Source organism: Neomonachus schauinslandi, chromosome 1, assembly GCF_002201575.2.
Source record: "Neomonachus schauinslandi chromosome 1, ASM220157v2, whole genome shotgun sequence".
Classification (NCBI taxonomy): Eukaryota; Metazoa; Chordata; class Mammalia; order Carnivora; family Phocidae; genus Neomonachus; species Neomonachus schauinslandi.
Window position 1 is genome coordinate 10,532,859 of NC_058403.1, and position 71,293 is coordinate 10,604,151.

At 46.6% G+C, this 71,293-nt stretch overlaps 3 protein-coding genes, 1 non-coding gene and 1 pseudogene across 4 annotated transcripts; 3 read left to right on the plus strand and 2 right to left on the minus strand.

The window, feature by feature from the left end:
- The first annotated feature begins 8,395 nt into the window (after positions 1–8,395).
- Positions 8,396–9,329, plus strand: C1H21orf140 (chromosome 1 C21orf140 homolog). Its single transcript, XM_021677977.1, has one exon. It carries the CDS (start codon positions 8,420–8,422, stop codon positions 9,173–9,175), a length of 756 nt encoding a protein of 251 aa, XP_021533652.1. The 5' UTR covers positions 8,396–8,419; the 3' UTR covers positions 9,176–9,329.
- A 10,175-nt stretch (positions 9,330–19,504) lies between these two features.
- SMIM11 (small integral membrane protein 11) lies at positions 19,505–29,462 on the minus strand. Its single transcript, XM_021677978.1, has 4 exons — positions 29,397–29,462; positions 25,572–25,674; positions 20,181–20,389; positions 19,505–19,667 (listed from the first exon to the last, which is right to left on the minus strand). Exons 2-3 carry the CDS (start codon positions 25,581–25,583, stop codon positions 20,225–20,227), a joined length of 177 nt encoding a protein of 58 aa, XP_021533653.1. The 5' UTR covers positions 25,584–25,674; positions 29,397–29,462; the 3' UTR covers positions 19,505–19,667; positions 20,181–20,224.
- Positions 29,463–33,094: 3,632 nt separating this feature from the next.
- Positions 33,095–33,466, minus strand: KCNE2 (potassium voltage-gated channel subfamily E regulatory subunit 2). The gene has a single exon (XM_021677979.1). The coding sequence runs from the start codon at positions 33,464–33,466 to the stop codon at positions 33,095–33,097; it is 372 nt and encodes a 123-aa protein (XP_021533654.1).
- A 22,961-nt stretch (positions 33,467–56,427) lies between these two features.
- On the plus strand, positions 56,428–56,813 carry LOC110570010 (annotated as a pseudogene).
- A 6,250-nt stretch (positions 56,814–63,063) lies between these two features.
- LOC123326991 lies at positions 63,064–63,169 on the plus strand. The gene has a single exon (XR_006541461.1). It is a non-coding gene; the product is annotated as a U6 spliceosomal RNA (small nuclear RNA).
- The last annotated feature ends 8,124 nt before the right edge of the window (positions 63,170–71,293 follow it).

Genomic DNA, 71,293 nt, shown 5'->3' on the forward strand with positions numbered 1-71,293 from the left:
TAAGTGTCTGCCTTTGGCTCAGGTCACGATCCCAGGGTCCTGGGATAGAGTCCCACATTCGGCTCCCTGCTCAGCGGGGCCCCTCCCCCCACTTGTGTGCTCGCTGGCTCTCTCTCGCAAAAATAAATAAAATGTTTAAAAAAAAATCATTAAAAGTGGTTCTGTTCCTTTCAAAATTAACCCTGCTGGCTCTAACATTCTGCACCCCACAGGCTCCCCACTAGGCCCTGATTAAAACTTGTTCTAAGACAGGAGTTCTCACCTTGGCTTCACTTTAGAATCACATAGACACTTGTAAAAATCTTTCTTTAAAAAAAAAACTTTTATTTGAGAGAGAGAGTGAGAGCAGGGGGAAGGGCAGAAGGAAAGAGAATCTCAAGGAGACTCCTCACTGAGCGTGGAACCCAATGTGGGGCTTGCTCTCACACCCCATGAAATCAGGACCTGAGCCAAAATCAAGAATCAGATGCTTAACTGACTGGGCCACCCAGGCGCCCCCACTTGTAAAAGTCTTGATGATGCCCAGGCTTCATCCTAGACCAATTGCAACAGAACCTCTGAGCTTGGGGCCCAGATCTAAATAATTCCGTAGAGCTCCCCAGACGATTCTTCCATGTACCCCATTGAGGGCCAGGCAGACCCTTCAGGAAGCTTTAAACTCTGGGGGCTGGTTCTTCTCTGCTGGGTGAAGGCCCACGGGGAAGCCAGAGTTGGGAGTTTTGCCTCAGCCAATGAGGCAGGAGGTGAGCTGAGGAAGGTTGAAGGGAAGTTGGTAGTTCCCCTGACTAATAGTTCTGGCCCCAGCCCAGCAGTGGGAGCTGGGAATAACGTGGGAAGAGGGCCATGGGAGGAGTGTGGAGCAGGAAAGTGTTGTCACTCCAGGCCGGGCCTGAGAAAAGCATTCCCTGTGAGCAGGTCACTCAGCTGCAGAGAAAACAGGAAGCACATCCGGAGGTGGGTGTCGTGCACCAGTTAAAATCCACACACATGTGTATACACACACACACACACACACATTCATGTAAACACCCCCATAGAAACACACACACATACCTATTTTCCACACACATATACACATTCTAGACACACACACACACACACTTACATCTACACTCACACACATCTTGTTCCACAAGAAAAAGATCAAATTTTAGGGCAAATGAAACTCAGCCTTTTCCTGGTCCAATTCTCTCATTCTACATGTGAGGAAAAGAAGCCCCAGAGAGGATCCAGGCATATGCCCCCATGGTCCCTCCCTTTCAACTCTCCTTAGCTCTAGAAAGTACACGAAGTGGTTTTTGTTTTATTTTGTTTTGTTTTTAAGATTTTATTTATTTATTTGAGAGAGAGAATGAGATAGAGAGAGCATGAGGGGGGGGAGGGTCAGAGGGAGAAGCAGACTCCCTGCTGAGCAGGGAGCCCGATGCGGGACTCGATCCCGGCACTCCAGGATCATGACCTGAGCCGAAGGCAGTCGCCCAACCAACTGAGCCACCCAGGCGCCCCACGAAGTGTTTTTATTAAGAGTCCATTTTGTAGGAAAAAAGGCAACTGAGGATCCTTCTTTTGGCCGGCAAGGCAAGGAGAAGGGGTCCCTTTGCCCTCTCTTCCGAAACACTTGGTCCTGAAAATGGAGCAAAATCCTTCCAACTCCATGGGCTGCATGGAGAGTTCACCAAGGTGCTTCGGGTAGAGGGCCAGGGCTATTCCCAACACTAAGTTTGCACATTAGTGTTACCCCCAGTCGCTGACTGAGCACGTCAGACACGTTTCACTGGGAGTGTCCTCCCAACAGCAAGTTTGGAGAGGAAGCAAGAAGTCTGACATACACCTGCTCGCACATGCACAGGGACAGGTCATTTGTGAGCTGTGAAGCTAGGTTCATTCTCAGCCCTTTTCCCTTCCTTCTCTGCCTACTGTAGGGAAGGCCAGGCTCTGGGCCTCAGAGGGGGTTCAAGGTGCCAGGCCAAAGCCCGAGGGCAGCCCCTCCCCCACCTCCCTGGATGGGAGACCGAGCTACCTGTCCTGCGGTGGGAGCGGGGAGGCCAGGGCCGCTGAGGGGAATGGGGCAGAGCTATCCCCAAGCCCAGATTTGGACAGAAGCTCTTAGGTGGGGGTGCTGGGGGTCTTCGACTTGCTCGTTCTTGGTCCCCCGAATGTGATTGGGCCTCCTGGGCAGTGGCTTTGGGGCACACCTAGAAGTTCTTAACCCCAGCAAAACTCCAGGGCCCAGGTGACAGGACCACAAGAATTGGATCTAAGCGTCTCCTGGGGTGCCCACAGTGAGCAGCGTGGAGGGGTGACCTCAGTGCCCTGCCAGTGTTCTGGCCTTGGGAATGGGGGGTAAGAAGCCTCAACAATGCCTGACTCCAGTGTCATTGACCTAAATAAATGCACACATACACAAATCTATTCATAGGTGTGGTGACTGTTTTAATTTTTTTTGTTTTGTTTTTGGGTTTTTTTGGTGCAACCAGTTTCCAAGTGTTTCTTTCTTTTTTTTTTTTTTAAATGCCAAGCATGATTTGTGTCGGACAGAACTCAGTAAAACTACAGTAATCCTCACCAAGTTTAGGATCCCGCAACAACCCCTCCTCTTGTGAATTCAAGTTAGGACTTCTGTCACTTTTTGTCTTTGAATCAAACAAACTTGATTTTCCAATTATACGAAATTAATTTAAATAAATTAAACACACTACAGTGTTCTACCTTAGAATATCAGTTACCCAGGCCGTAGAGAAGAAAGAACAGAAAAATTTTCTAGAAAAGCAGAGGGTAGTTACTATTAGGACTGAGGGAGAAGGCTGTGATTGGGAAGGGGCATGAGGGTACTTTTGGGGCTGGCAAGGCCTCCTCTCCTGGGAGGTGATTATGCTGTTGTTTATAAGTCATCATGGACACAGATCCAGACTGCCCCCTGGTGGTCTTTCCATCACCCTCCAAAATCTCCAAAGTGGGAGATAACCCTGAGTTGCCATGTTCTCTCTCCCAAGCCCTCAGGAGCTCCCAGGAGAACCTACAGCCAAGGAGGGGAAGCGGAGGAGGTGCAGAACCAAGGGAAGGAGGAAAAATGAAAGGTTCTCTGAGTTTCTCTGGCTGTGTGTGGTACAATAATTTGCTTGAGTCCAGGCCCCTCTTGGCTGTCATGTCAGGCTACTCCCTGGTCCTGCCCAGATGCTGGCGAGGTCTCCCACTAGCCCAGCGAGGGTGGGGTGCAGAAGGAGTCTCTTCAAGGGCTGCTGTGGGTTGGCATTGCATCCCTCTGTTGATCACTCTGACTCCAGAACCCCCTTTCTGGCACCTCCAAGGCCTGGTGGGCAGCCCACTGGGAGCCCACCTGGGCCCAGCCCCATGGCTCCTCCTTTGGCTGGTTCTTCCAAACCCATGGCCCCTGTGCCCTCTCTAAAAATAACCCCCAAGGGCATCTAAATGTGTGCATTTTATACCAAATTCTTCTTGTCAATATTTTCAAATTCTATGGCCAGATTTACTTATAATTAATGGAGTTAAAACAGTGAAGTGCCATTTTTGCCTATCAGATTGGTGAAGATTAAAGATTACTAATATCAAGTGGTGGTAACAGTCTGAGGAGTACAAATTGGTACAAACTTTTTAGTGGATGATTTGGCAATACCTACCAATATTTAAACCATTCATGGCTTTTGACCTCTACTTTTCCCTGCATATATCTACATCAGATCTTCGTAACTATGAGGAGATATTCATCATAGCATTATTTGAGATAGCAAAGACCTTGAAACAATCTAAATAACCACAACATAGGGCATTTGTGTGTGTCACATCCAAACAATGGAATACAATATAACTATTAAAAACAACTAGGTTTTCCGTATTAATGACATGGAAAAATGTCTGTGATTTATTGTGAGGTTTACAAAAGCAAGTTACAGAATATAGAATATGATTCATTTTTTGAAAAATTATACGTCTGGGGGCACCTGGGTAGCTCAGTCATTAAGCGTCTGCTTTTGGCTCAGGTCATGATCCCAGGGTCCTGGGATCGAGCCCCGCATCGGGCTCCCGGCTCGGCGGGAAGCCTGCTTCTCCCTCTCCCACTCCCTCTGCTTGTGTTCCCTCTCTCGCTATGTCTCTCTCTGTCAAATAAATAAATAAAATCTTTAAAAAAAAAAAAGAAAAATTATACGTCTATTCATGGATCTGTATCTATACTCCTAAATCCAGGTAGAATAGTGTCTGAATGACACAGAACAATTCCAACAGCTTTCTGGCTGGTGAGCAAAGCAGGTGTGGATGAACAGTGACTTCGGTAGGGCTGGAAATTATCTACAACACCTATGCACTGTGTTTATAACTTAAAAAGTAATAGAACATTTTTTTTTTAAAGAAGACTCCACGCCCAACATGAAGCCCAATGTGGGGCTTGAACTCTCAACCCTGAAATCAAGACCTGAGCTGAGATCAAGAGTCAGATGCCCAACTGACTGAGCCACCCAGGTGCCCCCCCATTTTTTTTTAATTTCAATTTTGACGGTTAACAGATCCTCCCCTCTCCCACTGCCCACCCCCTTCCAGCCTTCCAGAGCTTCCCACTTCCTGAAATACCAGGAAGTACTCTCACCTCCCAAGTAGGGGTAAAGATTTAATCAACAGACCACTTAGCAAGCAGGAAGTGCACAGATAAGGTATAAACAAAGTGTCCCTCCTAAATGGCCATTGGTCCCTCCTCCCCTCCCCCGCTTTGCATTCATATCTTTGTGTCTCTTTTCAGGCTAACCATCCCCCTCAATGGAGAAATCTTTGAATTCGGTGGCTGCAGTCCCCCCTACAACCACCATTGGCTGCACATTCTCTGGGTTCTGTGTAGCTCACCCCTTCCTCAGCAATTCTGTGACAGTCCCCACGTCAAGCCGTGAGGAGAGAGGTCAGGAGCTCCTTGAAGATTTATCTCAGCTGAAATACAAGCTCTTCCCCATGGCCACCCCATCCCTAGGTTTCCACACTTGGCCTGCTCCATCTCCTCCTTGGAAGGTGTCCCTCCCGTGGGGCCCCATTTCTAGAGTTTCTTTCCCCAACCAAGACCCATCTCCTTTTACTGAGACTCATTGTTGACTCTTTTCTCCCACAAGATGGCGCCTTCCTTGAGGGGACTTCAGGGAACTCAAGTTTTTCCAAGATTTACACAACCTGGAACCTGGAAGCATTCAAGATTTGTTGATGAAGTTGAGAGGGAAAAAGAGAGGAAGGAAGGAAGGAAGGAAGGAAGGAAGGAAGGAAGGAAGGAAAAGAGGAAGGGAACACTTTCCATTTTTGTCTCGGGGTAGACAACTTACTTCATTTCAGTGTTAGTCCTCAGTCTTGATTTTTCTTTTTAACTTTTCCTTCCTTTTCTCCCCCTTTGCCCTTCCCTCCATGACTTTTTTCTTTTTTCATCAGTCACTGCCAAGCTCTGTGAGGGTCTGTCTTCCCAGCCAGTCTGTCTCAACAATAACAGCCATTTATTAAGCTCCATGCCAGTGAATTATATTTGCTACTTCATAAGTCCTTGCCTCAATACTTTGCCATAGGTATTCTCCCCATTTTATAGAGAGAGAAGTTGAGGCTACTGAGAGTGGAGCTAAGATTTGACCCCTAGGTTTATCTGGTACCAGAGCCTCTGCCCACGACCCCAGTGCTCAGATTTACTCTACTTCCCTACACGGCCCAGTGGGGCCACATTCACACCCATCACCTTGGACTGACATCTGCTTGGACTCGCCATCCTGGCATATCCCACTCTGAAATGAAATCCACACAAGAAAAGGCAAGATAAGCATTTGATTCTTCTATTTATTAATTGGCAAAATAGTGCAATGGTGCTCTCCAATGTCATCTCTGGGCAACAACAGATTTTTTTGAGTGTTTTTTTAATTGTGTATTTGATTTGTTGTTTGTTTCAGTACCATTATGAACTCAAAGATTTTTATACATTCATTCTGCTTCAATTTCTTGCAGTCATTATTTATTTCTTTATTGATTGATGTTCAAATTCTTCCATTGTTGGCCATGGGAGCCTTTTTAAATCTTGGGTCCTTCCAACAGAACCTGGTAGTCTTGATGGCTTCCTTGCTTTCAAGCTGGACAAGCTCGTCTTGTACATTTCCTTCCCCTAGAACCAAAGGACCACTGATTCCTCTAATAGGAGACAATATTAGGGACTACAATCTGGGGGGCAGAAGTACACACTGTGGCTGGGTTGAGTGTTTTTATTGATGTTGCTATTATTGACATGATAAGCAGGTTCATTAGTTTCAGCGTTATTTGCATATTTTAGAGAACTTTTTGTTTTATCTTTCCCTTTTAAATTTTGTTTTTAAAAAATGCAAAATGTTTATATTTTCTGGCTAAAACTATAAAACAAGGTACGTTCAGAAAAGTCTATATTTCTTGCTTTTTCTGTCCTTCCTGTTCTATTCCTCCACTTGTAGGTAAGGAATTTTTTTTTTTTAAGATTTTATTTATTTATTTATTCATGAGAGACAGAGAGAGAGAGGCAGAGGGAGAAGCAGGCTCCCAAGGAGCAGAGAGCCCAATGCGGGACTTGATCCCAGGACCCTGGGATCATGACCTGAGCCGAAGGCAGACGCTTAACCATCTGAGCCACCCAGGCGCCCTGTAGGTAAGGAATTTTAATTCATATTTGGTTCATTCTTCTGTTTTTCCTACTTGAAAATATAAATAAATATCTATATTTATTTATCATTTAGTTATATGTATATATTTACACAAAAGATAACATATGACACATTCTCTTCTATACTTCTGATCATGTTTCTCATATCCATACTTGGACATTGGATGAAAGAAGCAAAGAACTGTTGTCTTAGAATTGACCTCATTGCTTTATATGGTGTTTTCACACTGCCATTCCAGAGCACAGGGGACTTTGGGACAGTGGGGAAAGGGAGTGGCTGAAAAGGGTGACTCTGGGGCCACCATTACCACTTCAACCACAGCAGCCACACCTCTGTTCTACATCTTCGGCATTCCTATCAAATTTGGTCTGAAAAATGGTCCCCACTATTAAAAGAAAAATCCTAAGAGAAGATGGCCATAAGCTAATAATCAACCCAAGCTCACTGTTCCTGGCTTCTGAGAGGCTGTTCAGAGAGCACATGCTTCATGTTAACTAGGCTGGGGAAATCTTACTGTCAGGGTTGCCTAAACTTGAATCCCAAGAAAACCCTGGTGAGAAGAGAAATACTCATCCATTCAACAGTTGAGTGAAGGACCTGATAAATCACGTTGTCCACATTGTCATTTGAGGGAAACTGCTTTGTACATTTATGAAACATCTTTAGCTCTAAGGACGGGAACAAGAAAACACAAAAGCAATTGAAGAGGCTGCTGGGATTTAAAGAAAACTCTCTTTTGCCCTGAGTATATAGAATTAAAAGTGCTTTCCAGATAGGTTACTGAATTAGCTCAAGAATTGGCAGCCCCAGTGAAAGACAGTCATGCTGGCTGAATTTCTTATACTCTTTGCCTCACCTTCCTCTGCCATCTGTGAACTCTACGCATGTGCAAACTTAAACCACACACATGTGCAGGTCTCACTGGGCATGTCGTGGCTCTACCACTGGTGCTTGGCACAATACCAAGTGCTTAGTAGGTGCTCAATAAATCTATCTGGACTGGATGAATGAATGTAAATATTCCTCTTCATCCTCATGAACCAAATGGAAAGGGGTCATAAATGTGGCTCATCGCTGTTAAAAGATTGTTGTGGTGGGTAGGATTGTGTCCCCCTCACCCAAATTTTGTGTTGAAGCCCTAACCCTGACCCCAGGACCTCAGAATGTGACTCTATTTGGAAAGAGGGTCTTTCAAGAGGTGATTAAAGTAAAATGAGATCATATGGGTGGGCCCTAATCCAACAGGACTAGTGATCATAACAAGAGATTAGGCCAGAGCTAGGTGTGCACACAGAAGGAAGGCCATGTGAGGACACAGCAAGAAGGTGGCCATCTACAAGCCCAGGAGAGAGACTTCAGAAGAAGAAACCAAACCTGCCGACGCTTGAATTTTGGACTTCCAGCCTCCGGAAACATGACAGAATAAATTTGTTGTTTGAGCCACCCAGTTTGGTATTTTGTTATGGCAGGCCTAGCAAACTAATATAATTGCCAATCTCTGTCCCAAACCATGGCAGAAGCAACATCAAAGAAACATTTTTATGGTTAGCACTTCCCATATCCTATAAGCCAGAAGAAAATTGTGCTGAGTATGTGTTTCATGGTGCTTCATCCTGTCCTGCTGGAAAGTCAGGCTTTGAAAGTCAAAGTGTATCTATGTGGCTGGCCTAGCTGTAAGAAAGCCCTTTGTGAGGTCATCATGCTACTCTTGCCAGATGTGCACAGAGAGAGACATGCAAGCTTTTAAAAACACTTGAGGAGACACCATGCCTCACTTTGCAAACCCTCTTTTAAGAAACATCATCACCAGAAATCCATTTGATAGCATCAGGAGGAAGCAATGTCTCCAATATTTGAAAACCTTGAGAATGCTACAGTATGATGGATTTAAGACTATATATTTAGGAGAAACCGATATCGCTGAAAGTCTTGTAACTGGAGAAGATCTTAGTGATGGGTATTTCATGCAAACTCCAACGTGGTGTATTGTGCATGCTGGTAGTAGTCAAGGATGGGTGCCTTGGAAGTATCGGATGTTCCTAAGAGATGAGTTATGCATCAAACAGGAAGACAGCCTCTTCTTTGAGTTCTGTGATATCACAAAGAAGGCCTATGGGAAGTGTGCCATTGTGATCAAAGAGAGAAGGCAGCAGGACAGGATGAAGCCAAACGAAGATGAAGAGCCAGAGGCCCAGGTCCATGCCCCATCAGTCATTAACTTAACGAGCATTGTGTGTTGCCCTGAGGTAGCCAAGTCCTGTGGCCATGAACTACTCCCTCTGCCTTCCCCTTACAATTACCTAAACCCTTTAGACTCAGCCTGGTCTTCTCTGAAATGGTTTATCATCAATAACAAAAAGGAGTTTTGTTTGCACTACATTGACAGTGTCTATTCTTGCCAGTATATACTTCTCAGCGATTTAATTAGCAAAGGGATTGAAAGGATAAACCCAAGGAAATGGAAAACAATAACCAACAAAGTACGGAGATGGGAAAACTACTATCTTGGTAAATTTTCTTAAGGGTGATTCCTCTTACAAGCGGTTGGAACCATGCTATGGGCATAGTCTTTACCAACTCTGCTGAGCTCAACTCTGGACCACTGCAGCCGAAGATGCTCCAACGGTGACCTCACAGAGATGCTGTGAGGACTGAGGTTTCTAAGGCTGTTGGCAAAGTGCTTTAGGTTTACTGGAGGTTCCATTAAAGCTTGTTGGTAAATTAGGGATCTTGACTCCCATCTTGTTAAGGCCACCTTGAGAGCTATGTTAATGGCAGGATTACAACTAACCCAGCCCAAAAGAGCTCAGTGGTGAGCAGGGGTGAACAGAGCTAAAGGTTGTGTAGTAGAAATTTAAGTCAGAACCAAGTGTGTGGTCACAAAAAGTTGAAAATAGTGTACCAACCAGTTTCAGCCGACCAAAATAATCTACAGGGAGACAGTTTGCCATGAGCGGGCGTTGTGGTTCAGACAGTGGCTGAGCAGGCTCTTTGCTTCCCATTGCTTGAAAAAAAGGTGTCAGAGGTTGAGTGAGAGAAATCCGAGGTGAAACACCATCCAGATGCTCTAAGGCCAGTTGGTGGTCCCGATAAGGCACCTGGAAAGCTGTAGCAATTGATTGATTCATCTGGGACTTGGTGGGTGAATAGGTGAAGTGAATGGGGGTCTGTGGAGCCCTCTTATCTAATATTTCATCCCAACTCCAAGAATCCTCCCAGGAGGTCATTAGAGTTTGCCACAGAGTTGCATCCTGTGGCCCCGAGAGCTGAGACACCTATGGCTGGTGCCTCACCTGGCTCAAGTTTACGGCTGTTGCTGATGCAGGTTGTAGGGATTTGTGGTGGTATGTTTCACCTTTATTGAAAAAGACCTGCCTCCAATTAAACATATCAGAAATTTCCCTCCCGTTTATGTATGTTCAGGCAGTAATTTTACAACAGACATAATTATTCCAGAATATGTCAAAAGCAACTCATGAAAATCTCTACCTAACTCCTAACAGAATTACCCACATATAAGATTGTGAGGCCAGGTTCCTGATAGCCAATTGCAGAAAATATCGGGTGATTTGCCTGTCTTCCTGTTTGTTTCCCTCCAGAACCTCCCTGCTGTGACAAATTACACAAACTTGGTGGCCCCAAACAACAGACATGTACTGCCTCCCAGTTCTAGAAGCCAGAAGTCTGAAATCAGTTCCACTCCGTCATAATCAAGGTGTGGGCAGGGCCACACTCCCCGCACAGGCTCTGAGAAGCAGTTGTTCCTTGTTCTTCTGGCTTCTGGTGGCTGCTGACATTCCTTGGCTGGTGGCCACGCGGGTCTAATCCCTGCTTCTGTGGCCACATTACTTTCTCCTCTTCTAATTTCCCTCTGCCTCCCTCTTGGAAGGACACTAGTGATGCATGTAGGGCCCATCTGTATGGAGACGGGAAAACTACTACCTCAGAATCGTTAACTTAAGTCCATCTGCTGAGATTCTTTTCCCACATAAGGTAATGTTTCGCAGGTTCCAGGGATTGGGAGCTGGATGCTTTTGGGGACCATTATTCAGCTGACCACAGATGCTAATTCAAGTCTTCTGCCAACTGAAGTATAGCATTCCCATCAGCAACTAACCTGGTGAAACAACTCTTATCGTGCGCTATGTTTCTGGGGTCTTCTTCACTACCTGTTTCACGTTATGTTTTATCTTTTTTTTTTTTTTTAAGATTTTATTCATTTATTTGACAGAGAGAAACACAGTGAGAGAGGGAACACAAGCAGGGGGAGAGGGAGAGGGAGAAGCAGGCTTCCCGCAGAGCAGGGAAGCCCGATGTGGGGCTCGATCCCAGGACCCTGGGACCACGACCTGAGCCACCCAGGCGCCCCTCACGTTATGTTTTAGAGCAGGTAATAGGACTCAAACCTCCTTGGTGACTTCAATGAGCTGGCACTTGCAGGCCCCAGTGTAGCTGGCCTGGGTTTGGGGAGTATGAGTGTGTTTTGTCCCTATATCACACTTATTACACATCTGCCCAGAGTTCTGTGCAGTCATAAGTACTGACAGCTACATGTCCTTAACTATTTAGTCCTCTCAACAGACCATGATGGAGGAACCACTGTTCTCTCTGTGTTTTAGATGGGGTAAACTGAGGCACAGAGAGATCATATAACTCGGTCCAGTGTGGAGGAGCTAAGGTTCACACCCCGTGTTCACGTGTACAGCCATTATTCACGCCGCCTCTCTACTCCTGGGCAGTTCATCTAATCCCATAACCATCCCATCATGGAGGTTCTATCATTTCCCTTTACAGGTGAGGAAACCGAGATGTTATGAGGTCAAGCAAGCCAGTCAGACGCTAAAGCCCATGTGCCTAAGCACCATGCTTGGCTTTGTCGTTGGAGCCCAGCGTTTTGTTTTTCTCTCTCACAGTTCACGTGGCGAAAGGGTCTCCTCTGACAGCTGACAAAGCGGCCACCTCCAAGTGGATACCGCAACAAAAAGAGATTTCAATGCGGAGTTGAGCAAGAGGCAGAATACCTTGCAAAGACATTATTTTGCAGGGAGGGGAAAGACATGAAAGGTTTTTAAGGTTCTCAGACAAATAAGATAAACCAACAGGAGCTATTTTTGTTTGAAAACCAAAACGATCTAAAAAGACGAGTTTAGGGTCCTATTCCCTTGGGACCTTATTTGGTCATTAGGAAGGCAAGGAGGAGAAAGAGACATCAGGACAACCAGAGAGATCAAAAGGACCTCCTTTAATGTGTGATTTAGTTACATAATACTGTATGCATAATTAAGAACGCTGCTTAATACTAAGCATGGAAACCTCCAGCAGAAAAGTAATGGAAAGTATGTTGGGCTTTGGGAATCCAGTAGACCTCGTTGGAATCTCAGGTTTCCAGCTTATTAACTATGAGACTTTGGACAAGCTACTTCACTTCCCTGAGGCTCAGTTAACTCATTAGTAAACTAGGGTTGAGGACTTTATTTTTTTATTTTTAAAGATTTTTTATTTATTCATTTGAGAGAGAGAGAGAGAGCACACGAGGAGGGGGAGGGGCAGAGGGAGAGGGAGAAACAGGCTCCCCACTGAACAGGGAGCCTGACATGGGCAGGGCTCGATGCCAGGACTCTGAGATCATGACCTGAACCAAAGGCAGACATTTAACGACTGAGCCACCAGGTGCCCGGGTTGAGGATTTTAAAACGCTTCACATAAGCCATGCCACTAAACTGCGTCTGGCACCTTCTGAGTGCCCCATACACTCAAGCTTCTGTTGTTATAGTCCAGGCTGGGGGCCAGCAAGTGTGCCCACACTCAGACCTGATGTCGCTGACCTCATCTCCTTTTCACTCTCTGGGGGAAATTCTTGCTGCTTTTTATCACCAGGACATAATGAGAGTAGACACATCTTAAGATACTTCAATCAAAGGAACTTTATTCTCTGGCATTTCTTTTAAGACCATCTGTGACAGGTCAGGCAGCTAACGATAATCACAAGTTTTGTCTGATGGGGTGGACAGGGAGGATGGTGAGCAGAGCCAAGCCTCTTCGAGAGCAACCTTGTGTTGCGCTTACATGAAACGAACAGCAGGTAATGAGGCATAGCAGTCCTGTGCGTGTGGACAGGTCCTCTGGAAGAGATTTCATGATGTTGGTGGCACTGCTGTCCTTCCGAGTTTGGCTGATGAGACATCCCACCCTCTCTGTCCCTTTACCTTCACCAACAACAGCATCCCCACTCCCTCTCCATGGGCATGGGGACTCCCAAGTAGGTGGGTGTTGGAATGGTCTGTCCCAAAATGAACCCCAAAGTAAACAGGCAAATGGAGCTGGAGGCCCAATGGATCCCACCTTGTCTACCCGAGAAGGTCCAAGCTCAACTGGGTTGAAGGAGCTGCACCTGGCCAGTCGGGGGGCTCAGTTGCCTACCCAGGCAGTGTGTACTCCTTCAATTTGTGATTGTTTTATACACACAAACCATTTGTACATACTTGACCTCATTCAGTTTAGACATAGGCAGGGCAGTGATCATTAAGCTCATTTATAAATGAAGACAAGTCCAGGCAGTAACTGACTCACCTAGGGGCATGCACAACTGTAGTGACAGGAAGGCCAGAACTAGAATCCACATCTTCTTATCAAGGAGCCCTCGTACCTGTCTCTAGCTGGCTTCACGGGTTGGTTAGGATTAGGTTAGGTAGGTCAGGTGTCAAGGCCCAGGCATCTCATTGAACTGAGTCATTTAGACAGCTGTGTTTCCCTACAGATGATCATTTGGACGCTGTCTGGGGAGAGGTGACGCTTTCTAAAGCCCCCGAGACTTTTTGTTTGAATTATTCAGTTCCTGAAATACATTCTGTGTGTCTCTGCCTCGTGAAGCAGAGTATGAGAACACAGCTGAACCTTCCTTTAGAGACTAAGGTCATCATTGGGAACATAATGTCCTAATGTGCGGTGTTCCCGGTGTGGGGTTGTGGCGATCATACAGTGAATTCTCAGAGACTTGGTGGGCTTCATAAAGACCACCTCTCTTGCTCTAAGAGTAGTGGAGACCCAACCACCGACAGAGTTAAGAAGGTAGCCCACCTCCACCGCCAAAAATCAAGAAGTGCCAAGGGGGCAGTACAAGGCTAATATGATGGATCCATGGTCATCAAGAATCCAGAGTCCTATCTTTTTACTCCACTGTCCCAACCTGGTTCCATCTTCATAGTCCCAAATGGCTGCTGAACAAGCCATTGCATTAGCACTCCGTGCAGCAAAGAAGGAGAAAGAGAGGAAGAAGTGTTCATCTCTTCCCTTTTTAAGGGGCCTTCCTGGAAGTCCCACATAACACTTCCACTTAAATGTCACTGGCAAGACTTAGTTGCAAGGGAAGCTGGGAAGTGTAGTCTTTTATTTGGGGGAGGCAATGTGGATAGCTAAAATCAGGATTCTATTGCTAGGGAGAAGAGGAAGAAGAATGCTGAGGTAGGCAACTGGCAGTCTTGGCCACATTCCCTGCTCCCTTTCCTTTTGGTGTGACAGTCATCCGCTCATCAACATTCCAGCACCTTCTGTGTGGTGGAAGAGGGAACCAAAGAAAATAAGCTCTGGCCCTCGAGGCAGTCAGAGTCTCATGGTGGGGGTACCTCTCAGTCAGTGAGATGTTAGAGGTCTGGGGAGTGGGGGCTCCGAGTCCTGGGTCTGGTGCTGGGAGTCCTGGGCAGAGCCACAGAAGATAACGTGGGGACCAGAGGAAGCGTGGGGATCTCATCACAGGGAGAAAAGGCCAAGCCAGGCAGGAGCTTGAACAAGTGCACAAAATCTACCCACCTCCCACTCAGGCAGGCAGGGGGTGTGTGAGTGAGTGTGTGTGAGTGAGTGTATGGGTGAGAAATGAGTGTGTGACCGTGAGTGTGACCAGGTGGGAGTTGTGAGTATATGTGTGAGATTGTGTCTGAGAGAGGTGTGTGTGTGTGAGATGTGTGTGCGACCATGAGTGTATGTCATGTGACAGTTGTGTGTGTGACTGTGTGAGAGCTGTATGTGTGTGAGGTGTGAGAGTGTGACCATGAGAATTTTGTGTGTGTGAAATTACGTGTAAGAGGTGTGTGTGTGTGTGAGAGAGACGTGTGTGGGTATGTGGGACTCTTTGTGAGTGTGTAAGACTCTGTGAGAGTTGTGTGTGTGATGTGTGAGAGTTGCATGAGAATTTTGTGTGTGTGAGATCGCATGTAAGAGAGTTGTGTGTGTGTGTGAGACTCTTTGTGAGTGTGTAAGATTGTGCGAGAGTTGTGTGTATGAGACCTTGTGAGACTTGTGTGTGAGTGTATGTGTGAAATGTGAGTGTGTGTGTGAGACGTGGCTGTGTGAACATGGGGTGTGTGCTGGGCGGAGGGGGCGGAAGGACAGGAAGAATGGGCGGGAGAAGGGCCAGGATGGAGGAGGACAACAGGGCTGAGTGAGAAGTCGTCGGGCCTCATGCAGAGGAAGGACAAGCGCTGGGGGGCAGAGGCATCACTTGGCCCACCGGGGGGACAAAACCCTGCGTGTGACTTTTCAGGCCTGACCGCAGGCAACTGCAAGGCTTTACCCTGCAGGCCGCGTGGGGGAAGCTGCCCTCCCCACACCGGGCGTGGGGACAGCCGGGGCCGCGCGATTTCTGACGGGTCACACATCTGCACCCCCAGCCTGGCACCTTCATTCCTGGGCTCCTTGGCCCGGGTCGTCAGGCTCCTCTGAGGCTGAGACATCCTCACGGGGAAGGGGAAGGTTTGGGGACACTTGGCCCTCTGACTCAGTCAGGTGCTCATGGGGGAAACGGAGCAGGGCCAGCTGGTCCTTCCTCAGGTGCCATCTTGTACCCTCAGAGGAAGTGGTTAAAGGCTTAACTCTTCCATTTTGGGCTTGTCGCCTGGATCAGCTACTCTGACACCTGACAGCTCAGCTCTCTCCCACCCACAATCACCCAGAAGTGGGGAGACACCACAGAGGTTACAGGGGAAGAGGGAGGAAGGTACCACCGTCTGAGGGGAAAGGCAGGAGAGGATTGCAGAGCCCGGCTCCTCGCGGCTCTGGTCAAGCCACAATGGCTCTCCCCACTGCACCCAGCAGCCCTCCCACATCGGGAACAGAAGGCCTTGTGCCAAGCCAGAGGGGAAATTGAAGTCACCCCCATGGCTTCCAAGGCCTTCAGGGCCTGGTCCCCAGATGCCCCCCCCCCCGGGGTCCCTCCCACTTCCTCCTGCAGCCGGTCCCCCTTCCTCTGTGTCTCCTTCAGCCTTGATCATGCTCCAGCTTCCTCCTTCCAGAAGAGCCTTTCCTTCAATTCTGCCTTCCCCTATGGCTACTGAGGTCTCTCTCCCCTCCCAGGAGGCACACAGCTTGCTGCAAAGTTGGGAGTCAGAGAACACTTCTTTCACAGTTTTCAAGTTATCAGCTCCCTATGTTTTCAGGGGAAGTACCTCCAAATTTCATCTGATGGGGCAAACTGTGAATCTGAAAAAAGGACAATCAGTACATTAGAGAGTGTCCCAAACATCTGGAAACACAACGAAAATACTGAGCCAATGATTTGAAAACTAAGCAGTTATTCGTAACTAACACATTGTGCAGAAATGTTTCTGTCCTGGCCAACTGGGGGCCTTAGACGGGGCTATTAACGGCTCTGTGCCTCTGTTTCCTTATCTGAGGATAATGACAGCTGGTGGAGGTAATAGAAGTAGAGCACGTGGGAGAGTAAGGGCTGAACGAGGAGTCACGCTACCTCGCTGTCTCCGGATCTTCGCCGTCCTACCCTGGATGCTCTTTCCCAAACTCGGCTTCCGGGGCTCATCTCCTTCTGTCTGTTTAAAGCTCAAAAGAAGGTCCAGGGACCACCTCCTTGGGATCCCCTGAGGATCTGTGGTGGGTCTGGAGTCTAGCCCAGGAATCTGCATGTTAAACGGCCGCTCGTGTGTGCTGATGTTGGAGAACTCAGCCTCAGTTCTCTTTTCCCTCCAGAATCTCTCCATCATCCCCTGGCTTCGCTCCAGCACACTGGTGACCTGCACGGGACAGCTGATGTCAAGGAGCATCCATGTAAGCAGGTCAGGTGTCAAGGCCCAGGCATCTCATTGAACTGAGTCATTTAGACAGCTGTGTTTCCCTACAGATGATCATTTGGACGCTGTCTGGGGAGAGGTGACGCTTTCTAAAGCCCCCGAGACTTTTTGTTTGAATTATTCAGTTCCTGAAATACATTCTGTGTGTCTCTGCCTCGTGAAGCAGAGTATGAGAACACAGCTGAACCTTCCTTTAGAGACTAAGGTCATCATTGGGAACATAATGTCCTAATGTGCGGTGTTCCCGGTGTGGGGTTGTGGCGATCATACAGTGAGTTCTCAGAGACTTGGTGGGCTTCATAAAGACCACCTCTCTTGCTCTAAGGTATTTCAATATGTTGTCAGCTTGAAACCAATAAAAAGGTGTTGGGGTGTGTCTAATAAGATTAAAGAGGATCTGTGTAAGGGGATCCTGGGGCTCCCCTGTGGGAGAGAACACAAGATTTCAGCTTATGCTCTCTGAAACATCTTTCAGCTACTCAGGGGCGGTCTCCTCTTTATGGATTTGCTCACGATTGTGATCCAGAGAGGGGCTGGCTAGCTGCAGGCCACATGGGGTCCCGGTTGTGGGCCTTACCAATCTCTCTATCTGCCTACATTCGCCCATGCATGCATGCATCCAACCAACCAATTCTTTAAACTCAAACCATACATCTACTGACTTCGGGCATATGGAATGGAATGGTTGTCAGTAACTCCAGGAGGTGTTACTCATCTCCCCCTGGTGGTAGAAGAGAGTGTGTAAGAAAGGTGACGGGGAAAAAAACCAACACTACAAAAAACCCATGGGTATGGTCAATGGTTTAAGTTCAATCCTTAGGTCCCCCTCTACCAAATTTTCCAAGACGACCCCATGTTCCACAAATTCCAGAGCCGAGTTTTAAGTCTCCCTAGAAAAGCGCCTGTGTTTAAAATAAATGTGACCATCCACTGCTTAGGCATATTTAGATTCCCCAGGAAAGCCAACAGCCCCCGTCCTTGGATTTCTGAGGAGCACAGCAGGGAATGCACGTGGAGGGAAGATGGCCAGAGGTAATGGGTGTGATGCCGCGTGGGAGCCAGGAATGCCTTAGATCCCCAGAGAGGGAAGGAAGCAGAGGCAGAATTCCTAGACCACGGTGGGTGGGTGGGTGGCCAGCCAGGCTGCACAGGGCACCCTGACAAAGGCAGGAGCGTTGGCCGTGGCCCAGGGTCAGTTCTGGGCCCCACCTGAGCAAGTCAGGGAAGCGTTGGGGTCGGAGGGCAGAAATCCTAGGGCATTACACTTCTGTTCCGGCATCTCTTCATGCACCATGAGACCCAGGCCCTATTGACTATTTGGGGATTTGTAGCTTGTTGGGTCAAGCTACAAATGTAAACTCTGCTTTCTAAATTGTGATTAAGAGCATCCAGCAATCACAGTAAAATTCGAGAAAGATAGAATTCCTTTTACACCTCTTGTTTAAAATTCAAAGTTCCACCAACCTGGGCCAGAGTGGAGTGGACATCTATTAATATACAGTTGATCCTTCAACAATGCAGAGATTAGGGGTGCCAAACCCCTGTGTAGTCAAAAATCCACGTGTTTTAACTTTTGACTCCCCAAAACTTAATAGCCTACCGTTGACCAGAAGTCTTACCAACTAACATAAAGTTGATTAACACATATTCTGTGTATGTATTATATAACGTATTCTTCAAGCTAGAGAAAAAATGTTAAGAAAAACATAAGGAGGGCGCCTGGGTGGCTCAGTTGGTTAAGCAACTGCCTTCAGCTCAGGTCATGATCCTGGAGTCCTGGGATCGAGTCCCACATCAGGCTCCCTGCTCAGCAGGGAGTCTGCTTCTCCCTCTGACCCTCCCCCCTCTCATGCTATCTCTCATTCTCTCTCTTGCAAAATAAAAAAAAAAAAAAAAAGAAAGAAAGAAAAACATAAGGAAAATACATTTACAGTGCTGTCCTGTATTTATTGAAAAAAACCTGCTTATAAGTGGAGCCCCACAGTTCAAACCCATGGGGTTCAAGGGTCAATCGTACGCTCATGCAAATTTTCCCCGTGGCCACCAGCAAAGGCACCAAACCAAATACTGCACCGTATGTATCCTCATCCCTCACCCACTCTGGTATCCAGAGAAGTGAGACAACAGGAATCTTTTAATAGAGATCTCAGTCTGTTAGGTGCTGAGTCAAAAAAATTCTTAGTATCACTCCTCTCAGATCTGGAAGTCTCCTTGGCTCAGCGCCCTCCTTCATCTCTTACCAGCAAACCCCAACAAGCAAACCGGGGGGGAGAGGACAGTACACCTGCTCTTGTTACTCTCTCATGACAGGACTCAGGGATATGAGTTCTTCCAAGTCTCCCACCCAGTGTGGCCGGCGGGTCTCACCCTGTAGCCCTCCCCACGGGGACCCTCCTGGGTCGGCAGAGGCGCCAACGCTCCCCAGGCAAGCGAGCGTGCAGCTTCCCTCCACGCCAACAGTGAAAACATGGCGGAAGGCGGGCTAGAGAAGAGCGGTGTGTGGGGAGGGCAGCAGAGGAGAGGGCCGGAGGGCGGGAGGGCCGGAGAGGGCTGGCAGCCGAGCCTTCCACCCCTAGAGCAGAAGCCACTTCTCCTGCGGGCTAGTCCTGTGTCAAGAGCACCTGTGACCTGGCTCCCAGAGCTGAGACGGGCTGGGAGGGGTGCGGGCTTGCAAAACTCCCTCCCCTCACAACATGGCGGGTGTGTGTCTGTGTGAGACCGAAAGACTGGCTTATTCCAGAGACAGAGACCCCCTTTTTTACAAAGGTATTTTATTTTAGTAAACAAAATACGGGTTCTTTTAAGAGCATAAAAAAGTTCATATAATTTTTAGTTAACCCTATAGGTTGGGAGTTTATCCTCTGACACATCATTCAGTAATTGTCTCGTCTTTCTTCTCAGCTGGAATCCACTCAGGCTGACATTTAAATTGCAAATTCTAGAAAGGAAGACCAAAAGGACAAGTATGAAACGTCTGAATGTTTTACTTGCTCGGCATTACCCCTCACGCTCAGCCATTTCAACTTAACAAACGGAAACCACTGAAGTCTATCTATTAAAGAATGTATTTTCAACCTCACGATTTTCTGCCCGGCTAAACATCCCCCCTGGTTAAAACCAGGCTCGAGGCTGGAGCGAAAATGAAGGGTCAGTCCTGCTGCCACCAACGCCCCCCTTCCCTCGAGGCCTCCGTGGATGCCTGTGGGTGGGGAGAAGCATTGACGACCCACACCCCGTCTTTCCCTTCCTCTTCTCGGTCTAACACCCAAAAGGAGGACTCTGCCTGGGACAGAACTTCAACCTGCAACATTTCAAAGAGAACGGGCTTCCTTTGCCCGTTTTAACTTTGCTCACCCTTGTGCCAACTCCTGAGCTTCAGTCAGAAAAACACCTTTTCCAAAAAAAGGAAGGGTCCCTGACAGGAACTTCTTTGGCCTGGCAGAATGCCCACCGGACATTCCGCATGTGCGAAGTCCCAGGACCTCTGGTTTCCCTTTAGTTCTCTTTCTTCTCGGACTGCTGCTTTTTCTCAGCTTCCAGTTTTTGCTGTTTCGCTTCCAACCTTTTCCTTTGGTATATTTTGACTCCGGCAAATGCCAGGCAGAGAATTAAGGTTTTGGCTGCCAAGATATACAGTAGCAGGGGCACGTGTTCAAGGACCTTAAAGAAGAAAGCAAGCGTTCTAAATGTTCCATGATTGATAAGAAAGGTTTCTTTCATGTTCCTTCATTTAACAAACCTTTACTGTCTACCTCTTATGTAACAGGCACGAGGCGAGGTGCTGGAGCCACACGGGTGACCAGGACAGACAAGGTCCCCGGGCCCACACCGGTGAGTCGAGGCTTACCTCTGCCCTCCATCACTCCCCTGCTGCTGGCTTCACGAGAGACCCACCCGTGGACCGCTGACGTAACTCTGGTCTCTCACAACCGGACCACGCACTTTGCCAGTCCCCCAGGCCCTCTGCTTCTGAGGCGGCCCCGTGGTCCAGGGAAAGGAGATGGAGCCGGGGGCCCAACGACCACGCGACCGGGGTCAGTCACGGGACTTTCTGAGCTTCTGCCCCTTCGAGGGAGGCGAGATCAGACCTTCCTTCTGGATTCTCCAACTTTAGCATGCTACACTTTCTTCCTGGTTGTGGCTACTCACTAGCACCAGCCCTTGGAAGGTAAAATAAATATAGAAAGACAAAAAAATTCAAAACACAAGGGGCGCCTGGGTGGCTCAGTCGGTTAGGCATCTGACTCTTGATCTCAGCTCAGGTCTTGATCTGAGGGTTGCAAGTTCAAGCCCTGTGTTGGGCTCCACGCACAGCATGGAGCCTACTTGAAAAAAAAAAAAATTCAGAACGCGAAAACTTAGCTACTTATTAACTGTTCTATAATTTCCTGTTACAGGGAAGCTTTAACCCATGGGCTAGGGGCACCTGGGTGGCTCAGTTGGTTGGGCGACTGCCTTCGGCTCAGGTCATGATCCTGGAGTCCCGGGATCGAGTCCCACATCAGGCTCCCTGCTCGGCAGGGAGTCTGCTTCTCCCTCTGACCCTCCCCCCCTCATGCTCTCTCTCTCTCTAATAAATAAATAAAATCTTAAAAAAAAAAAAAACCCATGGGCTAAAATGATACCTGGGGAATAGCTATGGATTTGAATTACTCTCTGTACTAGTAGGTACACTATTATGATAGTCTCTGTAGCACAATAGCATCAAGGCAAATACTACACTTGTCTCAGAAACATGATTAATATGACCTGAATAACAGTTATGAGCTTTCTGTGATTAAAAAGTCCCTCCCAAATAAAGGTATGCTTTTTTTGAATGATCACCATTCTAGAGGACTAGGTAGGATTTATTCCAATGAAATCACTCAATTGCCAAACATCACTTATTATATGCAATTCCTATATAATGGGCTTCTACTATGGAAAGAACATTTGTCTCTCCTTGCAACAGTTTAACTCAACCGGTCAGAGAAAACTTCAGTTGGGAACAACATGCTCACAGAGCTGGAGGCCTGGGGGAGATTTCACAGATGACTTAGTCCACCACCTTGTTTCACAAACAAGGAGAGGGAAGCTCCTGGTGGGGGGCGGGGGAGAGGCCAACCCACGTCACACAGCGAATTCACAAGGAGGCCAGACTCAGAATGAAACGTTCTAAGCCCTATGCCAGTCTTCTTTCCACTGCGTTCCGATTTCTAAGGAAATGGAATTAACGAAATCATAAATTATGTGCATAGGTGTTTGTACAATTTTATTAAAATTCTTTTTTTTTTTTTAAGATTTTATTTATTTGACAGAGAGAGACACAGCGAGAGAGGGAACACAAGCAGGAGGAATGGGAGAGGGAGAAGCAGGCTTCCCGCCGAGCAGAGAGCCCGATGCAGGGCTCCATCCCAGGACCCTGGGACCATGATCTGAGCCGAAGGCAGATGCTTAACAACTGAGCCACCCAGGCGCCCTAATTTTATTAAAATTCTTGATGACTCAGACCTAGACGTAGATTTCACACGCAGAAGACGGAGCATCAGTTAGGCCTACTGGAAGCTTACTGTGCACTTAGTGACTCCCTTACATTTTCCCCTGGGACCCTCATCGGATCCCCAGGAGGCAGGCAGACTGTCCTAACTGTGGCTGAGAAAGCATAAACTCTGGAAAGATTAGGTCTGACCAAGTTCTCGGACTGCTCCAAAACCCGAACTCTCTTCATCATTACACGACGCTGTAATATCTATCATGTTCTCCCCAACCCTCCCCAGTTCTACAGCTAAATTATGCAAATAAATGATGCCTTGGCTACTGAGTTTCCCTAAGGCAACTGGAGTCACTACCTCTGAAATTATTTAGCTGGTTACTTATGGATATTTGAGGAAGGTTGCCATGTGATGCAGAAGGAATATATCAGATCACAAAAGGAGGAACCCAAATATTTAAATCGTCTGAATTTAACTAAAACGGTTAAGAACACAAGAACACTGAGTAACTGGATAATAGTTTTCAACCACTAACAGGAAAGAATAAATACAACATACACGCTTCAGAAAGATCACTCCAGCAAGAGCACAAAAGGCTAATAAAAAAATTGCAAGAGTGAACCTTTTTCTCCTGACAAATATAAGCAGCTTAGAACACAGATCTTCCGCATAGCTAACCTCCACTACCTCCCCCAAACAATCTCCTAATTCATCTATTTTCTTGAGGGTTCTCAGTCACAATGAGGCTTGACTCCATGTTTACAAACCAGCTTTGAAAGAAAAAAAATGCTAAATGTTCTTTTACTTTATTTCCTTGGAGGCAAAAATCAACAGTTTAGAGGTGGAAACCCCATTTTATGTTCACTAGGTAGATCTAGGCCAACTGAAGCACTAATCCACGCGGGAAAAGTTACTCTTCCAGTTCTCTCCATCTCTACGGCTGGGCCTGTGGGTCCTATTATGATGGAGCCCACATCACAGCCCACGGCTCCCTGTGATGTGAAAAGGGGACAGCTTTAGCAGGGACAGGAATGGAGATCTCAACCAGAAGTTAGAAAATGCACCAAATTGTTAATACATCAACACATGGACAGAGGTAAGTGGTTTTAAGGCTTATTTTCTTCTTTTTTTTTTTTTTTTTTTTTTTAAAGATTTTATTTATTTATTAGAGAGCGAGTGAGAGAGAAACAGCACGAGAGAGGAGAGAGTCAGAGGGAGAAGCAGGCTCCCCGCCGAGCCAGGAGCCCGATGTGGGACTCGATCCCAGGACCCTGGGATCATGACCTGAGCCGAAGGCAGTCGCTTAACCAACTGAGCCACCCAGGCGCCCCAGGCTTATTTTCTTCTTAAAGGTAGTGGACACAGGAGGCAGCAAGATGCAGAAGTTTCGGGACTGGGAGAGGGCAGAGCGGTGGCAGCAGAGGTCAAGGACACTACACGGGCTTAGAGCAAAGGGCTTCAGGGATCCATTCCTGCCCCGCTAGGGTACCAAGCTTCCGTTGTGCTAGATCCTCCTCTGATTTCTAACGAGCCCCTCATTTTAACTCTCAAAACAAACCAACCTTCAAGAGGGCAAATGAATAAAATATTGTGGGGGTGGATGAGATCTATACCAATTTTAAAAATAAATCCCCAATACTTGTGTAATAAGGACAGCTAATTTTTTCAACAATGAGATCACACTCTGTTGCTAATGCACAACATTAACTGTTACTGACGGCCACAGGCCCCCTGAGCCAGAAAGGGAAGCCCGCAGGATGTACTGTGCGCTACCTGATCCTCCCGCCTTCCAGAGCTCTATGAGGTCAGGGTGCAAGGAGAGGCCACTTCCTTCTGACATTACAAGGAAAGGCCCCCTTTTAAACATGAGGATGCTCCCTGGCAGCCACAGAGCTGTGTATCTGCTCAAAGTTGGAAAGGTGTGGGCAGATTTTGTCCCTGACATCAGAATGAACTCTTTTTGTCACAAGCAGGATTGGCCTGGGTGCTCAAATGAACGCTTTCATCCCCACTGACTGTGGCCACTGCAGAGAGGACAAGCCCTTCCCTAAATCCCACCCCACGCTGCTTTCTGCTTCTTCCCCTTATAGCCCCTCACTGCCTCATCTTTCCTTCCCAGCCCTTCTGCTGTGAGCCTGGAACCCCAATATAGGCTAAACAAACACTCCTCCATTTTCAACCCCTTCAAGAAACCTTCACTCTGCCTCTTACCTTCAACCAGGCTTGTCCTGGAGAATAATCCCCATGGTCCTCCTGGGTGGCCCCCAAACCCCTACCCAAAGGAACTGGGGAAGGAAAGGGGTTCGCTCTCTCCCAGCTCCCTGGTCCTGCTTCCAGATCTTTCCAGTAAGCCTTCAATGGAAAGCTGGTGGATGTTTTGAACAAGGAAAGGTTCATAATTGAAAAAAAATACACCCAGTGAGATCGTAAGTTTGAAAATACACACACTACACTTACATGTATGTAAAAAGTACTGGAAGAAGACACACCAAAACTGTTAATAGTAGCCGTCTCTGGAGGGTGAGACAACATGATTTTTACCGGATTTTATACTTCCAAAGAATCTATGATAAAATATATTTCAGTGGCTACTCTCTTAACCAACCTTTACCACACCCCATGTACTTCAGGGACTTAAAGTGATGACTCTCCTTTCCCTCTGTGAGACCCACCCACGAATGTCCAGAGCCCACTGAATGCCCAGAGCCCACTGAATGCCTACAGCTTGCAGGCGACCGTCTGATTGCCCTTGGACCTGTGCTTCCTGGAGGCTAAGTCTGTGCTACAGAAGTCAGCTAAGCTTATTCCCCAACCAGTTGAAGCTGTACTTGATGTTATAATGGACAATTTATCTAAACACAATACTTATGAAATATGGCTATGTTATATAAGGAAAAAACTGTTTCCATGAAAACTAAATCGAATGCTTTCAATGCATTTTCAAATTTAGGTTGAAAAAAAAAAAAGTGCTGTTGGCAACACAAATGTAAAAGATTAGGGAAGAAAAACATAAAAATCTGGAAGTATCTTGTATGTAGATTGTTTCCTAAAATATTCACCCACTTTAAAGAAACCAAAATGTGAAACTGTAGGTAAAACTTTAAAGGCACGATTTCTGCAAGAAGAGTGAGGCAGATCCGAAGTCTGTACACCCAAAGAAAGGGCCTCGCCTTCCTCCAAAAGTCTGGGGGAATAAATGTACTTTTTATCTGTTTTAACTGAAAATATTATTTTTAAAGTATTATTAGGATTCCTGCTTTAATCCACTTTTTTCTTTTTAATCAACCTACATCTACAGAACTGTTATTCTGAATTTTTACAATGAGGACAAAGGAAAAAAACCAAGCCAAAATGTTGAAAACTATTCTCACCTTCCAGTTCATGTTGGGCCAATGGCAAATTCACTCTGGGTCACTGCGGGCCCACTCAGACAAGCACATGAGGAGAGGAGCTGGAAGGGCAGGTCTTGCTATTCTGGTAGAGAAGAGAAGAAACAGGTCACTCGGGGTTTTCCAGAGCAGATCCCCATAGGAAGACCTCTTTGATGGAGAGCAAGGGCTGCAGACAGGAGTCAGTGTCCCCAACAAGGTGACCCAGAGCCTGGTGGGAAGCAGATGGCCTGGCTTGGGGCTGACACAGGCTTGGGTCTTGGTGAGCAGAAATGTCTCCCAGCTGCTCTTTGCCGGGAGTGGGAGCACAGCCCGGAGCAGAGCCAACAGCGCTGCTCCTAAGGGGACACGTGCGCCCATGCCTTTCATCTGTGGACAGAAAAGCCAAGTCCAAAACCTACTTCTCCACCAACCCACCTCCTGCCCTGGGCAAGAGCTGGTTCGTGGATGAGTGTCTTTCTGTTTTTCAGGTCCTCTGAGTGTCAATGAAGCAAAAACTGGTTCTTAAAAAATATCTGGAGGGGAGTAAATGATAGGGAAAAAAACTGTCCTCTGAAAGCAATTGCTATCTAGAATTTCATCTCAACTGTGAGGGAGACCTAGGGGAAGGTGAAGCAGGGAGTGGAGGTCAGGGACGCAGCTGGAGCAAAGCATTTGCCCCAAGGCCTTCTCTGTGGCTATTTTTAGAATATGGCACATACCCCAAGAGTCAGAAGACTTGAGCTCTGGATGAAGAACCTACACACTCTGGTAAGTGACTTCCCTCTTGGGGCCTTGGTCCCATCTGTAAATGAAGAGAGGGGCTGTCGACTAAATGGGCTCTAGGGCCCCGGGTTTTAATGAAATTTGGCAACTTAGAGCACAATCATAGCTTCACTTCACGGTGCTGGGCTGCACGAGGGCGCATCAGCTGCATAAACTCATGCAGCCCTAGGAGGGAGAGGTTATTGTTCCATTTCAGAGACGAGGAGACAAAGTTTATGTAACGTATCCAGGGTCACACAGGGACTGGGATTTGAACCCATCCAGTGTGGCTCCAGAGTCTTATCCTGATGTAGGCAGAAAGATGTGCATTCAAAAATCATGCAGATGCTTGTCTCCACGTGTACTTAGAATTAAGAAAAGCACAAGAAAATGTCACAGGCCTTTAGAAGGGGGATAATAAAAAGAACTTCAGGGAAAAATGTTTCACTAAAACTTTTACTTACAAAAACATCTAAATATAGAAAATTCATGCCTCATCTATTCAAGGTCATAGTATCTGGAAAACAGGCTGGTGGTTGGCACAAGATAACCAAGTTTTCCCCATGACTTCTTTCAAAGCCAGATAAGTTAATGATAGGAACGTACACCATAAATCTGTTTAAATGTGATGACGGTGATTGAAGGTGCTCGTTTTCTTCATGGATAAATGGCCAGGTTGTCTTTAAGTAGCAGCAGATTCTGACTTGCACTGGAGGGGTATGTTCCTAATGGATTATAACCTATTGCTAGAATTTTCACTTTCAGGAATCTCAGATAACCTCAGGGATTAGCCATATTGTAATTTGCAATGTTTAAGGTCACGTAAATTTTATTTTTACTCTAATTGAGTTGTGTACAAATATAGTAGGTGAGTTTGGCTGTTCCTAATTTTCTGAGGTCCTATTAATGTAATTAATATATTAATTACATAAATTAACATAAGAATTAATGGATTAATGTCCTATACATTAATGGATTAATGTAAGATATTGATTCCCAAGGTCAAGGATGACTAATAGGTCCAAAAAGCTCAAAGGAGGAAATAAATTAAAAAGAACACCCAGTGGGGCCCCTGGTCGGCTCAGTCGGTAGAGCATGCAACTCTTGATCTTGGGGTGGTGAGTTCGAGCCCCACATTGGGTGTGGAGATTATTTAAGGAAATTTAAAAAAAAAATAGTGTTGACTTAATAAACAACAACAACACCCAATGGTCTGGCCCTCTGGCAAGCCAGGACTAAGATTAAGACTAGTGTGACCTTGGACAAGCCATTTGGCCTCTTTGAGCCTCAGGTCCCTCATTTTTAAGTTCTTCAGAGGCTGGATTGTAAACACAAAGCACCATGCTCAGCATATAGAAAACATTAAATAAATATCAACCATTATTGTCACAATAAGTATCTCTCTCTCTGCTAATGGACATGCCACGCTTAAGAACCATAAACAAGAGGCAAGCAAGGCAAAATGCAGTCAGTGCAAGACAGCAGGGATCAAGAGAGCTGGACTCTATTCTTGGTGGCACCCCTGGCAGGCACGTGACCTAGGGTAAGCCATTCACCTCTCTGAACCAACATGTTCTCACTTTAAAAACCAGAATCCAAAGAACAACTCTGCAACTCTGGCATTCGTAAGTCACCATTCTCTGGGATACCACAGAATGGGACTATGAAAATTTACTGGCAGTTGCCTGGACTTCATACAGAGAGTGAGGTCATTCAAGCTCTTTAGAAAGAAACATGTTTAAAGTCAACCTGCAAACAAAGTAGCGGAAAGGATGCAGTGAGAGAGTGGGAGACTAGAAGGCTGATCAATCCAGCTTATTCCCACCTGCTGCCTCCAAATGCTAACTTTCCCCATCGCCCTGCAATTACACGCTCCAACTCAGCCATTTCTGTAGCACCCCAGCAGGACTCTGGCAAATGAGAACAACTGAGAAAGCTAAAAATATCAGCAGGCTATTGGCTCCAGGCCATAGGCACACACACCTGCTGCAGCATCAGACACAGCAGACAGCTCGTATCTGAGGGCCGAACCGCAAAAGCCAAAAGGTGGGAACACTTTTGAGGTATAAAATCCATGAAGTGCAGGAAGGCTTTAGCCTTTCCCTAGAACTATCCACAATCCTAGCTTAAATCTGAAAAATAACAATGGCTTAGATAGAAATGATTCTGTCTCCTTTCCTGTAAAAATAGCCTCATTTGTCCTTTGCCAGTTTTCTCCTAAAAACCAGAAAAGCTATCCGCTTATTTGGGTTAGGCCACTGAAAGCAATCTGGACAACATATTATCCACAATCCACGTTTCTTCTTAGCACACCTAACAAACTCCAGGATCATCTCTCTCTTGGTGTCTACGCTCTTCGAGCCGCTAAGTAAGATATGTCAGTCTGAACGTTCCCAACCTGTTCGCGTTCCCAGTCTCTACCCTTGTCACCCCAACTCTTCACCCAATCTTTGGAAGTTGGAAGGTGCGGGGAGGAGGGAGTTAGTTGCAGGTGAACCTTGCGCATCACTCCGTGGACCGCTGAGCCCCACTCCCCGGTCACCTGGGATTCCCAGGGCCAGAGACACTGGATCTCGGCTCCTCCGTAACCGGGGGACCACGCCAGGGTCCTCTCCGCCCCGACACCTGGGGAACACCACCACCTATCCCGCTCAGACCCGGAGATCAGGGCCACGGGCGGCCGTTGCTTTCCCCACCCATCCACAGAACAGGGTGTCCAGAACATTCGCTCATCCGCCCAAACCCTCTGGCCAGAACAACTCTGGGCCCCGCCCGGAACTCCTGCCAGCCTAAACACTGCGCCTCGGGCGCCGGGTCCGCGGATTCCGCGGCGTCTGGACGCCGGAGCCAGGCAGGGGCGCTCCGCGCGTGGGAGCCGCGGCGGCCAGCCCCCTCCCGGGTCCCACCCGGGGAGCTGGCGCCGCGCGGCAGGGGACCGGCTGGCTGGCATCCTGGACAGAACGCGCAAACGCGGGGCCGTCCAACCGACTGCCCAGGGCCCCAAAGAGCTGCCGGGCTTCGGGTCAGGGTCCCGCTGACCGGACGCGGACGTGACCCACTTACAGCTCCAGGCCGCGGAAGCTCCAGCGCCGGGACTGCCCACGAACCGCAACTCCCACAATGCGGCGGGGAAACTACAGGTCCCGAAATGCACCGCACCGCGCGCCGGCGCACTGGGCCCGGGCTGTTTCCGACGGCGCTGTGCTCGGCGCGCCGGCGCAGTGAGCCGCTGTGGGCCGGGCGTTGGGAGACTGAGCGGGGGTCACGGGTCACGATTGGTCGGGGTGGGCACTGCCGTCCAGGCCACGGTTCTGAATTTACCGGAGCTGGGGGAGGAGGGCGGTGTACCCAGCAAGTTGTTTGAATTAGCATCTTAGTTACCTAGTTGAAAGTGGCCAGCCTGGAATTTTGGGAATCCATGCTAAAGTGGCAGACTGGGGCAAGTGGTTTCAACAACTGTATACCCAGCATGCTTCTAAAGATCGGCCATTTCTCCCATCCCCCCAAAGCAAAGTTGGCTGATAATCATCTACCTTGCCACTATACTTTCAGTGATGATTATAAAATGTACTTGCTTAGAAAAATCTAAATTTCTTTCCTTCCATTTGGTTTTCTGTGTCAAAGATCAAACCGGGCACCAGTGAAAGCCTTAAGGATAGACTTTATTCAGTAACTATTACAGTAGAGAAGAGGGCCCAGTGTAAACCAAAGTCCACTTTGATTTATGCAGTGGTAACTGGGCATTTTAAAGGGAGAATGAGGGAGTGGGGTCAGTGGGGCAGAATCAGGGAAGTGGATATTTATAAAAACCGGAGGATTAGTCAGTCTGATCTGGTTCTGTTAATAGGCACTTATCTGAAAGAGAAACAAATTTCTGTCTTTATGACCAGAGGCAAGGGTGCAGGTTAGAGCAAGTTTCCCTCTCTCGGTCAGGAAAATTACCTCCGTGAATGCTGGCATTCCAGAGACAAGACAGTTCTGGGTAGTAAAAGGTTTTTATCCCAAAGGGGGAGAGAAAAGATTTATAATTACAAGTTTTCTAAAGTAACTGCTCTTAGAGGGAATTCAGGGAGCTGATCTGCTTATCTCCAGGTTTTGGCTGGAACCAACGTAAATTTTCCTGGCAGCTTGTTGAGCTTTCTCAGGCGGGCACTCCAAAGGGGCCTGGTGTCCTCTTAGGGATGAAGCCTTGAGCTGTTAGAAGCTATGCTAGTGTTAGTTCAAGTCTCGTAGCATGGAGAAGGGGATAAAATCATTTATACCAAGTGTATGCAGTGTTCATAAGCCAAGGTTGAGGCCTCCTTGAGGGCCCAGAAGAGCCTGACCAGAGGTTAGTGAAGAAGATAGTCTTGGTCACCCGATGGAAACCTTGGATTTCTGTCTGGATCCAGACCCAAAGCCAGTATTTTGTAGCCCGGGTGGCCGCTCTGGGCACACTGGGATAAATGTTCTGTGTGCAATAGCATTTCTGGGTTTCTGATCTGAGGAAGGAGGCCACTCTTGCCACATCTGCTCTGGGAATATAAATGGCTTTCCATAACACTGTATGTAAGGCTTATGTTAGCATAATTGCACATTTGTTACCAAGAAACAGATACCTTGTAGATATCTCACTCTGGCGATAGAATCCTTGTAGTCGAGGAAGACATCCTACAAGCATGACTTGAAGAAGGGCTTCTTTTTTGAATTTTGTCTTAGTACTCTGAGACTTGAGGCCCTACTCACAATACTGTGCTTTGCCTGAGTAGATGGGGGAGGAGAAAGGTAAGCTGGAAGGCACAAAGTCACAACCCCATACATCTGTCTTCGCTCTGACTTCCTACTCTCAGTGACTCAGAGAGAGTAGACTTTAAACAGAGTTAGGCCTGCCCTCCGTCCCTGCTCTCGCTCTGCCCACTCTGTGTTGATCTCCTTCATAACCTGTCATGTTCTATCATCGTGATGTTTCTGTATGTACCTCATTCTCTCTAATGAGTAGGTGGCTCCAGCTCAGAGAGTCCCATTCATCTCCACACTCCTGGGGTCTATGCTCGTGGCCCAAGTAGACAGGTGTTAAATATTGCTTGATTTAATTAGCAGGTGAAATCACCTAATCTGTGGAGTGCATCCAAAATGCAATATCTAGATATAATGAACTGTCTAGCTTTTCAACAGACATCAGCAATCACTTTCTGTACCATCAGCCTCTTGAAACATAAGTGAAAATAAATATAAATGGAAGAAGATAAACTGAGTCAAAAAAATATGTTATTTATAAGGCGATGTTACAACTTTTCCTTATTTTTTTCTATAATAACAAGAGCTTTAAAGAGTTAGTTTTTTGGAAAACTTCAGATGTTAATTTTAAAACATGTTTCTGTTGTACTGGGTGATGCTACGTCTCTGCTGAGGACTATTTGCCCTTGTGGAATGTTTGTTCTGTCTTCAAACTTGCAAATAAGCAAAATGTTGGGAAAACAATACCCATAAAGTAACCTGGTGATTCTGTTCATCCATCACTTCAGACTCTGCATTCCTGAATTAATAAATAGACGCTCGGATGTCAAGCTGGTGGAGCAAGTAATACATTTTTGAACCACAGCTTCTGGGTAACACAGCTGGGTTATTTATAAAGTGAATTCGTCACATACAAACCAGTGTTTCATAAGAAAGAAGGTTCTGTGATTTATTAGTCCCCCCTCTAACCCCACTGTCAGCACACAGGCACTTCACTTCAAATTTGACTTTATTTTCACTAACTTGACAAAATTTGTCAAAGTGGACATTGATTAAAATGCCATTTATATTGCCCAGAAAGTAAAAGAGGTCTTCCGCATAAAATATTGCTCTGATGAGCAAGTATAAATCACCGAAATTAAAATGTCATCTGTCTAAAGAAGATGTGGTATATATATACAATGGAATATTATGCAGCCATCAAAAAAATGAAATCTTGCCATTTGCAATGACGTGGATGGAACTAGAGGGTATTATGTTAAGCGAAGTAAGTCAATCAGGGAAAGACAAGTATCATATGATCTCACTGACATGAGGAATTTGAGAAATAAGACAGAGGATTATAGCGGAAGGGAGGAAAAAATGAAACAAGATGAAACCAGAAAGGGAGACAAACCATAAGAGACTCTTAATCTCAGGAAACAAACTGAGAGTTGCTGGAGTGGAGGGGGGTGGGAGGGATGGGGTGGCTGGGTGATGGACGTTGGGGAGGGTATGTGCTATGGTGAGCACTGTGAATTGTGTTAAGACTGATGAATCACAGACCTGTACCTCTGAAACAAATAATACATTATATGTTAAAAGAAAAAAAAGAAGATAGTAGGAAGGGAAAAATGAAGCTGGGGGAATCAGAGGGGGAGACAAACCATGAGAGACTATGGACTTGAGAAACAAACTGAGGGTTTTAGAGGGGAGGGTGGTGGAGGGATGGGTTAGCCCAGTGATGGGTATTAGGGAGGGCATGTATTGCATGGAGCACTGTGTGTTATACGCAAACAATGAATCATGGAACACTACATCAAAAATTAATGATGTAATGTATGGTGACTAACATAATAAAATTAAAAAAAAATAAAGATAAGAGATCATAGTAAAAAAAAAATGTCATCTGTCTTGGTTGAGCGGCCACATGGTCTCCGTGAAAATTCTCAACAGCAAGCAAGGAACTGAGTATCTTCTAAACAATGACGACTTGGATTTGCTCCATGGCATGGCATCTCTTCGGACCCGGATATCAGATGTTGGCTTTATGCCTCTTCTGCTTCTCAAGGACCCATTTTGAACCCTGCTGCACCCATGTTCTCGTGGATGGTGGTCTTTGATTCTTCTAGATTCAAGATTTGACTCTTGTACTTCTCTTGCCAATCTTCCACGATGTACTGGTGGTAAGGGTCGTTGGAGTGCTCTTGCCTCTTGGATTTCACTGTGCTCACCAGGATAGCTACAATGATGAAGGAGAACATTCCGATCATCACCAGGAGGTACAAGATGACATAGTAGAAGTTCTCAGCATCCAGTTTGGCTTGTAGGGCCTCTTGCTCAGCTGTTGTGTTCCTGCGCCAATTGTCCATATAAGTAATAAAAATCCTTTTGAAGACATCTTCCAGCGTCTGCGTCAGATTGGATAAAGTAGGCATATCTCCCTCCTGCTGCAATTTGAATGATAAAATAGATGAACAAGGTGAAGAACACTGATTCTTTCTGCATTTGGCTACTTTAAGGGATAAAGAGAGGGGAATGCAAAGGGGGAGATAATACAATTTCTTCTTTACCTAGCTGGTGATTGATTGAGTGCATATCTTTTTTTTATTCTTTAAGCTTTGCACATGCATGTTTATGGACTTTTTGGATGCAGGATACCTTATAATAAAAATTTGATGGGGGACATAAAGCTATATATACTATCCCCATTTACATACGTAAATAAATGTAAACAGGCAAATAACAATGGAAAAAAGACAGGAAATCGTTCAAAATGTTAATAGTGGGTGGTATACCTAATGAAAATTTTTTCCTTCTTTATACTCTTCTCACGTCCTAAATTTTCTTTTCTTTTTTTTTTTTTTTTAAGGTTTTATTTATTTATTTGACAGACACAGCGAGAGAGGGAACACAAGCAGGGTGAGGGGCAGAGGGAGAAACAGGCTTCCCGCCGAGCAGGGAGCCCGATGCGGGGCTCGATCCCAGGACCCTGGGATCATGACCTGAGCTGAAGGCAGTCGCTTAACCGACTGAGCCACCCAGGCGCCCCTCGTCCTAAATTTTCATCAATCATCTTGCACTACTTTGTTTTTAAACAGACAGGTCACCTCACAATAGCTAGCATAATGCCTTGTTCTCAACAGGCATTCCCCAGGTGTCAGCGGAATGAATGGGCGACTCATGTCTGACTTGTGTTTTCAGAGAATTATGGGGCAGAAGATTGCAAGGGGCATTGACAGCCTTTGCAGTCTGCTCCATCTCCTTTGTCTACACAGTGCTTTTCTCAAGTATTCCAGAGAGGAATGTGTACATCCACATTTGAAAGAAGCACCTTAGGCAAGTGGCACAATGAAACAACCTGAGAGATGGTTCATATTCTTCAAATCCACCTCTCCTCTCCCTCCTCACTGGCGCTGCCCAGCCACCAACATCCCTCACCTTGGTGGCACAATGCAGTGCAACGCAACCCTCCCCCAGACTATCTCCTGGGGGCATATCTGTCCCTCTCTTCCCTCCACAGCAGTCATTGTGCTCTTTTAAAGAAGGAAATGGGATCATATCCCCTTGCTTCTAAAATGATTCAGTCCCTTCCTATAGTGCTTAAAATAAAATCCTACTTCCTTCGTGGGGTTCACCTGGCTTGGACTGAGCTGGTTCCTGACCACCTCCCCAACAACTCTATCCTCATGACAACTGGTCATACTGGCCTTCCTTCCTCCAAGTCAATAAACGTTCTCCTGCTTCAGGACATTTGCACATTCTCTTTCCTCAACCTGGAATAATTTTTCCTTTCTCTTCCCTCTACCTCCTTTACTCTCTTGGGCCCAGCTTAACTGTCACTTCTGAAAAAACTCCCTGGCTCTGTTCTAATCAGTTCTGCACCCCCCGCCCCTTTACTCCAATAGCATCTTATTTTTTTTCTTTAAAGCCCTCTTCACAATATGTGCTAATTATGTGTGTATATCACTGGTGTGTGTGTGTGTATGATTATTGGTTTACAGTGTCATCTTTCCTACTCATCTGTCATTTCCATGAGGACAGGACTCATATCGCCTTTGCCTACCTTGAGACAGTGAATGTGGGCACAGAGCCCGACACATCGAAGACACACAATGGATGTTGAATGAATGAATGGATGTGCCAGGCACATGAGGGGCATTGGAAATGCAGAGATGATGAATATGAGATTTCTGTCTGTGGAAGCTCAGTGTCACAGGAGAACTGCAAACAAATGGCAATGAGAAGTAACAAAGAGTCATAAGAGGTCTGAACAAAGCGATAAGGGAGCTCACAGAATGGAGATGAACATGGTACATAGATGGAGCAAACAGGTGTGAATAGAACTGGAAGGAATGTAGACAGGAAGTGAACCTGGGATTAGCCAGGACCTCCCGGTTTGCCTAGTCAATAAAAGCCCGAGCAAACCTAATTTGCCTAATGCCCTTCTGAAAACAATGCCTCTTCTCTTTAACATGTCTTTCATTTCCTCTTACGAGGAGAGAGGTTTCTGATCTCCCCACCTGCAGAAAGGGCACAAGTACATGTCCAGGTGTTTCTCTGACGCCTTCCCAACATTTCATTCATTGAGAATTACGGTAACTAAGTTAATAGATTTTTTCAATCTGATGTTTTAAGTCCTATTATTCAAAGGGCTCTCGGGTCTTTCTCTTGCTCTCCCCTCCATGCAAAGCCTAGAGAATTGAAAAGAAACTGACAAAGAGATAAGATTGCCCCAAAGTACATGCCAAGCACGTTTTCCAAGCAATGTAACAGAGACAGGCTTTCTCCCCCTTAAAATAACACAGTTCGCCGTGAAGAGTATAGCTAAGCTGGCTTTAATCCTATGCAAGACATCACCACTGGCTCCTTAACCCTCCCGGAGATGAGATCTGCTCATTTTGGGGGAGTTCATGCTTGTTTCATCAATCAAAAGACAACCCACCCCTGTGTGCTATGTCAGGGTTGGTCTTACAGGTATGATTCCTTCACCTGTGAGTGTTCTCACCCTCTCTTTCTGCCAACCCTTCTCCACATCTTCATCCAGTAAAGAAACCTGTGATTTGGCCAGCTTGTATACCCCCCCACCTTCTGCACCCTCTAGAGAGACTTCGGTTTCCTTTTGTGAAGCCAAATGGAAAACTGGATAGAACATAGAGACAAGTAAAAAAAAGAACCAGGAGAGCTAAGTGTACAGAACGAAGGGCTGGTGGAGGGGTAGAGAAGTCCCAGGAGTGAGTGATGGGAGAAATTCAGTCTGGGGGAGGGTGCTGAGCCAATGCAGGTCAGCAGAAAACTAGCAGGGGGAAGGGGGATCCCCTTCTGGGCAGAGAATCAGCTCTCCTGCAGTGTTTTTTTCTAAGGTGCTCTCAAGACTGGAATTATTCTAGTTATTTTTGCTTATCAGACAGCACTTTTGGATACTACTCCAGTTTGCACTGGGCCACATGAGGCCCTGCCTTGGATCTGAGTCTCTCCCCGCCGCCCCCCACAGAGGTGATAGCATTGCAAGCTCCTAAGTGCTCTGAGCTCCTCTGCCCACCCTGCCTCCCACGTATCTCCTTTGTGGGCTGTGCCACTGTGCTTGGAATCCCACCAGTGACTCCTCTGAGCGGAGGATGCACAGGAGGATAGGGCACACTCACTGCCAACACCATTGTGCAAATGTTTTCATCAAAGCAATGACACCACCTATGAAAAATCTAGGCCAGCGCCTCACTTGTAAGAGTGCTCAATTATGAGTCCCTGTCTTTTCAGGGCTCTGAGAGAATGCAGACATAGGAGAGCTATGTTTCGACGCTCGGCAAGGCCATCCAGGACAGGGTGCTTCAAGGGAAGCCTCGAGATTCCACAGCTAAAATGGGAATGGGGCTCTTTAAGTAAGTATTGAGGGGGAGGGGAAATGGAGCACAAAAGAGAGAGGAGAGGGCATTGGAGTAACCTCAGTCTTCTGATGTCCCCGAGTCACCCTGCAGAGGAAGAAAGAAATACAATTTCTATAGGACAAAGGAGCTGAGTCTCTCCAGACTCACACATAAAAATGGCGGTATGTTCTTGTAGTTTAGAAACCACCTCCCCCACCCCGTCTGGGGTCACCTCATCCGCAAGTTTTCCCCCAGACCTCTGTCTGAATTGGAGATCCTTTTCTGTGCTTCAGCAAACTGCCATGTTTGTCTGTTTGCTCATTTTCAATTACCCAGGTATTGTGAGCTCATTCATGTGATACTCAAAACCACTCTCTGATACTGGGATTATTAGCTCCAATTTACAGATAAGGAAACTGATGTTCAGAGAGCTGAAGTCATTTGGATCATAATTACACGGGAGTTTGAGCTGCTGGGGGTCAGGGATCTACTGTTTTACTCATCTTTGAATCCCAGGGCCTTACATCATGGTTGATACATCGAAGATCTTTACTAAATGTTTGGTGAATCAGTGAATGTTCCTCTCTCACGTACTATGGATTTCAGCTGGAAAAGACTAGAACGGTGATTCTCAACCTACTCGCAGGAGAGGAAGGGATTCACAAACTCCTTGAAAAATGAAATTAAACAATCTGATTTTATTCTTCCTCCCCCAAAAGTATATGTATGCACCTACAAAGCTCTACATTCAATTTCAGGGGTCTCCCGGGCCCCCTAAAGCCCAACCAAGTATCCCTGCGACAAAATATCTTTGAGTTGAAGGACTTCAGTGCTGGATTCCACTGGAGTTGTTTGTGTTTGTTTCAAGGTATAAGCATGGCAACATTCACCAACCTGCTACTGGAGCTAATACTGATATTTGTTCAGCTCTTCTAACATGGACAAAGGCTCATGGCAAAGCTTCTTGGGGCACCTGGATGGCTCAGTCGGTTGAGCGTCTGACTCTTGATTTCATGATCCCATGATCCCATGATCTCAGGATCGTGGGATCGGGCTCTGCGCTCAGCAGGGAGTCTGCTGGAGGTTCTCTCCCTCTGCCCCTCCCCACTCCCCCCCCCAAAATAATAAATAAATCTTTAAGAAAAAAAGCAGATCAGGAGGTGCTTCTTGATAAGACTTAATCATAGAGTGAAAAGGGCTCAGGTAGATTAAGTACCTGGCCCCTGGCCAGGCTGAAAAATTTAAGTCCAAGGGAGATTCATATTTTGAACACTGTTGCATGAGACATGGCTAAGTAGTCTGTTTGTTCCATAACCAAGGAAAAAGCGAATCGGTGTGTGAAAGCAATTTTACTGATGGACATTATGCTAGAACATTCTAACAGGTTTAAATTTATGATACTCAGAATAACTACTTAACTGATAGATCTTGATCACATTTGGCATACATATTATCCCTCTCTAAGTAGAACACCATAATAAGTGTTTAGTAATGTGAAGACTGTTATTTATGTTCTGTTGAGCCATATGAAATTGCCATTTCTATCTGTTAAATATGGCCAGTAATGGCAATTTCATATGGTTCAACCTAACATAGGTGGACCTATATTTTCAGGCATTTTCAATAAATAGTTCTTGGTCAAAGAACAGGATGGGCCTCTAGAGATTATTTAGGCTGGCCTGCTCATTTGGCAGGTGCAGTAACTATAGCCCACAGAGCTTAAATCACCTGTCCAGCATCACAGGACTTACATGTTGACCACAGTGCTGGGACTAGAAACCCAAGTTACCCAGGCTAGCACCCAGCCCCCACTGGGCCCTAGCAGAGGTCACATGTTCCAATACCACCCCATTTCCATCACCTGTGACAGGACAGCTCAGCTGGCTAAAAGAAATGAGACCAAGACCATGGTTTCAGCTCATGTACACCAAGTAGTTGTGCCCTATCTTCAGGATGCATAATGATCCCCTAATTCCAGCTGTTTGTCACAGGTGTGTGTCATTCACAACAGAGACAATCTGGACACTGTAAGGAAAGTAACACCCACTTGATCCCAAACCCCAAAGTTCTGTTTTCTGGAAAGTTGGTAGTGGGGTGCTGGGGTGGTGCAGTTGGTTAAGTGACCAGCTCTTGGTTTCAGCTCAGGTCGTGATCTCAGGGTTGTGAGATCGAGCCCTGTTCAGCAGGGAGTCTGCTTAAGACTCTCTCTCCCTCTCTCTCTCTGCCCCTTCCTCCACTCTTTCTCTCTCAAACAAATAAATAAATCTTCAAAAGAAAAGAAGGAAAGATGGTGGATCATTAGCGTCACCTGGGTCTAACAAGGCGGTGAAGTCTTCTGTTGTTGCTGCTGCTGCTGTTGTTGTTGCTGTTGTTGTTTCAGAGTTTTAGAGAGAGTGAGAGTGCACAGTGGCGGGGAGGGGGAGAGGGAGAGAGAATCTTAAGCAGGTTCCACATTCAGCATGAGCCAGAGACGGGGCTCAATCCTATGACCCTAAGATATGACCTGAACCAAAATCAAGAGTCAGACCCTTAACCGACTGAGCTACCCAGGCACCCTGAAGTCTTTCCATTTTTATATCTAGAATAGAAAAGGATATGATTATCTGCATTTACCATGAACATTCCATAAAAACACTTTCAAGGGGTGCCTGGGTGGCTCAGTTGGTTAAGCCTCTGCCTCGGGCTCAGGTCATGATCTCCAGGTCCTGGGATCGAGCCCCGCAACCCACGTTGGGCTCCCAGCTCAGCAGGAAGTCTGCTTCTCCCTCTCCCCCTGCTTGTGCTCTGTCTCGCTTTGTCTCTCTCTCTCTCAAATGAATAAATAAAATCTTTAAAAAAAAACACTTTGAAAATTTTCATCAGAGTATAAAGAAATGAGGAAGGAAAACAATACTAAGAATTAGAATAAGAATGAGGGGGACAAGGAGAAAAAAAAAAGAGGAAGGGGAAGAAGATGGAGAGGAAGGAGAAGAAGAACAGAGAGAGAGTGAGAGGAAAGAAAGGAAGAAGGAAAGGCCAACTTATACCAGGAAAATCACTCCTTTTATGAATGTCTGGAAAACGGAAATTGATAGCTTTGGTACTTAATTTCTCAAAAAATAAAGAATTTGCAATCAAAGCTTACCTAGGCAGTGCGTGAGCAGTATGAAATCCCCTGCTACAAAGCCAAGCTGCTCTAAACCTCCTGGTTGGTGTTAGCAAGCTCTCCGGGACTATGCATAAATCTCAGCCTGCCGGGTCCCCCTCAGCTTGCAGCCAACCAAGCCTTTGTTAGCCACCGTCTGCAATCTAGCCTTTTATGAACCCAAATGTTTAATCTAATCTTACATGGAAAATTAAATACCAGCCGGCGGTTGGGAATTAACCTTGGTGCCTGATGGGGTGTTCCTGCTTGGAGGCTGGCATTGGGTAGAGGTAAAGTGATGCCAGCCCCAGCCAGGACACTGCCTGGCCACAGTGAGCCCCCCTCCTCAGGAAAAGGCTCAGTGGACAGCACCGTTCCCTGCAGGACTTGTGCTGAGGGCAAGCATCCCAGGGAGATGAGATGAACATGGCCATCTCTGGGTGGGTGCGGGTTGAGGGGAAGGCCAGTGTGCCTCCAGGCAAGTGCCCCTATTCTAACCACCTCTTCAAAAACCTAATTTTGTTTAAACACCCCTCTTTGAGACAATTTTCAAGTGGCCTTAGAACAACATTGTTATCTTGTACAGTAGAAACCAGCCACAATAAAGGTACTATACAGAGGACATGGAGGCAAGTCCAGGGAATTACGTAGAGACCCCGAAAGAGCTAAACACTCTCTGCTTACCAAAAGATCCTTTTCTATCATGGTGGGAGTCCTTAGAATTGGACAGAGCTAACACCTACTGAGTGTCAGGTCAGGTACCAGGTCCTTCTCAAATGCTTTTATTGTGTTAGTCTCATGCAGTCATTGCCACAACCCAAAGTGAAGGAACTCTGAGCTTTACAGCTAAGGAATCCAGGCACAGAGAGGTCCAGAAGTCAGGCTGACATAGAGGTAGAGCCAGGATTTGCATCTAACCCTGAAGGGTGGCCACAGGAGTGACACACCACCAAAATCACTTGGAGGTCATAGGGCTGCCCATCACTCTCATATAGCTGTGCAAAGTAAGATGACCTTTATTTTACAATTGAATTTTCTCATCAAAGGGTGCTCTGGGCAATGTGGCTTGAGGTGCATTGGGTGGCAAGAGGAAGATGGTTAGGATATCAAATTATCTACAACTCCTCGTAGTAGTTAACGTAGTGGGCGTGTCTAAAGAAATACAAGGATCTCTGTAATTCCACGCCAGCTTCTCATGACACCATTTGCCCTCATAGATTGTCTTCACTGAACACTATTCGGTAACCTCAACCAGACAAAAAAAAAATGGTTTGATGGTCCAATTGGGCTAAAAGTGTCTCCATAGGAACGGAAGCCTTTCAAATGGCTCCCAGGGACATTCCACTGGGGCAACTCTGCCACCTGCTGGTGGAAACAAGGAACGGAGACCAACGTCTCCCTCACTCCTGAAACAGCCTTGACGCATTTAATTTGGTGTCTTGCATTCTCCCAGTGGAAAGGTGAGGAGAATCAAAACAGCATGCAAGTCTACACTTCAGCAATTTGAGGTCAAACTGGAAGGCAATACATCATAGAGGCTGAGACTTTGGCTTCGGAGACTGACAAACCAGGTGAGCAAATTACTTACGTTCCTGATCTCTGGATTCTTCATCTGGAAAATGGGAAGATTAAGAGCTCCTACCTCATTGGGTTGTCACCAAAGTTAAATGAGATAATGAATGGAAAGCACTTAGTACAGAACCTGACACATAGTAAGATAGAAAGTGTTTTATAAGTGTTAGCTTTTGCTATTATTTTTAAGAGAAGGACGCAAGAGGACATGGCAGTGAGAAGCAGAGCTTGACCAGACTCACCAAGGAAAAGAACATTCTAGCACTGTGTGAAGAGTAGCTCCTTAGTGGTTTGTTTTTAGATAGCTCCTACTCATGCCCTGATACTCAATTCACACAACTGGAACGAGATGAGGATCTGACAGAGTGGATGAAGAAGCAGAGTATAAATACGACCCAAACATCAGCTGTGGGCTGGAGAAGAAAATGGGAGAAGGATAGAGCTATTTCATGTCTCCCCCTGACAAGGTTCAGCCCCCCTGGCCTCTGCAAAAGGCTCTCAGTAGATTCACCCTGCATTGTCCCCAACAGGAGAGTAAAATGGTATCTGCGAGAAAGCAAGGTTCATAAAACCAAATGTTCTCTTTGAAAATCAAATTGCAACCTACACCTTTACAGAGTTCCTCTGCCTACGTATGGCATATGTTTTTAAAGCCCAGGGAGTTGAGTCTGCTTTTTTGATTTAAAACTGGATGTTACTCAGTTCCACATCCAGCACTAAACAAACCCCAAATTCCTTCGAGAGATAAGAACAGTGGAAGACTGTTTAGAATTGAGCCCGCCTTTCAAGCTACTAGTACTGTTTTTAGGGCACCACTATGACACAAACTAAAAGGCTAGCAACTGCTAGTGGCAAGTAATGGGGAAGGCAAGAAGTTGGGTAATTGTCTTTGGAGAATTTCAAATCAGTCAGTGCCTCCCTGCTCAAGGCAATCCTGGTAGGAGATATCCCGTATAGGCTCTACCTACTGACCTCCTGCTACAGTAGGTAACTCTATGTCCACATCCTCTTTCCTCTCCACACCCTCTCAGTAGATCACAATTCACAGTTAAATCCAAATTCAGACTTTACATTTCTATGGTAATGGAAATATTGTTCTTCGATGACCCAGTTACCTCTCTCCTATACAAATTTTGGTTTTCAAGGAGTAAATTATGATTTTGTTGGTTTTTTTTTTCATTTTCACAAAGCTATACCCCTCAATGGCTCAACATCATTACTCATTAGGGAAATGGACTTACAACCACCATGAGATACCACTACACACCTACTGGAATGGTTAAAATCCTTTTTAAAGAACCAACAACACCAAGTGTTGATGAGAGTATGGAGTAACTGGAACTTTCTTACATTGCCGGTTGGAACATAAAATGGTACCACCACTTGAAAACAGCTTGACACTTTCTTAGAAAGTTACCATGGGACCTTAACAATCCCACTCCTAGATATTTACCCAAAATAAGTGAAAAAAAATTGTGTCCACACAAAGACTCACACGTGAATGTTCCTAGCAGCTTTATTCATAATAGCTAAAAATTGGGAATAACCCAAATATCCCCCAATAGATAAATAGGTAAACAAATTGTAGTATATCTATACAATAGAATATTGCTCAAAAATAAAAAGGAACAAACTAATGATACATGCCACAACGTGGATACATCTCAAAAACATTACCTGAACAAAAGAAATCGGATACACACAAAAAAAGCTGTACTGTATGATTCTGTTTCTAGAAATTCCAGAAAAGGCAAAAGTAATCTATAGTGATAGAAAGAAGGTCAGTTGTTTCCTGGGGCCAGATAAGGGGAAGACTGACTGCAAAAGATTGAGTTTTATGGCGTGACTGAATTGTTCTAGATCTTGATTGTGGTGGTAGTTACTGGGTGTACACATTTGTCAAGATTCACTGAACTGTACCCTTAAAATGGATATATGTAATTTTATGTAAAGTCTACCACAATAAAGTTGGTTTCTTTTTTTTTTTTTAAGATTTTATTTATTTGAGAAAGAGAGAGCATAAGCAGGGGGAGGGGCAGAGAGAGAAGCAGACTCCCCCTGAGCAGAGAGCCCGATGTGGGGCTCCATCACAGGACCCTGGGATCATGACCTGGGCTGAAGGCAGACGCTTAACTGACTGAGCCACCCAGGCGCCCAATAAAGTTGATTTCTTAAAGTTCCATGTTTATGTAGTTGACTTGTAAATTTATATCCCCAGCCCGGTTCTCTCTTCTGAACTTCAGACTCAAATGTCCAAATGCTTGCTTGACATTTCCACATGGATGTCTAATGGGTATCTCAACTTCAAGGTCCAAACAGAACTTTTAATTCTCCCACCAAATCAGCTCCTCCCTCTGCCCCATCACAGCAAAGTGGCCCCACCATCCTCCCTTAAGCCAAAACCCTAAAAATTAGTGTTGATTCCTTTCTTTTCCTGACCTCCCTGTTGGGGAATATCATCAAAAAGATGTGACCACCCAATGACCTGTGAGCTGAACAGGGGCTCCTGGAGGCTCCTCAAACCCCACCCTGTCCTTGGAATGTGGGTTCTGCTCACCTTTCCTTCTCCCAGAGGCTGCTCCAAGAACATGGCCTTGAGATAATGATGTGGTATTGAGAACACCTGCACAGTATATGTGTCTAGACCCAGTTAAGGCCTCTTTATAAACTTTTAAGAGTTTGCAAGCAGGTGTGGGGATCCATTTGTCTTGATGCTGCCCAAGGTGAGGCTCATACGTTTGTTCCCCTTGGAACTTTAAACCTGCCACCTACCAGCTCGAGTGGCCACTTCTCTCTTCAAGCTCTCCCTGCCCTCTCAGTACAGGGGCTAGTTTCAGGTCATACAGGGAAGCTGCTGGGAGGGTTGCAAACCAATGCTCCCACATCCAATCCATTAGCAAACACTGTTGACTGCCTCCCATCAAAGAAAACTCTCTCCAAGCCTTGAGCATGGCTGTATGAATTTGCCTACTGGGTGACGCTGAACCCACCAGAACCTTGGCAACCCACCCCAACTTCTTTGAAAAACATGCTGGGAGATTTTGTGTGAACTAGTGTAACAGCCAAATGCAAAGAAGAACTACAATCCATTTCATGAGCCAGCCAGATACCTGTTCTCAGAATCTTGCCCTTTTTTGTTGTACTTTCTCCCTGTTACCCTGAGCCTACTTCTTCCCATTTCTGCACAGACTCTTTGACCTTGTCTCCTTTGCCTGGAAAGCAAGAAATTCAACTTTGTTTGTTACTGCTCTGGTGGTCTTGTGTTTTAATTTGACATCTCAAAACACATCCCAAGTCAGTCTACTTTCTTCAAACCACCCTCGGCTCATGGCTGAACTGTGTCATGACTTACTGTCTTCAGCTTTCCGCTCTTTGTCCCCATTCATCCACTTCTAAGAGGGACCGCATAAATCAGAACATGCTAGTCCCTGTATGAATCTCTCCACTGGTTTCCCAGCATCTTCAGAATAAAGTCCAGAATGCCTGGTGCTATAGAGCACCTAGCCCCTTGTCCCCTCTCTGACCTCTTCTTCCTCTTGTAGCCTGATCCTGCCTCCCTGCTCTTCTCATTTCTGCCATAGGGTCTGTATTAATTTTCTATTGTTGCTGTAACAAAATACCATAAACTTAGTGACCCAAAGCAACACAAATTCATTATCTTGAAGTTCTGGTGGTCAGAAGTCCAAAGTGTGGGTAGGGTGGTTCCTTCTGGAGGCTCTGGAGGGAGAGCCTGCTCTGGAGGCTGCCCCAATTCCTTGGAAGGGGTGGTGGCCCTTCCTCATATCACGCCAACCTCTGCTTCCACTGTCACATCTTCTGACCTCTAACTGACCCTACTGCCTTCCTCTTCTGAGGACCTTGGTGACTGTATTGGGCCTGAGACAATCCAGGGTAATCTTTCTCATCTCCAGACTATTATTCAATCACAACTGCAATGTCCCTCGATGTCCCTTTTACCACATAAGGGAAATATATTCACAGGTTCCAGGGGTTGGGGTGTGGACGTCTTCGAGGGGCCATTATACAGCTGACCACAGCATCTTTGCATCGGCTGCTCCCTCTGCCTGGAATGCTCTTCCCCCAGATCTTAGCACAGCTCTCTTCTTCTCCACTTCAAATGATATCTTCTCAGACAGGTGTTTTTCTGCTGTCCCAATCTGTCACCAGTCACCTTACTTTATTTTCCTTGTAGCATTTTTTATGGTCTGAGTTGTGCAGGGCTGCCACATACTGTGGCGTAGGTCGGGCACTGCATAATGGGAGGACGCCCTCACTGAGAGTGCACAGCCCACACCCTGTGAGTGTGGCATCTTGGAATTCTGAACTTACCCGATTTTATTACTTGCTATTTCCTTTTCCTGCCTCAAACTAGACCTTGAGTCCGTGACAGCAAGAACTTTGTCTGTATTGCTTTTCCCGAGTCTGGTTGAACAAAAGCTCTCAATGCTTCCTAAACTCTTGGAAAAGACTGCAATTCCAGATCCCGGTGCTGAGGAAACCAACCACCCCATCTATTTACAAGGTGCTGAGATTATTCTCCCAATCAAAAAGATACTTGGAATAGAAACTTTGCATCATTTTTGAGAGCATTAACAATACTTGAAGTTCCCAAATGGGACTCCTAAAACAGGACGTTTTCTTTGATGTTTTTAGCACGAGCATATCAGTTTTGTGAAAAGCTGGAGCTGAGTGTGCTGAGAAACCACTGGTACTTTCATGCAGCTGCACAACAGCTTCTAATTTCTCTGTCCCCAGCTTCAGAATATTACAAGAGCTGACAGTAGTTCTGGGGCAATGACACCACTTGACTAAGGAGTCACTAGAATGTTCTGTCTTCTTTATGTCTAAAAGAAGCTTAACCATTTCCAACAAATATGGCTTTATCAAGGATTCCACTCCCCAAACCTATGGGGATTTTGCTAAGAATCAGGCCTACTTTTGCTTAGAGCCCAGGTCCTGTTAGTGCATCCAATGAAACTCTTTCCAGGAGGTTCTTTCCAGACGCATCATTGGCAATATCTCCCCTCATTCCCAAGCCCTTCATTTGGGCACTGTGTTGAGTGGGTTTTCTCTGGAGCTTCTGTGTTTAATTCAAAGACAGAAGTCCAGGCTGGAGAGTCTCCAGGGCAAGAAGAGAGCCCCCCAGGCACTTCCCACCCACCCCATTGCCATGGACTCCCAGCCCTCCTGCCCTCCTGACACACTCAGGGTTGGCCCCAGTGGGGGACATCTGTTAAACCCAAGCATCTGCTCCCTTAAGAAATCTTTTCTAAGAACTCTGTTTCCTTGGAAATTTAGAACAAACCCATGACTCCTTGCGTGGTCTTGGAGAAAACCATCTCCAGGCCTCTGCTGGGTTCCTCTGCTGGTAGCTTTAGGAATTTGCTTCAACTCAGACCCGTCAGGATGGCCCCTATAAAAAAGCAAAAAGACAGATGTTGGTAAGGATGTGGAGAAACTGGAAGCTTCGTACACCGTTGGTGGGAATTCAAACTGGTAAAGTTGCTACACAAAACAGTGCGAAGGTTCCTCCAAAAAATTAAAACTAGAACTACTGTATGATCCAGCAATCCCGGGTCTGGGAATTTATCCCAAAGAATTGAAATCAGGGTTCTCGAAGGGATATCTGTTCATTGCAGCACTATTCACAACAGCCAAGATGTGGAAAAAAACCCTACAAGTCCATCAACAGATAAATGGGTGAAGAACATGTGGTGTACACATATGATGGAATATTAGTCAGCCTTTAAAAAGAGGAAACCTCTATGTGACAATACGGAGACACCTGGAGGACATCATGCTGAGTGAAATCAGCAGGTCACAGAAAAACAGTTTCTGTTTGCACTTCTCTGAAATGTCTAAAATAGTCAATTCAGAGAATCAGAGAGTAGAATGGTGCTTGCCAGGGATTGGAGGGAGGTGGAGATGGGGAGTGACTACGCAACACGCACAAAGTTTCAGTCAAGCAAGGTGAGAAAGTTCCAGAGATCTGCTATCTAACATGGTCCCTGGAGTCAGCAATGCGGTATCGTGCACATAAAGATCGTTAAGAGGGTAGAGCACGTGCAAAATATTCTTACTACAGTAAAATAGAATTAAAAATGAAAGAATTCACTTCTCGTTAGCAATCTCAAGGAGAAAGCACAGCTTTACCGAGTATCCAGAAAAGGGATGGCCCAGGGGCACCTGCTGTCCAGTTCTGGAGAATTCCTGATGACCACTTTCTATTGTATGGTCCTTCAAGCTTGATAGGCAGGGTGTTTAGAATAGGTTCCCCTCTGCTAGGGCTGGAGAAACAGAGTCTACACCAGAGGCTGCAGTGTTCAAAACAACCACACTGTGTCCCCACAGCGCTGTCAAGCATGCTTGACTCATAAAGTTACTGAGTCCAGAGGCGTTCAGTTGTGCGTAGCTGATAAAAATGGCCTCGGACTGCTCTGGGTGGGAGAGCCCTCTTGCCTGCCGGCCCTCATTGCCAACAGCCCTTAGCAAGGCTTTGGGTTGGTTTCTTTTTTAATTTTTATTTTAGAGAGTGATGAATACAACCATTCTATTTCTTGTTTATTATTTTTATTTTGAAATCAGACTCAGAGGAAATCGCAAAAATGCTCAGTTCCACCTGCCCTTCACCCAGCTTCCCCCAATGGTGACATTATACATAACTAGAATATAATATCAAAACCAGGAAACTGGGGGTGCCTGGGTGGCTCAGGAGTTTAAGCATCTGACTCTTGGATTCTGCTCAGGTTGTGATCTCAGGGTTGTGAGATCGAGCCCCGCGAGGGACGCTGCGCTCAGCAGAATCTGCGTAAGACTCTCTCTACCTCTCCCTCTACCTACCCCCAGCAATGAATAAATAAATCTTAAAAACAAAAACAAAAACGGGAAACTGATATTGATACAGTGCTGTTAACTAGCCCACAGACCAAAGTCAGATTTCACCATTTTTACCTGCACTCATCTGTGTGTGTGTGTGTGTGTGTAGTTTGATGCAACTTCATCTGATGTATAGATTCATGGAACCAGCACCACAACCACGGTAAGAACTGCCCATCACCATTAAGGAACTAACCTTTACATGCCCCCCTTTTCCACTTGCACCTCTTTCTCCTATCCCTATTCCCTGGTTGCCCTCTCTATAAATCTGCCACTTCTAGAATGTTTGATAAATAGGATTATACACTATATAACCCTTTGAGACTGGCTTTTTTCCCATTCAGCATGATGCCTTTGAGAACCATGTGAGTTGTGTACGTGCACGGTTAGCTGTTGAATATTACTCCAGTAAACAGACGTTGAACCACTCACCTGCTGAAGGGTATTTGAGTTGTTTTCAGTTTTTTGCTATTGTGAATAGAGCTGCTGTGAGCATTTATATACAGATTTGGGTGTGAATGTAAGTTTTCATTTCTCTGAAGTAAACATTCAAGAGTGCACCTGCTGGCTCAGATCACAGATGCATGTTTAGTTTGGTAAGAAACTGCCAAATTAGTTTCCAGAGATGCTGCACCATTTTACATTCTGACCAGCAATGAGTGAAAATTCTAGTTGCTCCATATCCTCACCAGCAAAGCTCTGGGTTTTGTACCCAGAGTTATGAACCCTTAGGATTCTAGAAGATTAGAACTATATGAGGCCTTCAAGGTTGTGCAGTCCAGTCCATTGGTTCTGCATAGGAAGGAGCCAGATGCAGAGGAGGGACCTGACCATCCCTTGTCTCTTCATCCAAGTCTTCTGTTACTCTTACCACCTTCCCTGTGTCCCAGGCTCAGGCACAGCTGCTTCCGCTTTATGCCATCTCTGGAAACTTGTCAAAGTTGGGCAGGACCTGAGAGCCTTGTTCAAGCCTGGGGGGAGGTCTTGCCCAGGAAACTTGACCTTGTGCTTTGCTGCCATTGAAGAAACCAGGCTCCGGCTGCACTTTCCAATGCTCACACGGCTCTCAATGCATTGTCTTCTCTCAGGAAATTACTAACAGCACCAAAGTTCGAATACAATCTGAAGTTACAGCCCACAGCCAACTTTCCCAGGCTCACCCGGCCTCCTGCCCAGCAGTAATGTCGACATCCATTGCCTCTAGCCCAGCTACTTCCATTTGTGGAGAGCCTACTGTGTGCCGAGCAATGTGCAAGGCACTTTATGTCCCGTGGCCTCTGGTCTTCACCCCAGTCTGCAAGGCTGGTGCAATGAGTCCCATCTGACAGATGAGGAAAAATGGCTGGGGAAGTCATGATCAAACTCAAAAGTTTCAGAATAAAAGACCAAGGTATAGGTCGTTATTATACACAGCATGCATAAAATACTCTTTGGGGTAATCAAAGTGGCCTTTCCCGTCATATTCTGAGCATAAATGTGCAGTGTGCCTCTCCCTGGGTTTTATACCTGAAACTCGCATAGCGGACACCAGGTGGCGCCAACGCTGAGCTCTTCCCTCCGCCAGGACCAGCCAGACTTTTCACCGAAGCCCTCCGCTCATTCTATCACTGCGCGTGCTTCCAGTCCAACTATAGCATTTCTAGCACATTAAACTCTTTTTTTAAATAGCAGACATCCTTGCCTTCCTAAAAATCAAATAGGAAATATTAACATCTGCACATCTTTCTAAAAGGGTTACACTTTCACAGCAAAAAGCCAGGAAATGCGACATCTAGGTGGAATAGAGAACCTTTCCACTAAACATCAACTGTTTAAAATTGCTGGTTATCCTAACTTCGACTTTCCCATATATGGATGTTCTTGAGAAACAGATAACTGTTCCAGACCCTTCCTGCATTTTGAATGCTTGGAAGCCATGAATTTCTCCGCAGTTCTCTGCGGAGACGGAGCTCAGACATATCTGCAGTTTTGTTTACTACTGAGCTTGTTTGGGGGATATTTTTAGAACTGAAGCCCTCTTGTTTTGCTTGCGATGCCCAACTCCTTATAATCTCCTAATTGCCCTGTTTCTTCCTGTGTGGATGAATTATGCTCTGGTTCTTTGTTCTCCCGAACGAAAACATGTACGGGGAAAGGCAAGTGTTTCTTACACGCCTCTGGTCCCAGCGCCCCCTTATTTCCCTCATTCAGATATTTCCTATTCAGGAATTCTTCACCCTAATTCTCTTTGCTTTGAGGTTTCAACCAGCTGCCCAACTTGTACTAGTTTGTCTGGGAATTATTTTCTGTCTGCATCCACGGTAATCCCCTTGATCCCAGGCAAAGTGGGACGGTTTGCGATCCTAGCTGTTAAGTTTGAGCAGAATTGAACTTGCATTGAATTTTAGATTAAGATTTGACTTCAATCCTTGTAGCAGCTTCCTTGTCCACCGCATTACTCGTTATTCATTCATTCGCTCTGCAAATGTGTACTCGGTAAACCTCAGCTCCCTCTGCCATCCCGGATCTCTCCCAATGGGTCTTGACGTTCCACCTTTGCCGGGTTTTGATGCCAACGATTCGTGTCATATCCCTTCTAAGGCTTGCAGATGCCTTATTAATGGTTATTAACGAAAAGGAAAAAAAAAAAAAAAAATGAAAGCCTCTCTCCCCCTCTGGGCTACCGCTTCTCTGTGCTTCCCAGAATGTCATTGCTTTGGAACCTTACAAGCCCCTGCTTGGAGCCAAAGAGGGATATCACGATATCCGCTCAGGGTCTCGGCTGTGATAGGGACAGCAGCGTCTGGTAGTTTTTAGAACCTGCCTCAAATTCCAAATTCCTGGTTACCCTTCTGGGAATAAAATCTCCCCAAGTTTGTTTTCCAAGGGGTTTAGATTTAGATTTATGAGAAGCTAGCCTTTAGGAGGAACCCATAACTCAAGAGCAGTCTTCATTTTGCACCAGACCTCAACATTTCAGAAGAGGAGGTAGTGGTTCCAGGAGTGGGAGAAAGGAATTTGCCGGAGAGATTGTCCTCTATTCCCAAATAAGTTCTGTCTCTCTTTCCCAGCCAGACTCTCTATAAAAGGGAAAACTGGACAACAGGCAGTGGGAAAGGAGCGCGTCCTGGCAACTTGCTGCAAGCCTCGTACACCATGCTGTTTACAAATTCCTGCAGCCAGCCCCAGGATCCAAATGTAGACAACTCTGTTTATGTAACTAAAATAGATGCTTATACCGTGTGATTAAGGTGGCTCGAGGAGCTGGGCCACAGTGAGGCAACGTTTGCTGCAGCCCAGGCCAGAGGGGAGCACAGAGCACAGGAGCCCTGGGACCCTGGCAGGTGTGAGGTTGATTAGATTGGTTTTCTGGCGGAGAAATCCCCCAGGGTAGGGACATCGCATGCAGGTGCATGGGAGAGCCAGAGGAATCACAACCCAGCACCCTTTGTTGCTGTCGGTCACAGAGGATGGAGCTTTCCATCCAAGAGGGACCAGCCCAGCACTGTCCCCTCCCGCTGCATTCTCTCCCTGAACAGTGTTTGGAAGGAAGCCCCTCACCCCCCACCCCCCTGCACCACCAGGAGAGGATTTGTTCCAACATGCGGTTCCACTGCCTGGGTCAATAAAGAAGCTCGAGTGTTCTAGGGTCGGTAGACGTGCAGCTCAGTGAAACAGTCCCTCCACTCACCATGCCCTTCACATCCCTGCACCCCCACTTCATGACTGGAAGGCATGTTCTTCTAGAAGCAGGGCAAGTTTCCCCTCCAGACATTCTCCAGCCTCTCCCCAGCGGGAAGTGGTCACGGCTCCCTCCGCTGGGCACTGAGGTCACCCGTCACTGGGTCCACCCACTGCACTCCTGGGTGAGCTCCTTGGGGTCAGGGTCTGCGTCTCATCATCTTTATACCAGCCTTGGCCCCAGCATAGTGTCCAGCAGGGCCAGTCAAGTTGGCCAATGGCTTGTCTTTTTGAGTCATGGGCAGACAACATCCAGGGGCCGTGGGCTGAGAGAGAGCAGGAACAGAGGTGTCGCTCCGCTGCTGATCACCCTACGGACTCCCTGAGTCCCAAAGAAGGAGGCCCCCATTCATGTGGCTTCCAGGCTGGGTGTGGCCGCCCGTGCTGGGCTCCTCTTGGATCTTCCTGCTCCAGCCTCCTTGGTCTTCTCAGTTTTGGAAGGAGCTATGTACCTTGGGGCTCTTTACACACTTTTTCTTCTCCTGAGACGTGCTGTCCCGCCCACCCAGATCCACTCTCTGATTCATCCTAATCACCATTCTGGTCTCCCCTCAAATGCCAAGGAAGGTGAGGACAACAGCCTTGATAGCACCTCTGCTCAGTCTAGATTAAGTCCCCCTTCTTACATGTTTGCACCACACGCCAGGTACTGCTGTAACATCTTATGTGTACCCACTGCCCTCTTGGGGGCAGAGATGGGTTTAATCCCTGGGACTCCGGCCACAGGTCCTTGTTCATCCCCTCCTAGCATTACTATGATGGTACTCGATCACTGTGCAATTATTTGCTTACTGTCTATTTTCCTTCTTGAGTCTGGAGAATGGGAAACCCATCTTCTTCTTCTCTGTCTTCCCAATGTCCAGCCCAGTTACCTGGCTTCATAGAAGCAAATTAACTAATGAATGGATGATTTAATTAATCAACCAAAGGAGGCCTGGAAAAACTCAGGAGAGACAGCCTGGAGCAGTCAGATTCAAGGTCACCTTGAGGCAGGCAAGAGCAAGCTAGAGCTTGATGGTGGCTCACCACAAAAGGAGCCTGCAGGGAACAAAGGGGTGACTGTCCTCTGCCCGAATCAATGGGATCTTATAAGGCAACACGCCGAGGAGAAAAGGCAACAGAAAAACCCCAGAGTTTTAAGCTGAGTGTCTTGTACTCTTTTTCTTTGGAAAAAATCAACAAAAGCGTTCTTCACGGAGTCCTGAAGGGGGAAGCGGGTGGCTGAGGCCTGCAGCAGGAGAAAGAAAAGTTCTGAACCGTCCACATCTCTGATCACAGATGCAGAGTCAAGGAGAAGGAGGCCCCACTGAAGTCACACTTGGATGCCAGGCTCCCGGTGCAAGGGAGGGCACGGAGGCTGCCAGGCCCAGCGTGGGCACACACAGGGGGTATTCACAGCCCATGGCCACAGCCGTTCCCGCCCGCCCTGCGCACCCCCCGGCAGCAAACAGAACTCTCTGTCTCGGTTCCTGAGTCAAGCCTGCACAGAATTAACTGTAATAATTGGCAGGTGTGCTGCTGGCTTCTGGGTTTCAATTCACCGGGGGCTCATGAAAACTGGATGTTCTGCCGCAGCCAGTATTTAGCTTGGGCTCCGAGAAGCTTCAGCTTTCCATGACGAGAGACGAAGTGTGTGGCTGCAGCTGCCCTGGGCCAACAAGAGTTCCAGAACGGCCTTGGAGAAAGAGGCCCCTCTGGCCAGCAATCCAGTTCGCTCCTTGGGGAGAGAGGAGGAAATAGCCCTTGACCTGCTGCCCTTCTCAGGAGCACAAAATAATGGAGAAGAAAGGAGTCTTTCTGGGAATTGCTTTTTTTTCCCCCAGGATGGAAGAGAGTGATCATCACCTCCAGAAATTTTCTAGGGCAAGAATGCCCTTGGACTTCTTTCCGTGAATACCTGGGATGATAAGGATGCTTATCGAAACCCACAGCTGAGCCACCATTCCACAAGAGCCGGCCACCTCCACTGTGGCACCTCTATTTGCCCACTGCACACCTCACTAATCAAGAGGGGTTATCTTTTCCACCGAGTCTGAGACAGGAGCTCGGAATCCTCAACACTGTGCCGCAGGAAACCATTACAATGAATAGGCGTTGGCATGAGAGAGGAAAAGTATTTGCCACTTCTATTTTAGTAACTCAGAAGAGGCCAAAGTTAGAATCTCATCAGAAAGTTTTTTGCAAGGACAGGAGTCCAGGGATATCCTACCACGGACTGTGGCTTTGATGCTAGTTACTGGCCAAACAGAGAATCCTTTTCACTGCCCTCCAAAGTGCCGGCTCTGATGATGATCCTCAGAAGGGGGAACACTGCATGGGATTTCACTGGGGACCCAGGCATGGTGGCCTGGCCTGAGCATCCTTTCTGCTCATCACACCCACACTTGAAGCTTTTTGCCACCAGTCTGTTATAGCAGGGACAGAGCTGGCTGCCATCCGGAAGTCCTTTCAGGGGACAGCTGCCCATGCATGGTGGCCCCCTGCCATGTGTCACCCCCCCCACTCTTTCTCAGCAGGCCTACTTGGGCCCTTTTTTGTAGGAACTAATGTGTAGTGCTAGGGAGGGAGGACTCCGGCCTCCAGGGCTGGGAAGCACTAAAGAAGCAGCATCCCTTGGGTTGGACCCACATTCTCCATGGAGGAAGCACTTTGTTCACAATCCAAGTAATACCAGCTACTCCTTCATGGACAATTGTTCTTGTGACCTTGGGCTTCCTTCCAACAGGCTTTGGGAAGCTGTCTCCTTCCAGATGTCCTTTCCCATCCCTGTTTTACCTTTCATCAGAGACCAAAGCCTGAACAGGACCTCCTGCTGCTCAGCCCAGGGACACGGGGAGGATCTCCCTCTGCTATCACAAGTTGCTGCTGTGTCCCAAGCTCTTATCTAATGTCCTAAGGAGGAGGGAGGACTTAAGCAGCCCCTCGCTCTTTCTTACCTCACTGATTGGGTTCCTGAGTCACACTCCCTGGGATCTGGGCAGTCACGTTAGCTCTGTAGGTCTATGTCCTCCCCTGCAAACAGGAATAATGACACCACCTCCTAGGATTGCTAGGAGGCCCAAAGGAGAGCATCTATACAAAACGCTAGCATACAGTAAGCACTCAGTGGGTACAAGCTTTAATATGGGGTAGATATTCCAGCTAGCTATGGCACCTCTCCTATGAATTTTTGAATGTTGTAAAATACACATAATACAAAGTTTACTATTTTGAAGCGTATAATTCAGTGGCGTTAAGTATCTTTACAATGTGCAGCCATGATCTCATACCAGAACTTTCCACAACCCTAAATGGAAACCCTGTACCCACTAAGCAGTCCCTCTGCTTTTCTCCCTCCCTACCAGCCTGTGGCAAGCACTGATCTGCTTTCTGTGTCTATGGATTTGCCTATTCTCGACATTTCAAATAAATAGAATCATGCAATATGTGGTCTTTTGTGTCTGGTTTCTTCCACTTAGCGTCATGTTTTCAATGTTCATCCATGTTGTAACATATATCAGTCCTTCATTCCTTTTTATGGCTAAATAATACTCCACAATATGGATAGACCTTATTTCGTTGATCTATTCATCTGTTGATGAACAGTTGGGTTCTTTCAACTTTTGGCTATTGTGAAATTGTGCTCTGAATACTTGTGAACAAGAATGTGTTTGAACACCTGTCCTCGGTTTTGGGGGGTATACACCTAGGAGTGGAACTGTTGGGTCAGATGGACATTCTATGTTTAACTTATTGAGAAATCACAAACACTTTTCCAGAGTGGCTCTGCCATTTTACATTCTCATCAGCAACATAGGAGGGTTCTAATTTTTCCACAGCCTCAACAACACTTGCTGTTTCCCCTTTTTTTTTAAATCTGACCATCCTAACCCTCTTACACTGTTGGTGGGAATGCAAACTGGTGCAGCCACTCTGGAAAACAGTATGGAGGTTTCTCAAAAAGCTTAACATAAAGCTACCCTACAACTCAGCAATTACGAGGTATTTACCCCAAAGATACAAATGTAGTGATCCAAAGGGGCACCTGCACCCCAATGTTTATAGCAACAATGTCTACAATAGCCAAACTGTGGAAAGAGCCCAGATGTCCATTGACAGATGAATGGCTAAAGAAGATGTGGTATACACACACACACACACACACACACACACACAATGGAACATTATGCAGCCATCAAAAAATGAAATCTTGCTCTTCCTCGGTGCTGCCTGCGGAGGTGGCAGCCATCTGTTACTAGGCATCATGGCTGCCCTCAGACCTCTGGTGAACCCCAAGATCATTAAAAAGAGAACCAAGAAGTTCATCCGGCACCAGTCAGACCGCTATGTCAAAATTAAGCGCAACTGGTGGAAACCCAGAGGCATTGACAATAGGGTGCGCAGAAGATTCAACATTGGTTACGGGAGCAACAAGAAAACAAAGCACATGTTGCCCAATGGCTTCCGGAAGTTCCTAGTCCACAACGTCAAGGAGCTTGAAGTGCTGCTGATGTGCAACACATCTTACTGTGCAGAGATTGCTCACAATGTCTCGCCAAGAACTGCAAAGCTATTGTGGAAAGAGCAGCCCAGCTGGCAATCAGAGTCACCAATCCCAACGCCAGGCTGTGCAGTGAAGAAAATGAATAGACAGCTTGTTGTGCACGTCATATTTGTGTTAATAAAACCATAAAACTACAAAAAAAAAAAGATGAAATCTTGCCATTTGCAACCACATGGATGGAACTAGAGGGCATTATGCTAAGCGAAATAAGTCAATCAGAGAAAGACAAGGATCATATGATCTGGCTGATATGTGGAATTTGAGAAACAAGGCAGAGGATCATAGGGGAAGGGAGGGAAAAATGAAGTGGGATGAAACCAGAGAGGGAGACAAACCATAAGAGACTCTTAATCTCAGGAAACCAACTGAGGGTTGCTGGAGGAGAGGGGGTGGGGGATGGGGTAGCTGGGTGATGAACATTAAGAAGGGCACGTGATGGAATGAGCACTGGGTATTACATAAGACTGATAAATCACTGAACTCTATCTCTGAAACTAATAATACACTATATGTTAATTAATTTAATTTAAATTTAAAATTTTTTTTAAAAATCTGGCCATCCTAGTAGGTTTGAAGTGGTAAATCATTGTGGGTTTAATTTGCATTTCTCTGATGATTAATGACACTGGGCATCTTTTCATGTGCTTGTTGGCTGTTTGTGTATCTTCTTTGGAGAAATGTCTATTCAAGTCCTTTACTCATTTTTTAATTGGGTTGTTTGTCTTCTTGTGGTTTCTCCTATAAATTTTAGGTCATCTTCTAACCAATGGGGTCAGAAAAAAAGAATCAAAAGACATGAAAGTATATGTGTGTGTGTACGTGTGTGTGTGGGGGGGGTGTCCACACTCCCTGTATAACCTGGATGAGCAGGGAATAAAGCTAGTTCCTTTATGTTGTCTAGATCTTATTTGTCTTCCTTCTGGTCTTTACTGTTCTGATCTGCTTTATTACCTAGATCCTAAATTTAAAAGGCCCTCCCAATTATGCTCAGTCTTTCTAGAAGAAAAAAAGAAAAACCCAAATTCTAAGTCTCGAGATTTCTTTTCCCTGGCCCCAAGGTTGTCATGGCCTCTGAGAGTATGGGGTGGTGGTGGTTTTGTAACCTCAAGGCAACGGGGACATCTCAGCATTCTTGGTGTGGTGATTTCTGCCTTCTCTCGATTCGTAGGCCATATCCCTTGTCTGCTGGCTGAGCCTCACACACTGGAAATGGTGGCCAAAGGCTGTGGCCATATGGTCAGTCTCCTCAGCTCCATCAGAGGCCACCTGCTCCTCGTTATTGATCTCCCCTTTGAGGTCTGGCTGTGACTTCCCTGGGGGCCTTCCTCTCAGAGATCCCACCTTATCCCAGCCAGAACTTTGGCTCTTCTTGAGCCTCACCTTCACTATAGACAGGTAAACCAAGGACAGCTCAGGAAAGCTTCCTGCCAAACTAGCCAGCAGCACCGTGTTTGTGTGGATGAGCTGCCCCCTCCCCCCCCACCATGGAAGCTGCAGAATCTTCCCAGAGACCCGAAGAGGGAACAGATGGAGTGACATCATCCTGGTGGCTCCTAAGAGGGAAAATTCAGGATGTGGCAATCAAACAGATCCTTGAAGGACAGGGGAGTGTCTTGGGGTGGGAACTCCGCCCTCTGAGTCTCTTTCACTCCTCAGAGCACCTGACAGTGTTAGACAAAGAGGAGGTGCTCAAGCCACCAACTGCTTGAGTTGACCGTGACAGATGAAAGCCTTGGGAGGTTGAAGGCAACAGCTCAGTGACTATTTACTTTTGAATTAGAGGAAACATTCAAATGGCCACGCAAGCCCATCTCCATCATTGACCATGAACTCCCCTAACTTTTGTCCACAAAGTGACAAAGGTACAAGGTCTATATTTATTTCCCTTCCCTGCCAGTCTTGTAGGTCAGAAGAAGGAATATTCCCCTCCGCTTGGAAGCTAATTCTCCTACCTGTGCTCATAATTCCTAACCCTTCATCTTCTTTAAGATCTAGACCTTAATCCCAGGAGCTCAAAGAGAGGATGCCCTTCTCAGATCTTCAGAGCAGTGGTTGACCAGTTGGTTTACTGCTGACTCCTAAAAGCAGAAACTGCTGAACCTTCCATTACCTGCTTCTTCTGCCACTGCTTGATAAATGTGCTTATCCTGATCTGCCTGCCGGTGGACTACAAAATCAGAAACATTTAAGGTTCTGTGATGAGAAGGACAAAGATGGAGCCTCCAGCCCAAGAGGCCTCTGTTGGAGCAGGACTGACAAAAGGGGCTTGAACAAACAAGTAATGAGAATGCTCAAGAGGACAGAGTCTAAGAAAAGGACTTATAGAAACTAAAAGAAAATTATTTTTTATTTTAAAAAGTTGGGAAATAAACTGAAAGAAGGATGATTACTGCTTATCAGTGAATTAAAGGTCTAGGGGATCAAGTAGAAGAAAAGCTCATAATATGAAAACATAAAAATTTGGAAAACAGGAGGAAACAGTAAGAGATTTAGAGGACAAAACAGGAGATATGACGTTCAAATAATAGAAGTTCCAGAAGGAGAGAGAGGGAGTGAAGAACAGATGGAGGAGAAGTAATATTTAAACAAATAACAGAAGGAAATTTCCATGGTCTGATGTGAGATTTAACACTGTAGGTTGAAAGGCCCAAGTCCCAGACAAGGTTATTTTTTTAAAGACACACACCTAAATATAACTTGGTGAAATCTTGGAATTCCAAGGACCAAAAAATATTGCTTACCAAGATGAGAGAGGATGAAGAGATATGAAGGGAGATACAACTTTTTCTTTCTATATCTTTGCATTGTTTCACTAGTAAAAATGAGTACTCGTTATGTTCAAATTGACAAAGAAAAATATTTTAATGGGTTTCTAATGATTCTCATTCTTCTATGGACCCTCTTGACCCAATGTCTCAAGACATGCATGACTTTGGACCCAATGCCTAATTGTCCTATTTTTCTGACTCTGCCTCTCACAACATCTGGCTTCTGGCCAGCCTGAGCTCCTTCAGACCCACAAGCACTTCTCATGCCTTTATTTTGAGGCTGGAACTGTGTTTGACATTCATATACAAAGATGAAGAAGCATGGTTCCTACACTCAAGGAGCCTAAGTTGGGAGTGAGCTGAATTTGTTCATTGGGGGAGGCCTCTGGGCCTTTGCTCTTGGCTGATTATCAGGGTAAGTGGTGACATATAAAAGTTCATGCCAATTTCTTCCATCAGCCTGCCTAGAACACCCCTTTCGCCCCCTCCCACCAAAGGAAGGCGGCCAGACACTATCGTCCTGTGGTTTCCATGACAACCTTGGGATAACATTAGCTGTGACCCAGCTGAGGTTCTTCTGAGACAAGATGGGTGACTTGGTCTTCCCCCACCCGTCCCAGGTCCTTTTCCTTCTCCCTGCACCTACCTTCCACATCATCCCAGTCACAATGTATGTTGGGATTTCCTTATTTCAGGAACACATTCTACATTTGAAAGTTGACTCACCCCCTGGGTTTGCTTTCCAAAGGCCATGGAAAAGAGTCCCCAAAGGTAGGCCACCTGAAGCGGTGTCACCCGGGGGGACAAGGGACTTGTTGAGGTTAAGAACCAAAGAGAATTAAAAGAGGAGACTCTCTGAATAGGAGGGCTCCTCCCTTCTTCTCTGGTCAGGGGAGCGAGATGGAGATATAGAAAGCTTAAGGGAAGCCAGCAGGAGAAGCAGCAGGGAGGACTGTAGAGGTGGCCTCTATAGGAAGAACCGTGGGGGACCACCACCCAGGAGACGGACCTGCAGTGCCAGGATCTGCCAGGGGCAGCTCAAGAGGGTTGCAAATGATACCCAGTGAGACAGGAACATCGCCACATTGGACAAAGTAGGGTTTCCAATCACCACACGTGGCTATAGAGCTAATGCATTTGCATACCTGGGGGTACCTGGCTAGGTAAAGGAGTACAGCTTCCCAGGTGTTCAGTGACTCCAAGTAACCCCAGATGCATCTTTAGCAGAGTTAGGGAATAAACTCACACTCCCTGCTTGTTTGCCATCGCCCCTCCCCTCCTTGCCATTCCAAAGCCCATCTCTCTGACTCCTTCTCCACCTGTCCAGTCAGAAACTGGCCAAGGCCTGGGGGGTTTGGGACTCTTCCTCACCCCAAAGCTTCTTCTCAATCCCAGAGACCTAAAAACAAGACCATGGTCATCCTCTTTCCTTCTCCCTGAGATATGCAGCTTAGCTGGAGCAAAGACCCCAGAGGCCCAAATGAGGAAATGTCAAGACATCCCAGGGCAGCTCAAGGCCACGTTGCCAACCCTGGCCAAGGTCCGAGCCAAAGGACATAAAGAAACAGGCTTTCCATAGAGAGTATCTTCAAGGATTTGCACTCCTGCCCAGTTGACAAAAGCCCCAAAGTGTTGGCCCAAGGAGGGAGTGCCAGCTTTATGTTTAGTCTGGCACTGATCTTACAGGCCTGCAAGGATCAGCAAGCTGCGAGTGTGGGTTTCAAGGCCCCTGAGTACCCATGTTTATCTTCAGGCTCAGGTCCAAAAGCTCAGAAATGTGTCTGTTTCAAAATAATAATTACAATAGTCTGTCTTCAGTAAGATGCAGACTTTGGAATCCATGTCAAAGTACAGTGGGACAAAACAGCCCAAGAGAACGTGAGTTGGGTGCACAAAGAATGGAGTTTAATCTAAGAATTCTCAGAATTCACATGGACCTCACACACCTCAACAAGAAAAGGATGTGAAGACATTGTAATTGGAAGAGATAATTAGGGGGAAAGACTGGAGCATAATGTTTTTTTGTTTTTGGTTTTGGTGTTGTTGTTTTTTTTTTTTTTTTTTGCAAAATTGGGTGTTTCAGCTGGTTCTGGTCATCAGACAATGGAAGGACTAGCATTTGGATATTCAATTACCTCCTGAAGCTGAGGACCAGTTGAATATATTTGGTACCGGAAATGTCCCAATGAAGCACGAGAAAAATGGAACAAAAGGCTTTTGCGGGGGCCAAGCCATTCTCACAGCTGCAGAAATGGAAGACGAATCCCAGAACACCCTCCATCCTGCCCCAAACCCAGCCCCCACATGGCCTTAGGGGAGTGCATGAGGCAGAGCCTCACCAGAGCTTGGCTCAGTACAGCACGAGCCTCCCAGGAAGACTGCCTCTGTTGGCCCACCCGATCTCTAGGACACGCCATTCTGTCTCCCTAAGAATGAGAAATACTGAAATAACCTCTCTGACTGTTGGCACCCAGGCCCCCTGGCACCCAGGCCCTTACCAATTGGCCTCCCTGCCTCCTTAGAGAAAAATGCCAACTTCCCAACCACACACTGACATTCCTGGCAGAAAGAGCCTTATTATTCCACCTGAACCAACGAGAAACAAAGCCAGTCCAGAAATTTGCCTATTGGGATTGCAAAGCTTTGAATGCCATCAGTCATGTGGAAAATGTTGAGCCGAGCCTGGCAGAGTCCTCCAAGGCCTTCATGCAAAAAACAAAAGGCTGCTGAGAGCGTTCAGGCCCGCATGGAGGAGGGATCGCTAATCACAAAAGCAGGCCCTGGCTTCCTCCGATGGCCCTAATGAGGACCAGGTGACCACCGATGAATGCGACCACACTGCGTTTGCATTTGTCAAATCTGAGATTACTGCAAAGCCTGGAATGAATGAGCCTACAAACAAGAAAATCTATCTGTTCGGGAGCTGGAAAGAATAGGATGTGGAAAAGGCGGGGGGTGTCATCAATTACTTGTGGTTCTCGGAGAGCCAAGAATTATGCTTGGAAGTACAACTTCTGAGCATCTGGAGAAGTCTTTGGTCAGCATCCTAAGTCTTCTGGATAATATCAAAATCATTCCGACCATCCAAGTGAGGCCAGATGGAGGCAATATTGTGTAGTGTGCAAACTCGTCTTGGGTCCCTCTCTGCCCTCCCCCTGCTTCTTGCCCATCTTCCTTGGGGGGAGGTGAGCACATGCCCTCCATCACCATCACCCCCCCCCCACCACCACCACCAAGAACAGCTTAGGGTCTCACCTTCTCACCTGCCAAAATCTGCTCCTAAGAAAGGATTGGATACAACTACTCTTGCACTAATCACGGGATAAGTATTAATATATTTACATTGTAATGGGAGTAAATGACTTCAGATACAGGGTCACAATTCTCACTGTGCAAACTGAGGAATTAACTGAGAGCAGAGGGGGTGGGGGTCACAGGGACAAAGCCAACGAGGCTTTGGAGGAGGGAGGAGTGACGCTCCCCCAGCGCTGCCCTTCACTTCCTGTGGGGCCTTAGATGTGGCCTCTCTCTTGGTCTCAGTCTTCTCTCTAAAAGGAGGGGCGTGGCTGTGTTCAGTTTGGCAGCACATACACTAACATCGGAACGATGCAGAGAAGATTAGCATGGTCCCCTGCCCAAGGAGGGACAGGACTTCAGGCATTTGAACATTCCTTCGATCTTGACCAGTTCACGGTCAGCCAGCCAGCGGGAGCTTCTTGTGAGCCCCTGAGAAGTAGTGAGGCATGTTTATGGAGATGGGCAGAGCCGAGAGGAGGTGCTACGGCACTCCTGTGGAACACTCCAGAAAGGTGGGCCATGGCGTCCGCTGGGCCCAGGGGACAGAGCAGGAGGGGGGGACTCTCACCCATGGGAGCATTTGGTGGTCCTACTGATGGTGTGATAAGGCTGGGGCTGCTCCCGTGTCCCTGGGGGAGCCCCTGACCCAGGGGTACGTGGATTTTACTCCCCTGCAGGGTTTCTACTCACACTGCGGCTTGGACAAATGGCTCAGCTTTGCCAGGGTAAAGGATGTCCCCTGGAACTGTTCAAGGCCATGGCCTTGCCTTTTCCTCCAAATCATTCCCAAGCAACATTATATGCGTCAGGAGTTCTACTGTCCCCGAAGACCCTGTCGCCGTCATCATACTTCTCCCTCTTCCCTCACAGCAAGAGCTCATATCCCTCGTCTTCCTCCCTCTCTGCCCATCACTTGGGATGGGCACCCCAAACCCCAAAGCACTCCATAAACCCTGCCGACTTGATTGGACTAGAAGTCCAGGCCACAAATGACCATTCCTGGTTATTCATAAATGTTGTGGGGTTTTTTTATTTTTATCTTTTTTTATGAGAGGTATTTGGGTGTCTGGGCAAGGGGTTTTTAAATAACTTTTTATAGCTAATGAAGACTTTTTAAATATCCTTTAAAACAAAAGGCCTTCTTGAAGTTGGGTCTGCAGAGCAGCGACACAATGGACACCCTGTTTACTGGCTACAAATTGTTTACTTTGCTACAAATTGAATGCAGAGAGAGGGCTTTCTGTGCTTAGGCTTGCATACATGTCAGCCTCGAAAAGAATTCAAGTAACTTTAGCCCCATTCCACACACTCCACCTCAACTATGTGCTATGGAATGATGTTGTGTTTGGAGCCGTTTGCCATCCATCTGATTTGGCCCTGGAGTGGAGGGGTGGGGGGTGGCCGGGTCTCTTATTACAACTGTACTTTAGACCCTAGGGTGAAGAAAACGAATTCAGCAACTCGGTATCTTTGACCTGCAGAGAAGACTCAAGATCTCACTTGAGAGGGAAGGGAGGGCTTGCAGGAAGGAGGGAGGGAGAGGCGTGCTCTCTCCTCACAGGTTCTTTTGGGGAGATACTCCTCACCCTCTGACCTCCCCACACTCCCCGCCCTCCAGGGTGTGACATGATTAAGAATAGATCTTCCCTGCTTACGGGGTGGGAGGATCCAATAGACTCTACAACCATGCCAATCCCTTTGTTTCCGGTCCTTCACCTGCCTTGCTGTCTGCTTTGGGCAACATTGTGTCCCCCCCAAGATTCATGCACTGAAGCCCTAACTCTCAGTATCTCAGACTGTACTTGGCAATGGGGCTTTTAAAGAGGCCATGAAGTCAAAATGCTGCCCTAATCCTATCTGACGGGTGTCCTCATAAGAAGCGGAAATTTGGACACACACAGAGATACCAGGGTGCACGTGCACAAAGGAAGGTCCGTGTGGGGACACAGTGAGGGGATGGCCACCTACAAGGCCGGGAGAGAGGTCTCAGAAGAAACCAACCCTGCTAACACCTTGATCTTGGACATCTAGCCTCCAGAATGGTGTGAAATACATTTCTGATGTTTAAGCCACCCAGTCTCTGGTAGTTTGTATGGAGCCCTAGCAATTTAATACACTGTCAAAAGGACAAAGACCCTGGAGCTGTTTCCAAGCTTTTGTTCCTCATCTATAAATAGAAATATCTGTCTTGCAGGACTCTTGTAAGTGTTAGGTTTGCAGATGACAAGGCACCTGGAGACATTTGCTACATAATTGCGAATGTTAACATTGTTACTGCTTTGACAGACCAATCAGTGTTTATATGTCCTTCCTAGAATCTCTCTCTATTGATTTGATGATTTACTACAAAAGAATTTAGTGCTGTTGGCAACCCTGGAGATCTCACCCTTGTTGCGCATTTCCAGGGGCTACAATCACGCTGTTTGTCGTCCCTACACCAATCCCCTCTTCATGACTTTACATCCTCACCAATTTCACAGAAAATCAGTATTTCACAGTAATCATCGGTGAGACAAAGGTTTGTTGAAGGTCTATATAAATTATATCCACAAAGCTATTCACCTTCATGTCAAACTCTAAGAAATAAGTCAGGTGTGATTTCTGCCCTGATATAATCTGTTTTCTTTTGCAAAGAAATACTTTTTTTTTTTTTTTAAGTATTGGTGATTCTGTCTTCTCTCCTACCTGTGCTTTGTGACATGCTGGAGAGGCAAGGCTTGTACACTGAGCCCTCTGTGATGTAGTAGCGGGCTTCCAGGGACACTGTGGCCACACGTAATGACAGGTTACATCCTTCACCAACAGTCTTGGCCGTTGATCTACATTTAGCTTGCTTGTCTTTGGAAACGCTGGACTTTGACCACCTCTGACTTTAAACCTCCAATCTGATACATTAGACTCTCCCCCAGGGCTCTCCCATCCAACACTGGCGTGGATCCTGGCTGCATACCACTTCTCTCCCTTAATATCTCTAAATGAAAAGACTGTCTTAGCCCTCAGTGTCTGATGGCCGCAGAGTCTCTGCCTGGCGTTTGGACTAATCTTTCGATAAACACTCCGGCAAAGTTAGCTCACCGCAGGAGCTATGTGAGCTTTCTAAGTGAGATGGGCACAACAAAAAAATTGGTCGATGTCACCAGCAGAGATAAATGTACGGTATTATATTTAATTAATGTTTTTCAACGGTTAAGATGCTCTCACTCCTGGCTGATAACTTCACCCTCAGGAGTGTAGAGAAGGCGATGGCCATGAAAAGAAAGTTGTCTTCTTTTATATTAGCCATAGCTTTCTTCGAGAACTACTTCCCTCCAGATCTGATGCCTTTCCCTCCCTCCACACCAGCTCCTTTCTGACATTACAAAACCATCTTCTCCTGAGCCCCTTGTCTTCCCCAGCGGGCCATTTCTCACAGCTAGCATTCTTTTTTAAACACTTAATTTTTCAATTTGTAGTGAGATATAGTTGACATGTCACCTTGTAGAAGTTTGAGGTGTACAGCATGCTTAATTGATACATTTATATATTGCAATATGATTACCACCAGAGCGTTAGCTAGTGCCTCTCTCCTGTCATATAATGATCATTTCTCTTCGTGGTGAGAACAGTTAAGATCTCGTCTCTCAGCAACTTTGAACTTTACTATACAGTATTGCTAACTATAATCTCTATGCTGTGCATTCGATTTCCGGGACTTTTTTATCTGCCAGTTGCAAGTTCATACCCTGAAATAACATTTCCCAGTTCCCTCACCCCTGCCCCCCCCCAGCCCTTGGTAACCACCATTCTACTCTCTGTTTTTATGAGTTCTGCTGTTTTTCGATTCCGTATGTAAGTGAGATCATACAGTTTACATCTTTCTCTGTTGAGTTTCATTCCGCAGAATGCCCTCAAGATCCAGCCATATCTCAAATGGCAAGATATCCTCCGTTCTCCTGGCTGGGTAACGTCCCACTGTATGTGTCTGCCACGTTTTCGTGGCCAAGGTTCCTGATCACAGGGTCGTTACCCACCACCACACCTCATAGCCGTGCGTTTGTTCCTGAATGTCTGAAGCCTGATTGCCCCATCCTACCACTCACCAAAGGAAACTCTTAGTCCCAAGGCCAAAGGCTGAGCCCCCGGGGGCAAACCTCCCCACCCCCCCACCCCCTGGGGGAAGGAAGCAGAAACACCCGGCTACCAGCAGGAGGATGAGGGGCGAGGCCTGGCTGAGATATTCAGCCTCGTGGGAAATTACAGAATCACGTGCAGTGAGCTTCCAGGCATCCACACCGCAGCTGGGGACAAGCATCTGCCTGCCAGAGGGGTTGCTTCCTCTCCCTCTCTGTGACCCACAGCTTCTGCCACCCCGTATCAGCCCACCCCAATGTGCCACCCTACCCTCCATCTCCCACCTGCTCTCAGGCTGCCCCAGCCCTCCCCTACACCTTTCCACACCCTTCAGAGATCCCAGAGCCCACTCTACACTGAGCGCCACTGAATACTTAACTTTGGCCAAGCAATTGCATATTATTCTGTCCTCACAGCAAACCTACACGTTAGGTACTGTTGCCACCCTCATTCCCATTTCACAGGCAAGAAAACAGTCCCTGAGAGAGTCAACTATACTTGCCCAGGGGTCACTCTTTTAAAAAGTAGCAGAGCTAGAACTCTGTCGCAAGAAGTCTGGCTCCATGGAGCCTGTCTTGCCTCATGTCTGAGTCTGTTTCCCTCTTACTATCTGTGTCTGTTCAGCTGCATGGCCCTTGGGCAAAGAAGACTCCCCAGCCCAAGGCAACGTTGGACCAGAGGGGTTGTCCTCCTCCAGGGAGCTCTGAGCAGTCTGGAGAATACCTTGACATTGGCGGCTGATCCCTTACTCTCCCTCCTGAATTCTGCTCCATCCCTACTTCTGCCCTGCCCTCACCCACTTCAAACCAGCTCTGCTGCACCCACTTTTCCTGTTGAGTTGCCACCATGGGAGAGGAACCCAATTTTGTCCCCAAAATGCAGAAAAGAGCAGCAGTTATGTCACAGACTTCGAGTGGACTGCCCAGTTTCAATTCTGGCCCCACCACTTATTCACTGTGTGGCTTGGGACAAGTTACTGAACCTCTCTGTCCCTGGGACTCCACGTCTGTAAAACGGGGATGATAATAGCACGTCCCTCTCGAGGAGATTGTGAAGATGAAGCAGCACGGTATGAACACTGAATAAGCATTTGCTCTCACTGTTTGCACTAGCAGTCCTAAGGAAACATCCCTTCTTAAGAGGTAATATTTTGGTGGGAGGCTCTCAAAGGGGGAAAACACTCAAAGAGCTGAAGAAATACAGCACACACTGTAGAATTCCAGGCACCCTGAAAGGCCAAGGGTCTTTCCTTGCACGCCCCAAATCATATCACCCCCATGCCCTGACTATGCTCACAGAGCAAGTAATAGCCACCAAGCCAGTTTGCACTAAGGGGCCCATCGCCTCTTGCCAGCACTGACTCAAAGTTTGCATTAGTTTGATACGTTCAGGGGAGGTGTCCGTGCTGCTAAAAAGAGCTCCATGAGGAAAGGGGAACCCTCCTACACTGTTGGTGGGAATGCAAGCTGGTGCAGCCACTCTGGAAAACAGTATGGAGGTTCCTCAAAAAGTTGAAAATAGAGCTACCATATGATCCAGCAATTGCACTACTGGGTATTTACCCCAAAGATACAAAAGTAGGGATCTGAAAGGGTACGTGCACCCCGATGTTTATAGCAGCAATGTCCACAATAGCCAAACTGTGGAAAGAGCCAAGACGTCCATCGACAGATGAATGGATAAAGAAGATGTGGTATATATACACAATGGAATATTATGCAGCCATCAAAAGGAATGAGATCTTGCCATTTGCAACGACGTGGATGGAACTGGAGGGTATTATGTTGAGTGAAATAAGTCAAAAAGAGAAAGACATGTATCATATGACCTCACTGATATGAGGAATTCTTAATCTCAGGAAACAAACTGAGGGTTGCTGGAGTGGGGGGTGGGGTGGGAGGGATGGGGTGACTGGGTGATAGACACTGGGGAGGGTATGTGCTCTGGTAAGCGCTGTGAATTGTGCAAGACTGTTGAATCTCAGATCTGTACCTCTGAAACAAATAATGCAATATATGTTAAGAAAAAAAAAGAAGAAGAAGGTAGCAGGACGGGAAGAATGAAGCAGGGGAAATCGGAGGGGTAGACGAACCATGAGAGATGATGGACTCTGAGAAACAAACTGAGGGTTCTAGAGGGGAGGGGGGTGGGAGGATGGGTTAGCCTGGTGGTGGGTATTGAGGAGGGCACGTTCTGCATGGAGCACTGGGTGTTATGCACAAACAATGAATCATGGAACACTACATCTAAAACTGATGATGTAATGTATGGGGATTAACATAAGAATAAAAAAAATAATTAAAAAAAAAAAAAAAAGAGCTCCATGAAAGACTCACCTCTGTAGTGGTGCAGTGGTGACCATTACCCCAGGAAGTCAATGAGGGAGGGGCAGGGCCCAGCCCCCGGCTAGCTTGCTCGGCCTTGCATGAATTCTGTGGGGAGCAGGGCAGAGTGGGGATCAGGGCAGAGGGGGCTGTGTAGAGGGAGAGAGATCAGCTCTGGAGCTCCCCCCCACACACTTTTTTTCTGCTGTGCACAGTTGGACCTGTTACTGGTCCCGATCGCGACGCCTTGTTTATTGATTCCATGGGCTCAGGACCAGAGCATGATGAATATCACTTTTCCACTGGGGCTAAAGTCACAGGGCCAAAAGACTGAGGCAGTCATCCAGAAAACAAAATTGTTTTTGTCTGAATATGCCATTGGACATACTCTGTAAAACAGGCTTTTCAGGTGATTATGGAACTTAAGCAAAGCCAGGCTCTTGCTTGAGTTATCCGCATAATTGCCCTCGTTCTCCAGTGTGTCCATGCAGATGCGATCTCGCAAATCTCCAGCTCATCTAAGGGAGCCTCCAAAGTCAGGCAACGATCGTAATGATGCCAATTTAATAAAGGAAGAACTAGGCTCTGCTGAACCTCCAGCTGTAGCAACAGCCTGGTGTTTAAGGACTTGTGTTTAAGGACTTCCTTTGGCAGAGGTTTGATGAATGTTTTTATTGCTGGTTGTCCACAATGATCCTGGAAGGTGTAGTTCCTGCCTTGAGGATCATCTTGGTCCCTGAACAAGCTTGTCATCTGGGATGTCTTTCTCTGCTGGATGATCCCCTGTTCCTCTACTTCTGAGGGTGTCCACAGCAGGCGGTTCCTGAGGTCAGCCATCTGCACTGCATTGACCAACCTGGCTGCCATCTTGCAAAGTCAGTGTACTTCCTCTGACACGCCTTTCTTGTCCCTGCCTTTGGCTAGCTGGGCAGAGTTACCCACCCCTGGGGCATCCAGACTATCCAAGCACATGACCACCCCCACCAAGGCCGCGGCCAGGACCCCAGCAGGAAACAAGTAGCCTGGCAAGATAAGATCATTCAAGGAGGCTATAATTACAAAGGTGTGGGCTGGCTGACCAGCACCTCAAGGGGTGGTGCATGAATGCAGCGTTGGAGCTGTCTTGTCTCCTCCATCTACCTGACGGAACGAGGAAAGGAGTGGTCCCTAGAATATGGAACACGAGGGTCATGTGGAGCAGGACAGCTCGAGAAGAGCGATGAGGGACAAAGCCTGCCAAGACCATTTTACAGTGAGGGGCCAGGGAAGTCAGACCAGGTGCCACCCCACTGCCGACCTCTGATCTTAGGTTGAGCGCCCTGCTAGCTGAACGCAACTGGAAGGTAGAGTCTCTTCCATCCCATCTATGAGCCCGTATAGGTCAGGCCCTCAGGGCAGAGAGCAAGGGTGGAGGAGGGTGGAGGGTGAGTGCACCAAGGTGAAGAGAGGGATTTTGCAAACATAGAAATCAAAATTCCATTATAAAGGAACCCAGCTTGGAAGTTCAGAGTTGAATTTCCTTGGGTGTTGTAACCACACCCTACATCCCAACAAGGATCAGTTGGTATAGAACCTAAAACCTGCTGTCTTGATTAGGCTGAGAGGATACTTTGACTTTGGTTCTGATAAGTTATCATCACCTTGGGAAGGTAGAGAAATTACTATCTTGTATAGTCACTGAAATCTCAGGAATGGATCAAAATAAAAATAAGTAGAAAAATAATAAAGAAACAAAGAGCTCCGTGGTACTAGTACTTTTATTAGGCAAATTTGATTAAAGAAGTTTGTAATCAATGTTTAAATATCAGGGAATTTTTTCATTTGGAAATTCCTAAGTTTTACGCTATTGGTTGGGTAAGTGGTGTTTGGATTTTTAGGAGAACAATATTTAATAGGCTTATGAGATTAACAGATTGTGCACTAGATTAAGCACACATAGTATTGAGTGTTTCTCTTTATGCTCAAAGCCATTGGACATTCACAAGGCCATTCTCATGTGACTATGGACCTCAGCACGTAAGGTCCAACCCAAGTTCCTTCATGTCTGTGACGCGTTCATGGATTCTT

Excerpts from the sequence above, each read along its gene's own strand:
- C1H21orf140 (XM_021677977.1), top strand. The coding sequence starts at position 8,420 with ATGCCTCACTTTGCAAACCCTCTTTTAAGAAACATCATCACCAGAAAT.
- KCNE2 (XM_021677979.1), bottom strand. The coding sequence starts at position 33,466 with ATGCCTACTTTATCCAATCTGACGCAGACGCTGGAAGATGTCTTCAAA.